Consider the following 72,089-nt stretch of genomic DNA (forward strand, 5'->3'; position numbering starts at 1 on the left):
CCAAATTTAAAACTAATCGGTTTGGAAACAGGGTATGATTTTAAATGTCAGGAGATTAAATCGGATGCTCGATCATGCTTTAATTGTTTTCTTCCCCTTTTCCACATTGTTAGTAGTTGTATTGTCATTAGTAATTAAACCACTTTTTCAGGCAAAATTCAAATCTCCGCTTGAACTAAAAGTGATATAGTGTTTACTGGTGTTAGATTACTAAACCAATACACAGGTCTCATACAAGGCGACACTCTTGTCCAGCGGGGTTAAACAGTACAAAATTAATCAGCAACCGTCCGTCTGTATTAATTGACCAAATGACAAATATCGATCATTGGATAAATCAGACCGTCGCAATGCTATATAAGTAAAAGTGGTTATTGCACATCTAGCAATACCATACAGTTTGTTTCCTTTCGTTTATTGAAAACCCGAAACGGTTGAAATGTATATATGGTTGTAAATACTATTTTTGCATTGATAAGAAGCACTTGATCAGGTATGTAAGAGCTGGTTAACAATGTTGATATGTGCAGTAAAGAAGTATCGCATTACGTCCTCATGTTGAACGCGGACTGAAATTTGCATAAAATAAAAACAAAATATGTGCTAATAAAAGTTGATAATCATTGAAATCAGTTTGTATTGATATATGATAACAGACATTTGGCCTTTGATATCGCAATTGCGTTTTAATCCAAAAGATGGCAATATAGTTTTAACGACGATTGTAAATAAATAAAAGGTCATTGTTTTTTTGCATTCGTGTGACAATAAATATGATTTTATTTTATTTATTTCAACAAAATACCGGCATTATTAATACTTCAGCGCAGTTGGATGGGCTGAAAAGATTTTTTATTGCCTTGATTTCAATGTTTTCCAACCTCATAGTTTACGTGAAGCATGTATGTATGGTAAAGTTGGCAGTTCGGCTTGTTGCATCGTATCTTGACTCTTTGCGAAAGAAAAATTGGTAAAGGGAAATGACTTGATACTTTTACCGACTTCGATGCTATTTCTATACCTCACTTATCTTTATTCTTATTCTTCTTTTTTCAAATATAGGAACGGAGGCACCGTCGTATAATGACGTGTATTTGGATAAAACAGCGATATCAGTGTCTGTGTTTTCATTTTTGTTTATTTTAATATTGATTGAAAATGAGGCTAGAGTTTTTTCCGAAGTCTTCCTTCTAGGACATCATTTACACTAAAATGATTTTGATGGATAAAAAAGAATAACTATCATATGCTGAAAACATAAAAACAATATAAAAAGCTTTTACTGCAGCATTTGCTGAGCAATAAAGTAAGCAACTTGGCTAAAATAAATCATAAAATCGCAATATTTGTAAGAGACGGACGCCCATGAGCAATAAAGCGATCATTTCGATTTGTTATGCATGGCATTTTAATGAGTTTGTCATAAATTTGAGCTGATATCATTTTCTTAAGTCTGAAATAAAAATATAAAATGATAACCTTACTAAAATTAGGTGCGGCGCAACATCGGTCCGTAATCGTTTGATATGATATCTGATATATATATACACAATTCTGGTTCTAGACTTACAAAAAAACCTTATAGTGACGCACATTATTAACACATTTCATTATTAAGATGGGGTAAAAATTCGACATCACGGACATTTGATAATGCGACTCAGACTAAAACCCAACATAAAAACTATTTTTTTTGCGATATCAAAGACACATTCAGATTGACCAATTTACATGATGATTGTGTCTAACTTTTGGTACTAGAGGCTTTACAAGCCGAATGTTGTCGATATACCATAGGCAACGAAAAACGACCAAACAAACTAGCTCATGATGAGCAAGTTTTGTTCTGGTGAGCTCTTGTTTTTACCATTGTAGAATTAAAATCGATCCACCATCATATCGTTAATCAAACTGATATTTGAAAAAGAAACCCATCGTACATTAAGTCCGAGTTTATGGATAAAAATCTGAAATGGTCGAAAACCAATTGCCCAAAACTCAGATACTCAAAGGGTACAGAAAACAAAACGTTTAAAGTAATGACTTAACTGAGCATGTCACAATCATATTTTGTCATTTTATTAAGTTTTAGAAAATATCTGTTTAAGTCGATTATGAAACTAATTGTGTGATTTGCAAATTTGTAACATTTGATATTTTAAACCCAGTGTTAATACGTCCATGCAAAAAATAATGTAAGTGCTCGACTTATGTCGTCTCCCTGGCGAAGTGCGCTCATATTGGCATCAACGTGGAACCAGGGTAAGGCAAATATAATCCTATTGTCGTGGGTGTTACATAGACAATGCCCGGATCTTATTAGCGGTCTATATCCGTCTTTATTTTCCAGACTGTCCCGAGCACCCATTATCTTGGGCTTGCAATAATCCATAAACTAATTTCATTACCTCTTGTATTCAAAATTAGGAAATAAGAATTTTCTGCGTCTTACAGAATCATACTATTGCATTGTGCACAAACTTCATTCTTTTCTTTCCGCATGTTCTTGTCGTTTTGCATTTCTAGTATCCAATGCAAACTACACGAAAGAATACAGCGTCATTGAACGCTTTAGGTTTTGTTTTTGCTGGGTGTTAGTTTTGTTTCGTATGATATTTTTCTTGTTCGTTTGTTTATGTCAGTTCAATACGTAACTTTAAATGTGTCTTTGATGTACTGTAGCTCCTTTGTCCCTTTGGTTGTGTCGAGCAGTCTAGTTGCTGTAGGCTAGCTTGCCACAGCTTTCCGTTTCGTACCGGTCGTTTCTTTTTATTCAAATGCGTATTCGGTGTTGTTCTATTTGGGCTGCTGTTAAATAATATGCGTAAGTATATACCAGGAATGTCGTTAAATCGATCCTATTTTCTTGCTACCAAAGTTACTTACACTCGTCTGGTAGTCATGTCGTTTGGGAGTAATTGCAAGAACGTAAATGCTGGGTATTTCAAATATATACTAATACGAAATTGCGAAAATAAACCAACTTGCGACAGAAGCAGAACATAAGAGAACGAACACGAAGTGCATTAGCTTGGTGATAAGTTTGATATCTTCAAGCTTTTTTGCTTGCTCTGGAATCTGCGATCGTATAAATCATATATTGTTTCATTTTCTATCTCATTTTAAAACAAGTGGTTATATCCAGCACGTTCTTATAAGCGGGCCCGCTTAAATGCGATTTTGATGAATGAAACCCATTACTGACATATGTAAAGCGTATGTGATGACGTCCCTGATGCTAATGACTGGTACGTCAAAGACTCTAGGATTGTGCCCTCTGTCTAGCTTCTATGTCAATCACGTTAGCGCAATGTGTGATCATTTTGTATTCAACAGATTCTTTCGATTTCCGTTGATTTTACACCTATCGTAATGAAAGCAATGCATTGAAATGGAATACAATATAATAAGATATGGGCACGCTTAAATGCGATTTTAATGAATGAAACTCATGACTGACATTTTGTACTTACAGCGTGTGTAATGGAGGTCCTGATGATAATGACTGATAAGCCAACAAGTCTATGATTATGTATACTGTCTAGCTTCCGAGTCAATGACGATAACTCAATTAGAATCATAATTAATTTCGCTGTGAGAGTATTTGTATTTACCAGACTCCTTTTCATCTTGTTAATCTGACGCTTAATTTCAATTTCAAAGATTGGATTGAAATAGAATACAACATCATGAATCATGAAATTCTTGAGTTTGCATCAGCACACACAGTGCAACACCGTAACTTATGTTTAACATGCATTCATGCTAGGAGGTTCTGGGTAAAGTAGCACCTTTGTAACATGTAGAATGTTCATATACATTGCTCCTCAAACAAGTTGAAATTTCAGCGTGTTTGTCATTTTCAATATTGGCACCTTCATTTAAGTAAATAAGGAAATTATGTCTGACGTATAGATCTGCCTGGTAAATTTAAAACCAATTCTGCAAACTTACAATAAATTATAGTCGTTTGTAACCACATTTCTAGACACCGACCTATGTAGAACTATTGAAAAAAACTTAGATTTAATATGTTCACCGCACTATTGTCTCCAAACCAACAAAATTCTTAGCGTGCATCGAGTACCAGGAAGGATTGCCTAGATACCTGTACGTCTACGCCTAGGAGAAGTCAATAACAACATACATACCTAATTTCACAATGGTACTCAAACGATATACGTCCAGTAAAAAAGAAATTATCAGACTTAAAACTAATATTTATCGTACTCATTGCCCTACCTTCCGAAATAAATACGTCCACTTGCATACACGCGTATTTAGCTCCGCCTTCGCCTACGAACATAAGCATACAATTTAATGTCATGCCCTTATGGAAATTAAACTATACCATTCTACTGTTATTTTACATAGTACTATGTTTTATGTAAAATTGTGTACATATCCAGCCTCAAAGGGTGAATACATGGCGTTGTATTCCCAGTATTCCCTTGCCTAGTCAACATTCCGTCGCCTTGCCAAACACTCCGGTGCATTGTCAACATTCCGATGCATTGTCAACATTCCGGTGCATTGTCAACATTCCGGTGCATTGTCAACATCCCGGTGCATTGTCAACATTCCGGTGCATTGTCAACATTCCGGTGCATTGTCAACATTCCGCCGGTGCATTGTCAACATTCGCAATACGCATTGAATAGTAAAAGTATCGATCAAAATGCTTACATGACCATTTTCGCATAGTCTTCATTTCACACTTCTGATATTTTGCTAATTTTTCATAGCTATGACGATGCACATTAAGTGATATTAACGTTTTAGTGTGTGTTTACTGCGTGATAAACTACGTCATGAATGTAACGACGTTCATCAATGTTTTGCATCGAAGAGGGAATAAAAAGCAAACATAGCTTTTCTTTCTTTTTAATAAGAGTCTAAGTCGCTTTTAAAGGCATATCTATGTTCTTTTGTCGAAGTTTGATTGGTGGTCTAGTTTCGAAATGTGCAACCTACGCTAGTCAAACCATGATAGAATCCATATTAAATTATTCGCAAAGTTCATACAAACGGTAAAATAAAGCAAACGAAACATCAATGACATAATCAATAGGCTAATATCTATCTAATCAACACATACACACGGATCAAATCGAACAAACAGTACAGGAGAGAGACACAACGTTATAATAAGGAAAAACTAATCTTGATCTAGATAATGACTTATAAAATGCGTGTTGTTTGATACTATATATGATATTAATAATTTATGAGATTCCTGAGTACCTGTGGCGTCAGAGTTGTTATTTTGTTTGGAATGCGTTGTTACAGGTTTTATACCACTCACATTGTTGTGTATCTTTTCATTGGGTACCATGTTTCTCTTGTGTTTAAAGGCACGGCATTAAGTGATGCATATGTAAGGTTGATTCAAATCCATATCGTCATTGACTTCTGAAAATTAGTGATATTAAAAGTGACTAAAGTATGTATTGTGCATATAATTATAAATTGATAATTGTTAAATTATATATTAATTAATAAATTCGAACGACGAAGCATTTTTTAAAATAATATTTCGAACCTGACCAAATTCAATAATTTTAAATCAAAGCTATCTGAAGTGCGTTTGAGAACTTTAAAAATATGCCCGTTGAAATAATGTGACCAGTTCAAGAAAATTAAAAAGCGGACTACCGGGGCAAACATGCATTATCACCGCAAAAGCCTGGAAACGGGCACCGGAAAATCCCAATTGATGTGTAAATCCCAGTACGACTAATTATTAGAAAACGGTATCCCCTATTGAGAAACTCTACTATGCCAGTCTCGTGAAAATTAAACTTTAACATGTTTATTTGGCATTGACATTCGTTGGCATGGTCACAAAAATCATGACTTATAGCATATATTTGAAATTTTCAAAATTTATTCGCGTTTAATGTTACAGTATTCTTAGCTATGACCGATTTAAAGCAAACTATATTACATAACATTAATATATAAAGATAATAACGGCCATGTAAAGAATTGACATGACTAGCTATATTTATGTGTGTATTATTTCGTATCAACGCGATTGGAAATTACCTGAATCAAACACAAAGCAAAAAAACAACAACATAAAAATGCAAACACATATTCCATCAAGAATGTATGAAAGCACAAATTGGCATAAAATGCGAACAGTATCGAAAATGTGGCTATTATAGTAATTTCTTGACATGTTTGAGAATGATGCTGCTGTATACTTTTGACAGTTTTATGTCGTTCTCTGTTATCTCTGTCCGATAATCGAAAACAGTCACTTTGAAACAGGTAACAACTTTGGTACCTGTTTTCTTGATGTACCTTTTTTACTCTTTACGGTTATATCGCTGGAAGTTGGCAATTAAAAAAAGCGTGGTGATATTTGTTTTTAAGATTGTCTAAGAATTTAATGACACTGATGCTTTATCACATCATCAATTAGTACTTATCTATCGTCATACCCGTTCTAAACTAAAATTCCCAAATTTTATGCAGTATTGGAATAAATAATGCGACACAAAGCAGTAGTTTTTGGAGCAAAAAAGACAATTGACAAACGTAGCTTTACTCCGCTTTCGTTCCTTGTTTAGTAATCGATTGCTGCAGAAATGAAATCGGTTCCACTTATTTTCTTGCTTGTTTGTTGTGCTTTTCTGAAAACGTTGGCAACATTGACGGTAAAAAGTTTATATGAGTTACATTTGTTGGAAGAAAAAAAAAAATGAGAATGTCGTGACGGATCTTGACTTGGGATTTAGTTTCCTCGCTGTGAAAATACAAATCTAAACATACTTTATTTGCAATTGTCTTATCCAACACTTGACTACCCTCAATATATATACAAAGACATTCAAATTAAAAAGGAATCCCTTAATAATTGTTTAAGTTTCCAATATAGAGATACCATCACCACATTTTCGGTTTGTTAGTTTTGATTATCGTCGAAACAAAACATGAAGGATATAGGAGCGTGCTTGTTAGTTTGAAAGCTATCTAGAACAAGTGTGATATTCTTAAATCTTCAGGCAATTGGCATTTAATAACATTGATGAACATATAAAGAATAACATTCATATTCTGAAAATATCAAATCCAAATATACTTGTTTATGGAAGCGTTCCTGTCGCAATTTACAGAGCAATTTGCCAACACTGATCATAAAAGTGCAATAATTTTAAGAGACGGACACCCATGCACAGTAATTGATTGTTTTAAAATGTTTATATGCTTTTTTATTAATAAGATTTTTATCTTAAGATTTTTCCTTGGTTCTCATATTTCGAGCAGAGAGATAAAATATATGCATGACTAGATATTATTATAAAAATGTAACCTATGTTTACGGAACTCATTGATTTACCAAACGCATGCGTTCAGCATCTAATTCACATATAACTACAGAAACAAAACCCGTAAAATGCCAACAACATTAACGTAGTGTTGTGACATGCCCCAGGACGGGTCATACAACAATTAAATACAGCACAAAATATACAGAACCAACTAGATCATCTTTGTGTGCTACTGCTATGGCACTAAACGTGTTATTGTTTTACGGATGCCCTGATGCCGTGTCGGCATATATCTTTTTATAGTATCACTTGCATACAAATAAACCCGATAGAATAGTGCTTAATTAACTTCGTTAATTTGGTCAGTTGACAGCGTGGTCTTTATTTATGATCAGTTGGTTACGTGATTAGTTTTGCGGACTACTTTAGAAATAAATAGAAGACATTGTTGGTTTTTACTTCATTTGAACTTAAACAGCGTAATCTTGCAATGCCATCGAATAGTGTTATATTACCAACGCTCCTTTTTTCTAGTAAACATTGAGTTAATAGGTCAATGACGGCATTTTGATGACGCAGATATGAACAAAATATCAGTGTACATTGAGCAAAAAGATACGTCGTATTATATATCGACACTTGTATGTAAAGTAGTAATACGTGTATAATATTTCACGGCGCTTTTTTGTATACAGAACGTCATTTGGTTTAAACATGATGGTTGAGTGATGACCCCGGACAAGGCCAAATAGCCGTTAAGCAAAACATGACGAAATGAAAAACAACATACAGGAATCTGTTAATGGTCCTGATTTCTGCTAATCTATGCCTAAAATAATGATTTCGAAGCATGCAAGGTAAGAACTATTTCTATGATGATAAATCCTTCATTAACTTTGACAAATTCGCCTTGACATGTTGAGTGTATTAACTCTGTTTACAAAACAAAAATACCCTTTCAAAATTTTGTTGAAATGTTGTATGTGTACTTGTATGTGACAGGATATATAGTGCCATAGATGGTCAAATTTTATCTGGCTCGTCTGTGGAAACCAAGTTATTCTCTTTATACATGTAACTGAGATATGTTGAGTCACAAGCTACTTTTTGCACACATTGTAAGATACAAATTTACAAATCTAGCAGTTGTGAAAAGGTGTATTAACACCGTGTCTTGGCCTCGTTAATGTGGGCACAGGTATTACAACATATGTGAGTAATGTTATAACTCTTAAAAAACGATTTAGAAAAGCTATACTACTTATTGAATTGTATTACGTCATTCGGCATACGATCTACTTAAGTACGAATGTTCGACTTCATGTTGATTCACTCAATAAGTGGAGATTGACGTATTCGACTTCATGTTGATTCACTCAATAAGTGGAGATTGACGTATCCGACTTCATGTTGATTCACTCAATAAGTGGAGATTGACGTATTCGACTTTATGTTGATTCACTCAATAAGTGGAGATTGACGTATTCGACTTCATGTTGATTCACTCAATAAGTGGAGATTGACGTATTCGACTTCATGTTGATTCACTCAATAAGTTGAGATTGACGTATTCGACTTTATGTTGATTCACTCAATAAGTTGAGATTGACGTATTCGATTTTATGTTGATTCACTCAATAAGTGGAGATTGACGTATTCGACTTTATGCTGATTCACTCAATAAGTGGAGATTGGCGTATTCGACTTAATGTTGATTCACTCATTAAGTGGAGATTGACGTATTCGACTTTATGTTGATTCACTCAATAAGTGGAGATTGACGTATTCGACTTCATGTTGATTCACTCAGTAAGTGGAGATTGACGTATTCGACTTCATGTTGATTCACTCAATAAGTGGAGATTGACGTATCCGACTTTATGTTGATTCACTCAATAAGCTGAGATTGACGTATTCGACTTTATGTTGATTCACTCAATAAGTGGAGATTGACGTATTCGACTTCATGTTGATTCACCCAATAAGTGGAGATTGACGTATTCGACTTTATGTTGATTCACTCAATAAGTGGAGATTGACGTATTCGACTTAATGTTGATTCACTCAATAAGTGGAGATTGACGTATTCGACTTTATGTTGATTCACTCAATAAGTGGAGATTGACGTATTCGACTTTATGTTGATTCACTCAATAAGTGGAGATTGACGTATTCGACTTTATGTTGATTCACTCAATAAGTGGAGATTAAACCTATGGCCTAAACACATTTTTTTATGGCAAATACATCCAGCAAATGTGTCAATATTAAACATTTATTATCAATCCAATAAAAGTTTCTTCCTTTATGCATTGGGTATTGGGTACAATGTATTCTGCGTTTAAAATCAACAGTCTGATAGTCGTTAATTAAAGATATTCCTAGCAATACTGAAGGTCTTTGAATTTTTAGGCCATTGTTCCTCTTTATAACTTGGTTTATTTTTGAAATTTCGACTGATGAGCTTGTCCCTATAGGTTTTACTGTAATAATGGTTAAGTATACAAACATCTAACATTTTACATAACGTTTATAAATTCACTAAAGCATTTATGTGCCTATTTCAGTTGGTGTTGCTGTGTTATTGGTACGAGTGCTGTTCATGTGGTTTTTATTATATTTTAGAAGATGTTCGTTGTTGTTGTTCAGTTTAATTCAATCCAATCAAAACCTGGTTTATATATATTTAATTATTATTTATTAATGTTGCGACACTACTGATATTCAAGCAATCTTCGAGCGTGTCTTGCCGCATGCTGGAATAGGGTGTATGTATTTCATTGCCTCTACGTGATCGCTATGTTTTGTTATGATGTTGAGGGGCGAACTCCCAGCAATGCGATAGCCTTGCATCTGTTCTTTACATCCAGTCATCTACCACTGTAGGCTATAGGCGGTTTAAATATCTCTGAGCTACCGACATGAGCGATATTTGGTTTTTGTTACAACCGTTCGCTTATTGGTGACTTTATTTTTCTACTATCAGTTCATACGCTAGTAGAGTGATGTAGTTATGCGAGTTATGTTGAATGAGATGAAATCGCAGTTATAAATGATACTGGAAGTTATTAATTTACACATCATTTTGGGGATAAATTTGTAGTTTTATTTAGATCCTGTTGGAATGTTTCATTTGTCAAAATGACGCTATTCTATTTATTATCATACTTTTATTTTAAAATGCATACATTCCTGATATGTTTAACTTGTGCATTATACGTTGAGGGTACGGAGTATTCGATACGGTTAACTGATACGGGGAAAGTTAAAGGCTTTGTTGACACTGTGCATGGACATAAGAAAGTGGAGACATTCTTCGGTATCCCCTTTGCTAGTCCGCCTGTCGGAAATCTCAGATTAGAGGTATGTGTGAAATAGTATGGTTTATAGTACCTATACGTTCTGATACTGGCTATTTGAAATTGAATTGAATTATAAAGGTACAATTGTTTTCATTGCTTATAAAAACAAGGCTATTACATTGGTCACGGAACATTTAAGGTACTTGGCTAGCTCTGAATCAACTTATGGAAGTAGTATAAATTCTAGAATTTCATAAAAATGCATTAAAATTAGATTTGGAAGAAATTATTTCATGGATAGTTGTTTCGTGTGGATAAACATATACAATGAACGTATCCATTTTACCTTCAACATGTACAGATATGGAGTAAAATTCCCAGCAGAAAATTACTAATACACATACGAGGGTGTATGAATAAAATGGTTTCATTTAGCTGTCAAAATTATCAAAACGGAAAATGTTTCACTACATATTATTGTTCCGGGATCTGTTGATAAGTATCTCTTTCTATCATTTTCTAAAATACTTTAATTTACTTAGTTTTTCTTGTAAATATGGGAAGATACTACGATTTTCAGACATGGCTGTCTTAATTAAGTTCACTAACTTCAACAATTTGTGCAAATCTGGTACTAAATAAGGGGGTAAATAATTCAGAACCGTCTTTATAAAGACTCATCAGCATTGTTTATTAACTGGATTATATTCACTGCACATGTTATGCAAATACATTTTTATAGCTATAATTAAGTAAATGGCCTTCAATAGCTTCGAATGAACGAGCACTATCATCAAATATACGAGTATGTTGTACGATATACATGCATTTCTGCTATTTCATGCCAGATGAGCCAGTCCCTTGATAATTCTTTAACCAGCAATTACAGATTGGCACATTCTGTCGAACACGTTTCACGGCGGAAGTATCCAGTTTGATAAGCCAAACACGATGCTTAAATTAATTAATTGAAATCGGTAAATGTCGAATTGGTCCAATTGTCCTACCTTTTACTGTGTTAAAATTACTTACCAATTCAAATGCCAAACTTTGTCTTTATTGCTTGCTTCTCCAGCACTTAACACACACAAATGATGCCAAAATTGCCGAGGTGCATTCGTTTTAACTTATATCTCTACATCAGAACAGAAACTAATGATGCTGCTATAAGTGAACTCTTTATGTCAGATTTTCACTTACAGCGGTATGTTAGATAAAGTGATTGTCTTTAAATCAAACTAAATTAATGGGAAATAGATAGATAAAAATCTTCAGACGTTAGATCATTAGTGGATGCAGTTCCATGATAAATTGTAAAATGCATTTATTCATTTAAAAAATATTCGTACCATGTCAGCATGCTACATGCTACAGGTAAACATTCTAATCAATGCAATCACTACATAACCTTTTATTAACATTTGTATTGCGAACTATAATATACTTACAGTCGTTTCATTATGGCAAATATAAACCGAAAGTATAAACAAATATATCTACCCTAGTCAAAATACGTATGATGTATTTGGTTTTAATACACTTCAGTAAAATATTCACGTAGAGATTATTATTATTTTCTAACTTATCACAATATCATATATAAGGTTTAAATTATTTTAATTCAACTGGTATTGGGCATATTATGTTAGGTACCACGCCTCCCCCCCCCCCCCCACACCCTGGAAGAAAAGAAAGAAATTATTAGGAGCTCTTTCTGTATAGATGGTATATATAGCTTTTGAATAAATGACTGCCAGTTAAAATAACATTTGGTATATATCAGTTTTATTTCCTTTAAACCTTTGATCTGACATTGTGCACGTGCTCTTTAGAAAGCTCAATTTTTGATATTGTTTCATTTTTACTCGCCTTTTTGATTATTCATCGAGCATGTATCGACAAAATGCATTTAAACACTTTATAAAAATTTCAATCGATCTGTCCACTTAACTTCTCAACATAAACAATGAATAATGCATTCTTCATGACTATATTTCCTATTTGGGTAGTTAATATTGCGTGACTGTGGTATATGAATCTGAAGTTTCTAGAGCACTGTTTGAATACACTTTTTTGCTGACGTTTGATACTGTTTTTACAGTACCAGGATAAAAAACAAACATGTGCCTGTCCTTTATGAGGAAACCATTTAAATTAAGGAAAAAAGTAAACTAAAAAAATATTTATACTTTTTTGTTGAAGTGTCGGCTTTACACTTGTAACATAACTCACTGACAAATCTAGAGGTAAATACAATGAACGACATATTGGTTGCATAGAATCTTATGAATGCTTTTCAAACAGTAACATTATATTATGTATTATAAATGCCCAAAGCTGTCAGTAAACGTACAATATAGTAAAAGTAGTTAGATTGTAAAATATGAATATCACTATCTCATCTTGTCACCTTCTTGATACACATGCGAAGTCAGAAATTTATGATTTGAAATTTTTACCTTCAACATGCATAACATAAATCATATCAGCAATTTATAGGCAGGGGCGTTATGTCGTTTTAACAAGAGCGACTAAACAAAAAACAACGGCACATTAACGCCTGGTTGCTTTCATTCCAAATGTCATCTTTTCGCCATAGCGCCTTGTGGATTTCTTTCCAAATGTCATCTTTTCGCCATGACGCCTTGTGGATTTCATTCCAAATGTCATCTTTTCGTCATAGCGCCTTGTTGCTTTCATTCAAAATGTCATCTTTTCGCCATGGCGCCTTGTGGATTTCATTCCAAATGGGTTTTTTTCGTCATAGCGCCTTGTTGATTTCATTCAAAATGTCGTCTTTTTATCATGGCGCCTTGTGGATTTCATTCCAAATGTCATCTTATCGTCATAGCGCCTTGTTGATTTCATTCAAAATGTCGTCTTTTCGTCATGGCGCCTTGTGGATTTCATTCCGAATGTCATCTTTTCGTCATGGCGCCTTGTGGAAGCCATTCAAAATGTCATCTCTTCGTCATGGTGCCTTGTGGATTTCTTTCCAAATGTTATCTCTTCGTCATGGCACCTTGTTGATTTCTTTCCAAATGTCATGGCGCCTTGTGGATTTCTTTCCAAATGGCATGGCGCCTTGTGGATTTCGTTCGAAATGTCGTCTTTTCGTCATAGCGCCTTGTGGATTTCTTTCCAACTGTCGTCTTTTCGTCATGGCGCCTTGTGGATTTCATTCAAAATGTCATCTTTTTGTCATGGCGCCTTGTGGATTTCATTCAAAATGTCGTCTTTTTGTTGCAGAACCTGTAACATAACCCATCAAAGGTTGTTGTGCTGTTCGTTGTGTTACCCGCGAAAAAACGAACAATACTGGCAGAAATTAAAGTTTTACATTTCAAATTCTTAACAACAACAACCTTCATGGCATGAGTAGTTTCCCAACGTAATCCATAGTTCGTGATTCAATTTCTAGCGTGTAATCGATGTGTTGAAAGCGATCTAGGACAATACCAGAACCATGTCTAATAAATCACTATTTCATATAACCGTCCAATCATAAATAATCGCCTCTCATGTCTTTGTATCATGTCAATTTTAACATTTGGAAAGCTTGACCAAGTTTCTGGTGAAGTGATTGTTTGTTTTTGTGTTCTATGTCTTTGGCGTTGATCCCGTGCCACACAACGAGTTTTTTGTTTAAACATTCAACTGTTGGACTTGTATCTGTAGTTTTTCATATATTAGTTTTACATCGTGTACATTTTATGCACCAACTTTAGGGCATATCAAAATTCAATCAAGCCATTTTATATCGGGCCAGGACAATAGTGTACAATAATATAATATTTTAAAATATCCCATCAAAGAAACGTGACATAGTAACTTTTCTCAGTTTTATCAAGCTTCTTAATCTTAAAAGGCGGGACAAAATTTCCGGCTTCATGTTCATATAATAATTCAATATATATATATTGATATATAATAAACAGTCTTTTTTATCAACGAGTAACAACTAAAATATTATGCAAAGAATCCTTTTGAATTTGATGTTGAACCATGTCGAAAGTTTTGTAAACTTTTAATGTAACACATCATGCAATGATAAGTAGCTGTTAAACTTTTTAATAAAACTGTAAACAACCTATATATTATGCATAATGGATACCAATATATAATAAAAAAGATCACTATTAGTTTCAAAACAATGTTTTTAAGTCATTAAGTTTCTCGAAAAAAAATTAAATACGAATTCCACACTTGCACTGAGTTGGCAATTGTCTGCAACCAGAGCACCAGAAGACCCCGATGTGCTGAAAACGGCATTCCCAAATAGCACGCAGTATGGCTTCCTTAAGAGTACCATAATCACTGCCATTATGCTTATCACATGACCATGTTATATATAACGGGAAACATAGATAAAGATCGTAAATTATCTTTGATTTTGAATTTTCGAATTTCAACCTCCATTCACCTTGAATAATTGAAATTGAAATGTTATAAAAACCATCCCCAAAAAATAGAAACATTTTTTTAGAAAAAAAACTATTACATAGCTTAATTTATTTACTTCTTGTTTAAACGAAAGTATATAATTGATAAATGTACACAACTATATCTATTTACATTGATGATAAAAAATCTGAGATATGCCAATGTTTCCCCTACCTCTGTTTAATTAATTAATAGTTTCAATTGAACTTCAATAAACCTGTACGGCCTTCACATTGTGTCTCTGAACATGGCCTTTGTTTAGAATTTATTTACTCATTTGTCTATACCGTTTCCAAGGTACTAAGGATAACTCTTCCAGAATATAACGTGTGCTGATGTCGGTACAAATACACTTTACGAGCGGCATTAAACGTAACAAAACGATTGTGTTGCCATGGTGAGTTTGAAAAAACAACAACAACAACCTCACAAACACAATCGAAATTAAATTTACAGAAACATTCTGTATTAGAAATTAGGTCTTTATCTTTAATGCAATGGCATTATTGTACTTTAAAATCTTTCGATTTCTTGAAATAAGATGTAAAGTTGAATGCCAATGCACACAATCAAAGCATTTAATAGGTTGACATTTTGTAACCTAGTTTCTTCGAATTTGTAAGCCCACAGCAACATATTCTTGGCAAATCTAGTTCAGACGCCTGGTGTGACAGGCTTTGTGGGAACAATTCCTTAAGTGCCTTTGACAACTTAATTCTTTCTTGTTTTTATCATGTGTTTTTAAATCGAGCTTGAAGATAAAAATATATACATATTTTCTTTAAATATTTTTTTCTAACTCCCATAGATTTAATTCGATTTAAGAAGCATGTTTTCACAGCAAATAATTGAAGAAATCTTCTGGTATCTTTGATAACGACTGTAGGAAAAATTAAAGAAACAAAGTTAATTTCTATCGTTGTTTATGTCACTGTGTTTTGGTCAAACATTTCTTTCTGGTTTAAATCACAAGTTCACTTGACCCCAGGTGGGTATTGAAGCAATGGCTACAACAATAGGCAGAAGCAAGTGACTAAGTGGTTTCATATTACTAAACCAATACACATGCTACGTAGCAGGGGACACTCTTGTCTAGCGGGGTTAGAGAGGTCAACAGTAACTCGCAACTGTCCGTCTGTATTCATCCATCAAATGGCTAATATACATCGAAATGTTGTTCTTTTTGTGTGATAATTCATTGTGAGTGTACCGTCTGAATAGAGACCGTCGCGATAGAAGTGGTTGTTTACTAACCTTATGAACTTGCGGCTTTAAAGTGATACCATATAATTTGTTTCATTTTGTTTAATGAATTATCGAGCCGGTGTTTTGAATATGGTTTTAAACAATATTATCATTGATAAGAGTCACTCGAGCACGCATATCATTAGCACGAAAAGAATCTCAAACATCTTTGATGTCGGTAACTGCTGAAAAGTATTATCCTTGAATACGTTTCCATCCTCATCTTTATTGAACACGTTAAAAAATATGTAATTGAAATAAAAAAATATTAATGTATAAGATGAACACATATATTCATATTATTTAAGAAGCATGCAATTTGCATTAAGTGAAATTACAATAAATTGTATTAATGACATTTTCTACTAATCTCAGTTTGGTTGTATTAAATCATATTACATTCGTTTTCATTTTACCACGAATTGTCAATGATAAATTGCATAATATTTTCAATAAATGAATTATTTAGTAAGTAGTTAAAGGTTTATCAGTCAAAATTGATGTTTGTTATACATGTGAATGTATTGATTTTGAATAAGAGTGACACTTTAACTTTCGACTACTGGACTTGTATCTGTAGTTGTTCGTATAAATATTGTTACATGTGTACATTTTATGCACCAACTGCTAGGCAGATCAAACTTCAATCAAGCAATTTCATATCAGGCCAGGACAAAAGTGTAATAGAATATGATATTTTATTTAAAATATCCCATCAAAGAAACATGACAAATTTCTCAAGTTTTCTCAAGCTTCTTAATCGATTAAGGCGATACAAAATGTCAGCCCGTGTTGCATAACGATGGTCTGTACGTCTGTCTTAATTTGTTGTCTTGTAATATTAATACATATAAAATAAACGTACACTTACAAGGTCATCACAACAACTTATGCAATATAACGTTCTGCGAAACACACACATACAATATTCGTATGATTGCAAAGGTTTTTGACCAGTCAGTGAAAGCAATGTGTATTGAAAGTGAGAGCAATGTGTATTGAAAGTGAGAGCAATGTGTATTGAAAGTGAGAGCAATATGTATTGAAAGTGAGAGCAATGTATATTGAAAGTGAGAGCAATGTGTATTGAAAGAGAGAGCAATGTGTATTGAAAGTGAGAGCAATGTGTATTGAAAGTGTGAGCAATGTGTATTAAAGTGAGAGCAATGTGTATTGAAAGTGAGAGCAATGTGTATTGAAAGTGAGAGCAATGTGTATTGAAAGTGAGAGCAATGTGTATTGAAAGTGAGAGCAATGTGTATTGAAACCGACATTTGATGGAAAACATTGTGTATCCAAACTGGTTTTAGCGCGGTTTGTTCGCCCATTGCGTATCTTGGCCAGTTTCCGGGTGGTCACTAAAACCACTGTGAATTTAAACCGGTGCTTTGTCGGTCAGTGACAAAACCGATTTACGGGTGGTAAATGAGACCAGTGTGTATGTTAAACCGTTGCCAGGCGGTCAGTGAAACCAAGCTGTATTTAAACCTTTTTGGGATGATAAGTAAAAACACTTTATATATTTAAACCGGTTTTGGGGTGGTCAATGGAAGGAACAGTGCGAATTTAAACATGTTTTCGGACTTCTGATCTTACTCATTTCTCAATCCATGGTTAGTATTGAAATCAATTATGCGACGCATAATTCAGCATTCAGCATAGCAATTAAAATTGACCGATATAGTTATGTTTATTTTAGTTCTTTCATTTTCATTTCTCTAAAACTGCAAATGTATAATTTAGAAGACGGAAAGATATAGCTGTATTTTGTTTTCGTGTTTTTATTTTTAATTTACAAAACTGCAAAAAAGGGTATTCATCGATGCTGACAGATGTAGCTAAATCTAGTTCAATATGTCATTATTGATTTTTATCATGTTGATGCATTAGCAGTATAATACGGAATAAAAACAAATTGGGTGTGGGGCAAGACGGTGTGACATGAATGATAATGAACGATAAGCCAACAACCAGTTATTCTCCTAGGATTGTTCCTTCTGTCTAGCTTTCGTGTCAATCATGATAGCACAATATTAACCATTCCTCACTCCTCTGTGTAATAGTGTCTCTATTTACTTGATACATTGACATCTTTATTAAAATGACTTCTTATCGAGCAATTTACAGAATGATTCAATTTTAGGTGAAGAGTGACGTTTTAAATTAATCTTTTTTTAAGAAAAAACACAGAACAAAATTGTGAAGTAGGTTTATGCATTCATGTATCGACTACAAAATCGTTAGTATACACTTTTTGAATGGCTTGCCGGTAAAAAAATAAATATGTGCACTCGGTCGTGGAAGGACCAAGTAAACTACTGCCGAGGCTGACAAACCTTTCAATAAGAGTTTAATCACATAAATTTAGAAATATATTTCAAAAAGTTTGAAAAAAGATTTACTAAAATATGCCATTATAAAAATGTCCAGATGCGTCTAAAAGTATACCGGGCTCCGGCAATCGGTAATCTTCATGACATTTTAGAGTGACTCGCCTTGTTGCTACCTTGTAAAACATAAAGAAAGAACCGCGTACATTTAAAGCGCAGTTTGATGTAAAAACTCAACTTGTATTTTCAATTCAAGAAGAACGATACCTTAACGAGTAAAGTATGTACACTTTAATAAGTAGAAACGTAATCCAATAAAGTTCTGTAAAATTATCTACTTAACATAGCAAAATGAAAGATTAAGCAATAAACTAGTTAAACCACAAAAATATATTGATCGACTTCCGGACTATTGAGCAGTCATAATAGCAAAGAACAACATTGACGGGCTAGTTTAATAGGTAGTCTTGTAATCAAATCAATTTCAGCATGCATAAAGTAGAACTATTGCACTTAGTTAGAACGACAATAAACATTATGTAGTTTTTATGCCTTGTTTCTTTCGATACTGTTGATATCTCGCTCAAATGTCAACATTGAACTGGACATTAGTTAGCCGTATGAAATGCCCATTGTACATATTACATAACTGGAAATATAGAGCTAAAACTTACTTTCTGATTTTATGTTTTCAATATGTATAAAGCAAAATAATTGACTGTCAAATGGTAAACACTGTTGATGTTATTGTCCCAGAAAAAGCAAAACCATGTAGTTATAACTAGCCTCGTTTTCCAGCCACCAGTCCCTGCGCAACAATGGAGCAACATCCTTGATACGCTAGAGTTACCGTCCGCTTGTCCACAGCCACCAGAGGGCGTTGCCTACATCGAGTATCACGTGCCGGGTTTCAACAGGACAAGCGAGGATTGTCTATACCTGAACGTCTACCTTCCGAGGGTAAGGCGATATCAAGCTAAACGTCTCTGCCAAATCTAAGGCAATATCAAACTGTTTTTATGTTTATCATACAATTTATTTCATACCTGATAACTTTCGTCTAAAATAATGTAAGATTTAAACATAAAATAGGGATATCCGGAAATAATTTCTGTATAACACTGATTCCGTATCTGAAAGTAGCCTTTTTTGAATGTACAAATCTACTTCTGAAAAACTACGGAAAAGTACAAGGACGAGTGATGGTTTTGATTGTAACTATATTTTCAATGTGTCTACAAGGTATTGTATACATACAAAATAATATAAATATTATGATAGTCGGTTAATATATAGAATTGCATAATTTCTTCGTCTTCTTTTTTTTCTTTCTTCTTCTTCTTCTTCTTCTTCTTCTTCTTCTTCTTCTTCTTCTTCTTCTTCTTCTACTTCTGTCTTTTTCTTCTTCTTCTTTTTCTTCTTCTTCTTCTTCTTCTTCTTCTTCTTTTTCTTCTTCTTCTTCTTCTTCTTCTTCTTCTTCTTCTTCTTCTTCTTCTTCTTCTTCTTCTTCTTCTTTCGCGTCAAGTTCTGTCATTGTCCGTATGGATACGACATAAACAACTGATACTACAGGGAAACTTCAAGGAGCCAGATAATTTTACCATATTCCTTTCAAGAGACCCTCGGATGAAGACACACAACGGGAAACACAACACAACATCAGCAGTTACACAATCTGAAATACCATTGATAATAAACGTTGGGGTAACCGCCCTTAACGGTTAGTGAAACCCGGATCTCACCTGGAGTTATTCAATGTTATATCTTACAATCACAACAGCGAATCCAAGAGTAAACGCATGCATTCCCATTCCCTTGATGAGGACTGAAATATGGACAATTCATTTTTTGTATTTCTTATACATTAACAATGTCTTCTAGGTCATTTTGGAATTATTAATTTCATTTGAGGAGACCAAAATGTCAAAACATTAGAACGTAAACGAATTGTACTTTGATTGAAAACAAATGACGCTTCGTTGCATGAACGCCCGGTTTAAGAAGTCTCAAGTGGGACAAATTGACAGACATCTTATAAAATAAGTCCTTGGCATTTTCAAATTCTTAATCACACGTCAAAATAATGTGTGTCAAATTGTTTAAAGTACAGTACAGTTTGATTAAATCGAAATCGCACGCAGCTGATATTAAGACTTACTTACATCATGAAAGGTTTAGTCAAAGAGCCCTTGTTTTATCACATATGGAAACCGTTTTATATAACTCATATTTTGAAAGGTTCTAATACATTAGCATGTTGCCCAACGTAAAAATTAGCACCTTCTCCTTAAACTTGCCATTTCTGTTAATTTTTATGACGATATTTCTTTTTGCTGACGGTCTTAAGCCAGTGTTCGATGAATGCCAATCATAAGAATACTGTAAAATGTTATTCAACAGCATCCAGTTTCCTTGGTTAGCTTTACGATAAGTACGAGTGTGGCTCGGATTTAAATGCATTTGTTAAGAACTAAATTGTTAGATTTTCTTAAACGTATCGTATACGTACAAAATAAAAGAAATACTATATTAATCTATTAATCTATTGGATTGAATCACTCCTCGTTGCTTGCGTAAAGTTACGTAATATTCCCAAATGGACATTCCAGATATAACAGGGACAAATCCAAAAGATAAAAATAGTTCACCATAAATCCTCATTCGGAACTCCTCGGCCATTTTTATCGAAAACAACCTCGGATGTATATGAACGGTTTACAATGTCAGAAATCGGTACACTTTCACTATGCTGCAAGTAGATCGCGTAGTCATTCACTTAGGGCAGTTAAACTTCATGACTTAACTCTTGGGAATCTTAATTATCTTTGCAATAATACACCACACTGGCAATCAGTTTAAATTAAGACTTACAAATACAAGCTAAAACACTTAACTACATTTGATTAATATTATACTTCAAAACGAACTACTTTTACTGATGTACCGGCATACATCCGAGGTTTTCTATAAAATTGGCCGAGGAGCTCCGAATGCATAAATTCTGTAAAAAGACTCATGGATAAAAGCCCAAAAAACACAAAACAAGAAACACATCGCATATAATATATATGATCTAAAATACCGTAAATAATAATTGCTGTGGTGACCGCCTTGAAACGGTCAGTGAAACCAGGGATTCTCTTGGGGTTATTCAAAATAAACAAGAAAAAAGTTGATGCATAGCATCAAGTCGGCGTAATGAAATTAGAAGAAAAACGTGCATGCAGATAACCCAAAATAGTTATTATTTCAATGTCAATATATTTTTATGTTGGGTGTATATATGCTCGAAGGACATTATGGTTAATAATATTGTTACAATAGTTTAAGCCCGGAATAATAGATATTCTGTTTTTTTTCCAAGCTAGTCCTCCGGTTAAAACTAAAATATACCAAAAATATACATACGCTTTTTCGGAAGAAATAGAGTCAATGGACTAATACATATATTTCAATCGCATGGCATTCACCTTTTATTTGTACCGGCATGTTATGTGAATTCCTTCCTTTATATATTGTTTAAGTTTTTGTAACACATTTCACTCATACGAGTATAGAGAACGGGAAAAAATACTATACATCAAGAGGGAATTATCTAGAGTTCATTCCTTCTTCGAATGACATTTATAAAACAAACAATTAAGCTCAATGTTAATTTTTCAAAACTCGGCATTTTTGCTGTCGCCAAGGGAGATAACTGCGTAGGAGGTTTACAAGCATAAAGGATATTGTAATAGTACCGTGTAACCTTCATCTATTTTGGCGGAAGTTGGTATCAATCGGAACACCTCGGCCTCTATCTATCTCGGAGATGGCCGAGTTGTTATGATTGAGTTGGTATTTAAAATGAAAATTTTCAATATAATAAGCAGGGCTATTATAATTTAAGTTTTCTTTATCAATTGAAGTGTACAGTTTTATAAAACTTACTAAACTTCATATTTTATCAAGCAACGTGGAAATTATTGAAAGCATTGTTCTGCAATTTATGAACTAGTCCCTTAGTTCGAATATTTCTAAAGTAATATCAAATATAGCCGGCGACTAATAAAACAGTTACAAAAGCGAATCCAAAAGAAAATGCATTCATTATGGCTCCGTGCCTTATGCCATGGTGCTGTTATGGTAATTTACCATCGACGCAATGCCCAGATCATTTATAAACTAATATGAGATTTTCCCCTGAATTCGGTCATGACCAGCCTAAAATTTAACTTGATTCTTTCTTCCTCTTCTTCCAATCCACTTATCTAATTCGTTATACATTCGTGCTAATTTAAAAAAAGAGAATGCTACTGAAAATATTTTTTTTCTGCCTCAGATGTTTGCTTTCATGAGTACATCAAACATATATTTTTTTACAACAGACACAACTTTTACAACCTTTGACCTACATTGCCTGGTAAAATGTTGTTTACACTTTTGCTTCTATAAAATGACAGATAAGGAGAGAGGTATAAAATATAAGCTCTAAGCTATCTCCTCAACCCTAATTATCATGTATGTAATGTATGTATTTTCTAAATGTACTTATATAGATTAAATATTGTTTAAACCAAACTAACATGGACCTGATAAATGCTATATTGAGCAGTATTTTGATACATTATATATAATTATATTTTAAACGTCATTCTGGATTAATTTTTTTTGAGAAGGCGTTTACGAAACGACATAAATATTAAAATGTAATTCGACTTATATTTTAATTGCAAACAATTGACTGTTCGTTACAGGAACGCCCGATTTAACAAGTCTCTAGTGAGACGAATCGACAAGCATCTTATATTATTAGTCCTCTTGGCATTTTCACGTTTTATTCACACGTCGTAATAGTGTGCGTCAAAGTATAGTTTACATAAAAGAAATCGGAATCGCGGCCAATACAAATAATTATTTCTAATATCTGCAAAGGCTTCTATTTCATTCCAACTTCAGCGAAACCCGTTTTTTCGGATATATCTAATAAGTTCTGGCAGAACAACATGACAGCAGAATTTATTTTGTTAAATGGAATCGCTTTAATGGTTCTTCCTTTGTTCAAGTAGTATAGCTATTTATTTATCACATTTGAAAAACTCATACTTATAACGGTTATTATAGCATAATTGTTATAACGATATTTTATGAACAATACAGGTTTAATACTTCTTCAGACTACAATGTTTAAGACTGTTTAACTTTTATTGCAAAATGTCGGGTCTGTTTAGACACAACTCATATGAATCTATGCTACATGTATGGTGGTAATTTACCAGTGATTATTCGCAATATCGTTTCTAAACTAATATGGAACTCACTAAGGTTGAATTTAGCTGTAAAAGTATTACAGAATAGTATATTTTGCTGACATAGTTACTTCATTGAACAAGTATAATTATATTTAGGACATTTGGGCACGTGTTTATTTACATACATAAGTAATTCTAAAAAAAATGTTTTATTTAAGGAATAGTTTAAAAAGGGATCAAAATTTCAAAATATTTAAACGTCAACCGACTTATTTTTATTTAAATCAATTGACACGTCGTTTCATGAAAGCCCGATTTAACAAGTCTCTAGTGGGACGAATTGACAGGCCTCCTATAATGTAAGTCCTCTTGACATTTTCACACCCTTTTTATAACACGTCAAGTTAGTGTTCGTGCTGATACAAAAAATTACTTACGCCATCAAAGGCTTCCATTTCATTCAAACTTTAGTGAAATCCGTTTTCGGATACATCTACTTAATTCAGATTTACAACCTAAAAGCAGAATTTATTTTTGTTAGGAAGAATCGCTTTAAATGTAATTGCTTAGTCAAAGAGCCATTTGTTATCACATTTGGAAACAGTTTTATATTATTCATACTTATAAAGGTTATTTTATTTAGCACGTTGCCCAACGTATTATTACAAATTAGCGCAGTCTCCTTTAACAACGATATAGAGTTATTTCACGAGTGTCATAGAAAAACACATTTTCACGAGTGGCGAAGCCACGAGTGAAAATATAGTTTTTCTATGATCACGAGTGAAATAAAATACGACCTTACACTGAAATAAACAAATTATCTGTTTCTTTTATGCTTATTTTCGGAGTGTTATTAGTTTGTTAATTTATTTCTTAATTACCCCCTTTTTTGAAAAGGGTGTTATTTACGCCGCTACCGGTGGGGCGCCCCTCACGCAAAATTATAGCTGTCAACTTTTCTATTTCCGGTTTGTTGCGAAAATGTTCTCTGCTATTCATTCTTATAGTTTATTATTCGCTCGTTTTGCAGTGCAAAGCTTTTATGAACAGTAATCAATGAAGTTTTATAAGTGCACATATGTTCCAAAAAAATAACGAAAACACTTTTATTTTAAGCGTGGCATGAATACATAACCAAATTACTACGCCGCGAAATGAATGAAAATTTGGAAGGTCAAATGTGTTAGCAAAACAAATGCGGATAATCATTGGATTTAAACATTTTTCTTAGTTTTAGAGTGTGTTTCATGATACATGGATATTCAGTCATCTTACTGTCAGAGACCAATCAGTTTTGCTTGAAGACAGGTCAAGTTCAAGGTTATGATGAGGACAATGCTAGTTTGTTGACATATTTTGAGGCGTGGGTGGGGTAAAAAATTTCAGATTTTATGTAAATTGTTGTGTGAATTTTCCAGGAAGCTCGTTTTACGTATTACACAACAAACAGTTCAAAATACATTTGAACGATGATATAACATTCTTTTTATGTTCGAACAGTTGTTTTCGTCTGTAATTTGTTTGGTATGAAAGCAAATGTTCGAACATTCAGCTTCAAGATCAAGAAAACGTTTGAAAAACGGGATAACCGATAATAAACGGTAAGTTGTTAATTTCTAAATATTTCTAAAAAATTGCCAACATTTTCTGGTTCAAAGTTTTGATCAAGGGGAAGTAACTACAAAGGATTTTAAAAGTAGTTCTGAAAGTTGATATTTTCACTCCTTATTTTGCAGTGAAAATATCATTTTCACTGTTGTTATTTCACTGATAAAACCCCATATTTCATCGAAAAGCATGAAAGAAATCGTTTTATTTGTACACAACATAAAGGGAATTTGCGTTGACTTTGAATTATAAGAATAAAATGGTAAGTCATTTCATAATATCCGATGTCCTCCTGGTTCATGAGCACGTACATTAAAACGGTATGAGCCTTATCAGTTCTTGACCCGGTTGGTCTTCGACATAACTTTACATAAAGGGTTATTTGCCTTTTCAAGGAACGCAACTTCTTTCTCTCCTTGTGCTTTTTTGAGCTCTATTCAAAACGGTACGTTGGCAATAATAATCTCTGGACTCCACCAGTGACTCCGTTACATCAAAACTTTACATGCCTCGTGATTTCCTATTTCAGGTCACCCACCACCGCAGCCTCCCCGTGCAAATTTTCGGTCCCGGTGGTTCTTACCCACCACCACAGCCACCCTGTGCGTGTTTTAATTCATGGGGGCTCTTACCAGAACGGTATGGGCGCAATAATAATAATCTCTGGACACCACCAGTGACTACATTTCTTCAAAACTTTACATAACTCGTGATTTCCTATTTCAGGGCACCCACCACCGCAATCTCCCTGTGCTTTTTTTCATTCATGGTGGCTCTTACCAGAACGGTATGGGTGCAATGTTGGATGGCTCTGTCCTCGCTTCTCACGGTGTCGTCGTTGTAACCTTTAACTACAGGCTTGGACCGCTAGGTGAACATTCCTTCTTGATTTGGTGCAGTTAATTTGTCTTAGACTCACGCTTCAGTCTTAATTATTAATGTAATACAACAATTTTACGTTTATGACGCACGTTGGTAAAACGCTCATACGCCGGTCGTTAATGTTAACTTAAAATGAACGCTTAAAGATGCAACGTTGAACTTATCGACTGGTCACACACAATTTGAATGAATGAAATTAAAATGTTTAATATCGTTCAATTAAGAATTTTTTGTTAATTATATATCCGTGTACTCATATCTACCGATGGTAAAACTCTACTACTATAAAAAAATCAACGATCTGCTGATTTATCCATTGTATCTTCAATTTTACGATTTCTTTGGATTCATAATTTATCATTCCGTTTATCATTCCATCAGTTATCAACCACGGTTTTAACTTCTTAGATTGATCACAAAACATTAAAGCCTTGTAGTTGTAGTCGTTATGGTAGGCTCAATGCCAGAACATTGTTTTTCCTTTTAGGATTTCTTACATCCGCGGACGACAGTATAACGGGTAACTACGGAATGCTAGACATGATAATGGCGCTACAGTGGGTCCAACGGAACATTGGTCACTTTAACGGCGACCCAAACCAGGTCACTATCGACGGCCACAGCGCAGGGGGATGCAGCGTTGGACTTCTTCTTATGTCGCCACTTTCAAAAGGTGAGCCTTATCTTTGGGTAGTTGTAGCTAAAGCCGAACCCCCCATTGCTCGAACTTGATTTCCTCGAAGGCTCGAACTCCAACTAAAGGACCGATTTTTTTTTATAAATTTAAGCATTACCGCTTTGCTCGAATTTCCCGAGGCTCGAGGTATTTTCGCCGGTACCCTGGAGATCGAGCAAACGGGTTTCGACTGTAGTAATATGTTTGTAACGTCTCGGCTCGCTTCGGAAGGGCCAAATCTGGTAATATTGACAGCGAGAAACTCTAGTAATAATTGAAATTGCTTCAGTACTATGGACCAGTGTACCTGAAGAAAGTTAAAATATGTACGCAAATGTTTATATGTGCATAACATATTGGAAAAAACGAATGTGCTGCGGACTTCAATGGGATGCCGGCGTTTTCGTTGGTCTTAATTTCTAAAACAATGCGCATTTAGTTATACAAATAATTGTATCTGTAAAGAGTTCGATGTCCTCCTCTTGCGGACCGTAGTATATATTTACATGTAAACAGTGCTGCTCCGTCTGTGTCGATAGTTCGTTCATATGCGGTCTTTTTATTTTGTTATGAAAATGCGTTTGCCAAGTACCAAAACCTGCGGCAGACAACCGTAATCCTGTTATATTTGTTGCGTCCAAGACGTTTTTTTTTATAAGTACCAACGTTAGCTGTAAACCTTCATGTTTTTGTTCTTGGAAGAAAAACAGTCGCAACACAATCTATCATTACTTAGTTCGAGTTCGTTTTTGATAAAAAAATATTTGTTTCAAAGCTGTTTATGTTTTTTTTTATTCATTCTATTGTATTAATATTCCTGCAAGAAAATATGATTATTGAATTAAAATTTAGTTCGAGTGGCGTATCTGCTACATGCAATTTTGTGTGGTTATCAGTTTTGACTAATGAATCATCAATATTTTTAAGTTCATGTGGGATCGTGATCATTTTCCATTGAAGATCTGTTCCACCGAGTGATCCAGCAGAGTGGGTCACCACTTGCTCATTGGGCGGTCGAGCGTAACCAGCGGGGCCCAAATTTCGTCTATAACATTTTCACATCCACAATTGACTGTCATCGAAATTCTTCTACCGAAACCAAGCGATGCATTCAGGACCTAGACTCGGAGACGCTTGAACATATAATTATGGAAGATTTTGAGGTCAGATATGTTTTTTTTTACAAATTGTTGATGGACGCTAAGCATCCTCGATGATTGAAGTAGCGATGCCACATACAGAAAAGGGAGTGCAAGCACAATGATCTGTTAGTTGTAGTATATGATTTTATTCATTGGCTCCCTTTTGATCTAATTGATATGTTCAACGATCGAATCATTAGTCGATATATTGATCTATCATTGCTTGATTGATTCATCCATTCTCAATGAAATATGATCCTTTATGAATTATTTTATATAACTTAATTTAGTTTAAATATCTCTTTTTCTTGCTCACATTTACTTATTCAAGTAAAAGCATTTGTACCATTTTTTTTCCTTTAGTGGATGACGTCGCTGACTCCGCTGTACCGGCCGGTGGTGGACGGCCACTTCCTACCGGACACGCCCGAGCAGCTGGTCACTTCCGGTACCTTGAACGCGAACGCCGTCCTCACTGGGGCCACTAAGGACGAAGGGTTTACAGCAGGTATGGTTACATGGGAGTGTAAATTTAAATGAATACAACCTGTATATATTTTTTGACTGACGGCCTACTTATTCTATTTACTGATAGGTAATTAGGCACTCGATTTGCCGTTTAGTGATTTGTCATCTTCAAATTATTATCAATCGGTTGACTTTATGCCACGGTAACTGATTTAAAGTATTCAACATATATTGTCCGAGTAAATTTATGTCGCACAATCAGAATTTTACCAGATATGTTAACTTAATGCACATTTTGTCAAGCGAGTATCATAATTTATATTTATCATAGACTATTAGTTTAATTTATCAATACGGAAAATAGCGATGCTACACACCATTGAGTTATTTCATAGTTTGTTCGGCAAGACACATTTTCGTGATGTCTAATCTTAGTTATTTTCGCAATACTATTTAGTCTATTAAACCATGGATAAACACTCTTTGACGATGAGAACTTTGATGAAAGCTTTTGGCCCCCACCCACGCCAGACTGAAGTTGTCTAAGCTATTTACTTCGTTCAGTTTCGGGATTTTAATAGACATATAGGTTGTCAGCCCATGTTCACTTATAGCGTTTATGAAATCTAAAAATCCGAATAAAGAAAATAGCGTACAGAATATTCGAAAGATAAAAGTTATGTAATTTGATGTAATGATTTTAAATGAATTTTAGATATCCTTTATGTGAGTTTCGAATGCAAATGGCGATTCAGGCTAGAAACTTTCTTCGTTTGCACAAATCAGCGTTGCATTTGTGACGTTTGCCGAAAGTTTTTTCCGCCATAGGAACATATGTTTTCCGTTTTGTAACGTTTGCAAGTTCATACACGATATGCCTCCTTGCCAATGTTTTATTTGGTAAATCTATCCATCCAAGTATTTATATAATAGTTTAATTTAATTCAGCAGTTATTACGAATATCATATTTTTCATCTAATGTATCAAGTTAATGTTGGTACACTATTAAATTGTAATTTCAGCCATCCCATTAATCAATTTATTCGGTGTGGGTAATACCGGCTACCGGAAGTTGCTATCGTTGATGAACAGTTTCCGTGGCGACCTACCGGAAATAAATGGCATTGTTGGTAAGTTTTGCGTATGACCTTCTAATAGTATGTTTTATCTTAGCTTTTTACTTTTATCAGTTTTGAAGTTTTCTGTTTTCTATAATGGAATTTCATGACTTATCAACACTCTGAGGCGACAGCCAAAGACTACATATGCCATTGTTTTAATATTTTATCCTTTTTTGAATTTCTGTTAGTTGTTTGTATTCCAAAAAGCACATGTATACATTTGTCTCAGATGTCGTAACCAAGTTGCTTTTTATACAAGTCCATAATTAAAATAACAGTTTGATGAACTTTGTTCTTTTGGATATTGTCAAAGGCCCTTTTGAAATATCTGATGTACTAAAATTTTGATATTTGTGTTAAAGAGAAATGCATAACTAAGCTTTCAAAACAGAATGAAATCATAAACTGTTGAATAAGATATTATGGATACACACTCAATGATTTTCCAATTGAAGCATGGTCAGGTTTAACACATTTGGAACAACATTTTGCTCACAATGTATTGAAAAACAATTTGTCGACAAACATGTCACCACCACACCGTCACATACCTTGAGTCTACTAAATACAACACAGAGCAGTATAAACATTAAACAAAGTAAGTCCTCATATGTTTAAATATGCACTCTTACTGCCAAATAAGACTTACCACAGTTAATAATATCGTTTTGATATTCCGAAAAGGACGATTAAATTTCAAAAGAGCAATGGTTCTTATGAAAGATACCTTATCTTATGAAGTTTTATTTGAAAGAATTGAGCATAAAACACGGTATTTCTACCTTTTGAGACTATAATAGACCACAGTAAATCTTTTAGCATTCACCAATCATTTAATATTTTGCCCTTTCTGCTATTAAATACACGGTTACAATCTTGTAATTATTAATTTATATTTTCCATAAATGCATTATTTAGTAAGTAGTTAAAGGTTTATTGGTCAAAATTGATGTTTATAACACATTCTTATGTATAGATTTTGAATAAGAGAGTCAATTTAAATAAGGCGTTCGCTACTAAATAAAACTTTCCTTTTGTTTTAAAGTTAATGATATCAGCATTGTTCACGAACAGTTGATAATAAAGTCAAACAAAAACGTTTACTATCTTGTTTATCTTATCAGAAAACAAATACAATAAGTTTGTACGCATAAGTTAATGGTGTAGCGATCGTTACGAGAAACTTTGATCCCATCCATTTATTTTTGTTATAAGCTGAGCATACCTGTTCGTGTATGAAACCGTTCTCGAGTACATCGCATAATATACGTTTATGCAACTCTTTGCCTCAAGACAAGTACATTGTACGTCTATGCAGCTCGTTGCCTCAAGACGAGTACATTGTACGTTTATGCAACTCGTTGCCTCAAGACGAGTACATTGTACGTTTATGCAGCTCGTTGCCTCAAGACAAGTACATTGTACGTTTATGCAACTAGTTACCTCAAGACAAGTACATTGTACGTCTATGAAGCTCGTTGTCTCCAGATGAGTACATTGTACGTTTATGCAGCTCGTTGCCTCAAGACGAGTACATTGTACGTTTATGCAACTCGTTGCCTCAAGACAAGTACATTGTACGTTTATGCAGCTCGTTGCCTCAAGAGGAGTACATTGTACGTTTATGCAACTCGTTGCCTCAAGACAAGTACATTGTACGTTTATGCAGCTCGTTGCCTCAAGAGGAGTACATTGTACGTCTATGAAGCTCGTTGTCTCAAGATAAGTACATTGTACGTCTATTCAGCTCGTCGCTTCAGGACAAATACAATTTACGTCTATGCAGCTCGCTGCCTCAAAACAAGTACATTGTACGTCTATGAAGCTCATTGTCTCAAGATGAGTACATTGTACGTCTATGCAGCTCGTTGTCTCAAGAGGAGTACATTGTACGTCTATGAACTTCGTTGTCTCAATATGAGTACATTGTACGCCTATGCAGCTCGTTGCCTCAAGACGAGTACATTGTACGTCTATGAAGCTCGTTGCCTCAAGACAAGACGAGTACATTGTACGTCTATGCAGCTCGTTGCCTCTAGACGAATACATTGTACGTCTATGCAGCTCGTTGTCTCAAGATGTGGACATTGTACGTCTAAGCAGCTCGTTGCCTCAAGACGAGTACATTGTACGTCTATGAAGCTCGTTGCCTCAAGATGAGAACATTGTACGTCTATGCAGCTCGTTGACTCAAGACGAGTACATTGTACGTCTATGCAGCTCGTTGACTCAAGACGAGTACATTGTACGTCTATGCAGCTCGTTGCCTCAAGACAAGACGATTTCATTGTACGTCTATGCAGCTCGTTGCCTCAAGACGAGTACATTATACGTCTATGAAGCTCGTTGCCTCAAGATGAGTACAGTGTACGTCTATGAAGCTCGTTGTCTCAAGATGTGGACATTGTACGTCTATGAAGCTCGTTGTCTCAAGATGAGTACAGTGTACGTCTATGAAGCTCGTTGCCTTAAGATGAGTACATTGTACGTCTATGAAGCTCGTTGTCTCAAGACGAGTACATTATACGTCTATGCAACTCGTTGCCTCAAGACAAATACAATATACGTCAATGCAACTCGTGACCTCAAGACAAAACCAAAATATACGTCTATGCAACTCGTTGCCTGAAGACAATAACAATATATGTCTATGCAATTCGTTGCCTCAAGACAAATACAATATACGTTTATGCAACTCGTTGCCTCAAGACAAATACAATAAACGTCTATGCAACTCGTTGCCTCAAGACAAATGCAATATACGTCTATGCAACTCGTTGCCTCAAGACAAATACAATATACGTCTATGCAACTCGTTGCCTCAAGACAAATACAATATAGCTATGCAACTCGTTGCCTAAAAATAAGTACACTATACGTCTATGAAACTTTTTGCCTCAAGATAAGTAAAATATACGTCTATGTTACTCGTTGCCTCAATGTAAATACAATATTCTTCTATTTAACTCTTTGCCTCAAGATAAGTAAAATATATGTCTATGCATCTCGTTGCCTCCAAAAAGTAAAATAAACGTCTGTGTAACTCGTTGCCACAAAATAAGTACAATAAACGTTTATGTTACTCGTTCCTCAAGATAAGTACAATATACGTCTATGCAACTCGTTGCCTCAAAGTAAGTACAATAAACGTCTATGTAACTCGTTGCCTCAAAATAAGTACAATATATGTCTATATAACTCGTTGCCTCAAAATAAGGACAATATACGTCTATGCAATTCGTTGCCTCAAAATAAGTACAATATACGTCTATGTAACTCGTTGCCTCAAAATAAGTACAATATATGTCTATATAACTCGTTGCCTCAAAATAAGTACAATATACGTCTATGCAATTCGTTGCCTCAAAATAAGTACAATATACGTCTATGTAACTCGTTGCCTCAAAATAAGTACAATATATGTCTATATAACTCGTTGCCTCAAAATAAGGACAATATACGTCTATGCAATTCGTTGCCTCAAAATAAGTACAATATACGTCTATGTAACTCGTTGCCTCAAAATAAGTACAATATATGTCTATTTAACTCGTTGCCTCAAAATAAGTACAATATACGTCTATGCAATTCGTTGCCTCAAAATAAGTACAATATACGTCTATGTAACTCGTTGCCTTAAGATAAGTACAATATACGTCTATGCAACTCGTTGCCTCAAAATAAGTACTATATACGTCTATGCAACTCGTTGCCTCAAAATAAGTACTATATACGTCTATGCAACTCGTTGCCTCAAAATAAGTACTATAAACGTTTATGTTACTCGTTCCTCAAGATAAGTACAATATACGTCTATGTAACTCGTTGCCTCAAAATATATACGATAAACGTCTATGTAACTCGTTGCCTCAAAATAAGTACGATAAACATCTATGTAACTCGTTACCTCAAGATAAGTACTATATACGTCTTTGCAAGTCGTTGCCTCAAGATAAGTACAATTTACGTCTATGCAACTCGTTTCCTTAAGATAAGTACTATATACGTGTATGCAACTCGTTTCCTCAAGATAAGTACTATATACGTATATGCAACTCGTTGCCTCAAGATAAGTACTATATACGTCTATGCAACTCGTTGCCTGAAGATAAGTAATATATACGTCTATGCAACTCGTTGCCTTAAGATAAGTACAATATACGTCTATGCAACTCGTTGCCTCAAGTTAAGTACTATATACGTGTATGCAACTCGTTGCCTCAAGATAAGTACTATATACGTGTATGCAACTCGTTGCCTCAAGATAAGTACAATATACGTATATGCAACTCGTTGCCTCAAGATAAGTTCAATATACGTGTATGCAGCTCGTTGCCTCAAGATAAGTACTATATACGTCTATGCAACTCGTTGCCTTAAGATAAGTACTATATACGTCTATGCAACTCGTTGCCTCAAGATAAGTACTATATACGTCTATGCAACCCGTTGCCTCAAGATAAGTACAATATACGTCTATGCAACTCGTTGCCTTAAGATAAGTACAATATACGTCTATGCAACTCGTTGCCTCAAAATAAGTACTATATACGTCTATGCAACTCGTTGCCTCAAAATAAGTACTATATACGTCTATGCAACTCGTTGCCTCAAAATAAGTACTATATACGTCTATGTAACTCGTTGCCTCAAAATAAGTACAATAAACGTCTATGTAACTCGTTGCCTCAAAATAAGTACAATAAACGTCTATGTAACTCGTTGCCTCAAAATAAGTACGATAAACGTCTATGTAACTCGTTGCCTCAAAATAAGTACGATAAACGTCTATGTAACTCGTTGCCTCAAAATAAGTACAATAAACGTCTATGTAACTCGTTGCCTCAAAATAAGTACAATATACGTCTATGTAACTCGTTGCCTCAAAATAAGTACGATAAACGTCTATGTAACTCGTTGCCTCAAAATATGTACGATAAACGTCTATGCAACTCGTTGCCTCAAAATAAGTACGATATACGTCTATGTAACTTGTTGCCTCAAAATAAGTACAATATACGTCTATGTAACTCGTTGCCTCAAAGTAAGTACAATAAACGTCTATGTAACTCGTTGCCTCAAAATAAGTACAATATATGTCTATATAACTCGTTGCCTCAAAATAAGGACAATATACGTCTATGCAATTCGTTGCCTCAAAATAAGTACAATATATGTCTATATAACTCGTTGCCTCAAAATAAGTACAATATACGTCTATGCAATTCGTTGCCTCAAAATAAGTACAATATACGTCTATGTAACTCGTTGCCTCAAAATAAGTACAATATATGTCTATATAACTCGTTGCCTCAAAATAAGGACAATATACGTCTATGCAATTCGTTGCCTCAAAATAAGTACAATATACGTCTATGTAACTCGTTGCCTCAAAATAAGTACAATATATGTCTATATAACTCGTTGCCTCAAAATAAGTACAATATACGTCTATGCAATTCGTTGCCTCAAAATAAGTACAATATACGTCTATGTAACTCGTTGCCTTAAGATAAGTACAATATACGTCTATGCAACTCGTTGCCTCAAAATAAGTACTATATACGTCTATGCAACTCGTTGCCTCAAAATAAGTACTATATACGTCTATGCAACTCGTTGCCTCAAAATAAGTACTATAAACGTTTATGTTACTCGTTCCTCAAGATAAGTACAATATACGTCTATGTAACTCGTTGCCTCAAAATATATACGATAAACGTCTATGTAACTCGTTGCCTCAAAATAAGTACGATAAACATCTATGTAACTCGTTACCTCAAGATAAGTACTATATACGTCTTTGCAAGTCGTTGCCTCAAGATAAGTACAATATACGTATATGCAACTCGTTGCCTCAAGATAAGTTCAATATACGTGTATGCAGCTCGTTGCCTCAAGATAAGTACTATATACGTCTATGCAACTCGTTGCCTTAAGATAAGTACTATATACGTCTATGCAACTCGTTGCCTCAAGATAAGTACTATATACGTCTATGCAACTCGTTTCCTTAAGATAAGTACTATATACGTGTATGCAACTCGTTTCCTCAAGATAAGTACTATATACGTATATGCAACTCGTTGCCTCAAGATAAGTACTATATACGTCTATGCAACTCGTTGCCTGAAGATAAGTAATATATACGTCTATGCAACTCGTTGCCTGAAGATAAGTACAATATACGTCTATGCAACTCGTTGCCTCAAGTTAAGTACTATATACGTGTATGCAACTCGTTGCCTCAAGATAAGTACTATATACGTGTATGCAACTCGTTGCCTCAAGATAAGTACTATATACGTGTATGCAACTCGTTGCCTCAAGATAAGTACAATATACGTATATGCAACTCGTTGCCTCAAGATAAGTTCAATATACGTGTATGCAGCTCGTTGCCTCAAGATAAGTACTATATACGTCTATGCAACTCGTTGCCTTAAGATAAGTACTATATACGTCTATGCAACTCGTTGCCTCAAGATAAGTACTATATACGTCTATGCAACCCGTTGCCTCAAGATAAGTACAATATACGTCTATGCAACTCGTTGCCTTAAGATAAGTACAATATACGTCTATGCAACTCGTTGCCTCAAAATAAGTACTATATACGTCTATGCAACTCGTTGCCTCAAAATAAGTACTATATACGTCTATGCAACTCGTTGCCTCAAAATAAGTACTATATACGTCTATGTAACTCGTTGCCTCAAAATAAGTACAATAAACGTCTATGTAACTCGTTGCCTCAAAATAAGTACGATAAACGTCTATGTAACTCGTTGCCTCAAAATAAGTACGATAAACGTCTATGTAACTCGTTGCCTCAAAATAAGTACGATAAACGTCTATGTAACTCGTTGCCTCAAAATAAGTACAATATACGTCTATGTAACTCGTTGCCTCAAAATAAGTACAATATACGTCTATGTAACTCGTTGCCTCAAAATAAGTACTATATACGTCTATGTAACTCGTTGCCTCAAAATAAGTACGATATACGTCTATGTAACTCGTTGCCTCAAAATAAGTACGATATACGTCTATGTAACTCGTTGCCTCAAAATAAGTACAATATACGTCTATATAACTCGTTGCCTCAAAATAAGTACGATAAACGTCTATGTAACTCGCTGCCTCAAAATAAGTACGATAAACGTCTATGTAACTCGTTGCCTCAAAATAAGTACGATAAACGTCTATGTAACTTGTTGCCTCAAAATAAGGACAATATACGTCTATATAACTCGTTGCCTCAAAATAAGTACAATAAACGTCTATGTAACTCGTTGCCTTAAGATAAGTACTATATACGTCTATGCAACTCGTTGCCTCAAGATAAGTACAATATACGTGTATGCAACTCGTTGCCTCAAGATAAATACTATATACGTCTATGCAACTCGTTGCCTCAAGATAAATACTATATACGTGTATGCAACTCGTTGCCTCAAGATAAGTACAATATACGTGTATGCAACTCGTTGCCTCAAGATAAGTACAATATACGTGTATGCAACTCGTTGCCTCAAGATAAGTACTATATACGTCTATGTTTATACGTCTATGCAACTCGTTGCCTTAAGATAAGTACTATATACGTCTATGCAACTCGTTGCCTCAAGATAAGAACTATATACGTCTATGCAACTCGTTGCCTTAAAATAAGTACAATTTACGTCTATGCAACTCGTTGCCTTAAGATAAGTACTATGTACGTGTATTACGTGTATGCAACTCGTTGCCTCAAGATAAGTACTATATACGTCTATGCAACTCGTTGCCTCAAGATAAGTACTATATACGTGTTTTACGTGTATGCAACCCGTGTTACAAGATTAGAACAATGTACGTATATGCAACTCGTGTCACAAGATAAGTACAATATACGTCTATAGAACTCATGACCTCAAGACAAGTATAATATATGTATGGAACTCATGGCCTCAAGACAAGTACAATATACAGCTATGCAACTCGACACCCAATGCAACTACAATATACGTCTATGCAACTTATTTTAATTCTACGGTAACATCATTTTGATTAAATTATAACGGAAAAAGTCTTTTTTTCTGAAATAAACAATAATGTAGCAACATCTTTCAATTAATTTCTCGCTAAAAAATGAGATAGTAATTAAATGTAAATGTTCTTGAACAAATTGCCCGAGATCTTTATAAACGTCTAGCTTGGCAATAATTTGTCTGAGAGCTATACGGCTTTACTACTACATCGTAGTAACAGTGGTTTAGATACTAGAAAAGGGGTCGACTCAAAACAATACTGGGTAAATAAATATAAACATTAATTATGCTGCTAGGGACAAGCACTAACGCTCAGTAGCGAAATGGTCAACTCAAATAATGCTGTTGAATGAAACGACCGAGTCCAACAGCAATACACGTACTGCGATATTGTTTCTACTATGATACGATCGTACCCAGCAGCAACATCCTTACTTCCATTTTTTAAATGGCACAATTATTAAAAACTGAGGCTTATGGCCATCTTATCATCAGATATCTTCAGATCAAAAAGTTTAGTTGTATTTTAAAGTGATACTCGTATTTAAAATCAATATATGCACTTGTATAAAAAGCATAATAATATATTTTGAGTGATAAACCTTTAACTTTTAACTAAATAATGTATTTACAGAAAATAATAATTACTGATGACAATATATAATAGCTAAAAACACAAAAATATACAATAACTTGTTGGTACTAACAGATATCCAGTGATCAACTGTCATCTCATAAGGTAGAAATACCGTGTGTTCTGCAATTTCTTTCAAAATTAATCACGGCATCCTTCATAATAACTTACTATTATTTTTGATATTTATTGAACGTTTTCGGCGAATTTAAAACCTCAATGAAATTTAAAAAAAAACCCACAATAATAAAAGGTAAAATAAAAGATACTTTAGAAACCAGCAGCGTTTTGACGCTGTAAGCGAACATGATAGACTTTGAATGTGACTGTCTTTTGTGCTCACCAAGCCGGACAAATTTGTTTCTAGAGTATTCGGGTTTCCCTTCCAACACAACACCACACCCTCGCGTGCATCATACCAACTAGAGCGATCAATATCATGATGTTTCGATAGTTTGTTGCGCAACCGTTTAAAAACATCTTGAAAGTAGGATAGATTTTGCTCTAGAAAAATGAGTTTTGATTGGCGTTGATTGGGGAACTCTTGCAGTTCTCTGATACTAGCTGGTCATGGAAAGAGAATATACGATACTGTGGCATTCTGACGTAGTTTGGTAATATGAGATGATTCGCACTTAAGAGCCATTTGACTATACTCCTTGACTAACACAGAACTGTCGGTAAACATTTCTCGTCTATATGTTATCCTTTATTTCAGACTCTGTGTTGAAAACCTACATAAAATTAGGAATGAAAGATATCTCTGATGATGAAATACAAAAACAGTTTGCTGAGGTAAGTTATAATCGTTAATTGAATTGACGTTTAAAACAGTTTAAACCCTAAAAGTAAAACACAGCATTTTATATAATTGTCTTTCTCCACCTGTTTCTATACTTTTATGGACCTACTGGTACACGGTGTATATTATTTTCCTTCCTAAGTTAAAATTCTGCAAACAACACGCAAATGAGTTCATTTTCTATGCAACTACACAATTTAACTACTCCAACCTCAGATAAGTAGATCCATTAATTTAACCATGCTAGATATTCTTATTTTGCCCACGGGCGCAGATAAAATGCCCGTATGGAACTCCTTTTTTAATGGTCACCACATTGTAATTACCTCCCTTGTTGAAGACTGTCTTCTGTAGCATCATGGAAACCTTGTCTTGTGGCAATACTTAGAACGCTAATTACTTATTTCTCGCTTCAAATGTCACCATAATACAGTTTTCACGCACCTTTCAAGAAATAATGCTTCACTCTCCTTAGAACTATTTAAAGAGCGATTTGATATTTACATAACCTGAGTCAATGCACGCATATCCATGACAACCACGAATTATCACATATACATACGCAATTTTTTTCACTAAGCACAAAAAAGTTCTATCATAAAATAGATTTTTACTTAATTTTGTTTAAAAAGCATCTATCATAAACCTCGTTTCCGCAAAACACCCTACGCTCGGGTCGGAATGAACCTATCTTACACGAGCGGCCATGGAAGATACTTATAATCAAGACCTAGACTTATCGACAATGTACATGTATGCATATTCGCGCTCGATGAGTGATCTTTGGCAGAACAAAATACATTCAATGTTTAAAAATAGGTTCGAAATATTGAACAGAATAAAGCTGCTCAGTGCAAGTAATGGTAAGCGTGAACTTTCCAATGTCCAATGGCGGTATTCTATTTTCGAGTAAAAGCCATCATATACGAATACTTTATTACTATTACTTTATTTGTCTAGATTTGCGTTTACTACTTTTTGGTCACCCCTCTTTCTGGAGAGTTTCCGCAGTCTCACGATTATCTCAAGGTCTAATGCCTTGATATCTGTGTGATTAGAGGTAATTGCCAGTGATAACATTGGCGAGGACACTATCAAACAAGGTTAAGAGGAAAAAGTGAACTAATACTTCCCGTGTAATTAAAGATTAAATACGCAAGATCTACAATATCCCGTGTTTGATGCGAACTCTAGGTTTATCATCCAATAGTACACAATTTTAACGGTTTGTAAGGGAGTTCATGATGCAAAATTCGAAATTTTCACGAGTTTGGAAATAAACATACTGCGGGCTTAAAGCTGCACTCTCACAGACTGAACGTTTTGACAACTTTTTTTTCTTGGAAGGAGCTGTTTTTGCGTAAATATCTGTAAACCATTGATAAAAGACTGCTGACAAAAGATAAGATCGCAGCTTTTCATATTTCTGTCCCAAAATTGATGTTCTATGCGTTTTAAAACATTAAATATGGAATGGAAATGTGAAAATCTGCGTTCTGACCTTTTGTCAGCAGTCTTTCATCAAAGGTTAGCAGATATTTGTGCATTTTTTCTTTTAAATAAAAGAAAAATAAAAACGTTGGAAAAACGGTAAATCTGTTGAAGTGCAGCTTAAAACCATTCTTCGGGTATTCTTACACCTGCTTTTTTAACCTGGATCAAGACAGGTTTTGATGTTTTGTTTTTGTGTTCTATGTCTTTGGCGTTTACCCAGTGCCATTAAACGGGAATTATCTTTAATTGTTTGGCTACTGAGGAAGTAGTGTTTAGTAGTTTTTCATATAAATATTGGGAACACACGGAAAAAAGGTCCTTACAAAATTCCAAACCGAGAAAAAGACATTAATGCAACATGTTGTTTATTGATAAAAAATGAGATACCGCATTGGAACGGTCAAATCAATCCCATCGGAACTTACAAAGGGCGCAAGCTCATATTGTGCCAAACATGTTTCGAAAATGGCAAAACACAAGCCTTATCATAGCCAAAACCGACAATGGAGGAGGTCTAAAAAAATGAATGAAGATAAAAAACCACACATCAAACACACGTTCTCGCAATTAAATATTCTGGCATGAATTCTTCGAACTGTCCTGGTTGAAGGTCGAAACACAATGAGCCAAAATAAGCTTTATATACGAAGCATGGCTGATGCAATTATTTACAATTTTATTTACAATGGCATTAACACGAATGCTTTTTGGAATTAAATTACTGTAGTACTTAAACAACGAAAGCGTATCGCTAACCGACTCTGTTGTTCTCAAATATGCAACGGCTTCTCGTATTGATTCAGATGCTGGAGGGCACAATACTCATATTATTGCATCACTTTGTAAGCCATTTACAAACAATTTGCTATTTGAATGGGCCTACACGTTTTCAAACTCATGGGAAAAAAACAACCATTAAGATGTTTCGTTTTTCATTTATCTAAAATTTATGCATGTATCTCATAGTTCTTAGCATTTCACTACTTTCTCCTTTTCAAGACATCATATAACTCAGGGCATTTTGACATTTGAAACCATTTCCAATTTTGTTACACATTTGCGCTAGAATGCAATAACTTTTGAAGCCTATATATGACATTGTATTTTATTTGATAATGCTAAGCTCTCAAAACAAGAACACATTTATGAATAGACAAGTATTATGCTTGCAGAATTTCTACCTACAATGTCCCAAGCAGATTCGTATTCGTTTAAGAAGTTCATATCAAAGACAAAGAGGTGTTGACCACTGCATGCTTTTCAATTATGCATCAGCATCCTTGTTTCATTCAGAATATGAGTGACTACTTATAAGTTCTGTTGAATTTGCGGGGGTCATTATTTCAGATGCATTTCCTGTCAAAAGACACTCGTGTCACATCACAGTTTTGTCGACTTGGACTATACACAGAAACACGTGATGTGACATATGTCTTTTTGTTTCTTATTTGGAAGTCACTACAAATCATGTGGCTTAACACTCATGTCATCAATATATGGACAATAATTTTTCTTGTTTTGATTCAGATTGTTGGGGACTACTTTATCACGGCGCCGACGCACCTATTCGCGGAGCGGCTGTCTTTACGCAACGTATCCGTTTACCTCTACAACTACGAGTACCGCTCCGTATTCGACCCATGGGAAGGTATGACAAATTAAATTGAAATGATATTGTAATTGAAAGAGGCGTTTTGTGTTATCTGGCGGATCCGTGGTCCAGTGGCAACACTTGACTGTCAACCCAGGGATCAAAGGTTCGATTCCTTTCGGCACCTTAAACAATAACATACTAATCGTCTTCCGGGAGGGACGTTAAATGGGGGTCCCGCGTGGCAGTGCTTAGCTCGTGTGCACTTAAAAGAATAAGGGTAGATTTGACTAGGGTTACGTTCTGTCTATGCACTATGCTTCAAACACCTTATATATGACTAACAATCTTATCGGAGAACTCGCCGAATGGGCCTTGCCCGATTGCGAGTATAAATAAATTGAAATAGACAGAGACATACTTTTTGGTTATATATTTATAAATACATATATATTTAAAGGTGTTACTCACGGGGCGGAGCTGTTCTACCTTTCCGGATGTCCGTTCACAGGCAGTCAGAACTTCCGGTATGACGAACATGACAAGGAGATGTCGAAGCTTCTCCTCTTGCTATGGACCAACTTTGTCAAACACGGGTAGGAATATAACGTTTATTGTTCACACTCAAAATCATTTAACATTTAGCATTTACTTTTAATATCATGTGATACTGTAATGTGTATTAGACTCACATTGAAAGTTAGTTTACAGTATGAAGTTTGTTTCAATATCGTTCTGAAATGTTCACTATTTCAAGTTCTTACAGATTACTTAGAGGAAATTTTAACCACATTTATCAACCGCCATACTTTTTTTATAAATTTGCTAGCCTGCATGTTTTAAATACAAAAAACACGTTTTGAAAAAAAAGACATGATAAAGATTGCAAGTTAAAGCCAAAAGTACATAACTCGGAATATGTGTTTCGCACAACTGCATTATTATCGATTTAGAAATTTGCGATCGCTTTTTAAAAAAAACAACAACAATGCTACAAGACAAGGCATTAGAATGTTCGTAATAATAAGTAAAATTTAGAAGAACAAACATTCAAATTAAATATTGAGGTGTTAGTACTTTTGGTGAATGTATATATCTAAAAGGAACAATACATATTGAAATTGTTTTATGAAATAATTAACCATTTAAACTTAAAAATTAATACAAATCGAACACGTCGTAATTTTAATGATTTTCTCACTGGCATTTTACCACTGCTCGGTACATTAACGCAAGCCTAAATTTGACGTGTTTATTTTCCACTGTAGAGAAATGTGTAAGCGTAAATTATGAAATAAAGTGTTTATCCTCTGTCTTGAATTTCATGTACACGTAATACGGGTTAAGATTGTGAAATTAACACGCAAGCTATAAAGGTTATAATTAATCCTCTAGGTTGAACATTTTGTATAAAACAAAGAGCTATGAGGGAGAATGGGATATTAAGTTCATCATAATAAATGTTCAAGGTACGGAGAACCTACCGAATTTAACATACCCACTGCACTGACTGTGCAATTATGCACCCACGACAGTTAAAATAAGTTGACCGTGCAATTATGCAGCCACGACAGTTAAAATAAGTTGACCGTGCAATTATGCAGCCGCGACAGTTTAGACAAGTTGACCGTGCAATTATGCAGCCGCGACAGTTTAGAAAAGTTGACCGTGCAATTATGCAGCCGCGACAGTTTAGAAAAGTTGACCGTGCAATTATGCAGCCGCGACAGTTTAGAAAAGTTGACCGTGCAATTATGCAGCCGCGACAGTTTAGATAAGTTGACTGTGCAATTATGCAGCCGCGACAGTTTAGAAAAGTTGACCGTGCAATCATGTGTCCACTAGAGTTTAGATAAGTTGGACAATACCGATGTTATCTTTTTTGATATGTGTGAAGCTTTGATATATCTTACACAACATTACAGTTACTATCTATTGCATTCTTTTCAGTGTACCGACGCTGGAACCAAGGGCGCACATTGCATTTCCAAAGTATAATACCAGAACAAAGCCTTACGCCAGAATCACGTCCTTAAACGACCCAACAATTATATTCGCAGAAAATTTACGAGAAGATAAAATGTCATTTTGGAACAAAGAAGTTCCAGAAATGTTTAAAGAAGAAATGAAACTCCAGACTAGACAATATGACAATATTCAAATATCAACACTTACTAACAAGGATTCTTTAAGCATCTCTTTGAGAACTGATAGAAATACTTGGATACTAACATCAGTTTGTATATGTTTGTTGGTATTAACGATAGCATTGACTGTTGGTTATTACAAAATGAGGCGGGAGGTTAACCGATTGTTAAGACAAAACAGCACGTCCAGTGCCGAACGTATGCTACCTCATCTTAGCAAGATATGACTGTAAACACACGATAAAGTTAAATAATTTATTCATTAAAAAGGTTTAGTTTTTCTCGGCTGGTACGAGATAATTTGTCGTAGCTTCATGCTTGAAAAGGCAAACATTGACCTTTTGAGGACTGATAAGTCAAGAGCTACCAACCTTTGCCACCAGAACAAAACTGAATTTTGATCTTCAATCGCGACCTGACAAACACCCAGTCACTGACAAACACCCAGTCAATTTGATTTGCACCACAACTGTAAATACTGTTAATGTAAACATTGTTAAAACAAATTTATGTACAGTCACACATTTCATTTTTTTTTGAAAAACAATTATTGGCCGATTGCTCAGAACTTTGTAAAATTGACAACGTGGCATCATTTTTTACTTTAAAATGTGAACTATTTAATGATGTGCTCAAGTATATAAGTACAATTTAAACTGTTGTATTAGATCTTGTTAAAGTACTGCAGATTACATTTGTATTCATGACACTCCGAGAGCAGTAAACGTTTGAAAGTTGACAAATTTAATGCTAACGACGTTAAACGCTTACAACGTTGAACGCTAACAACGTTGTTAAATTAACAAAGTTCCAAACAGTCGGTCCCTTATTGTATCACCATTGACGTAATTGTAAATGCAGAATGTGCAAGGCTAATTGCTGGTCAAAAAGCAGACGATACAAGAAAATGGTGTTTAGTTTCGTCAAGTTGTGCAAAATAAGACCTTTAAATCGGAATGTCCAACATAGCATAACGTTCCACCTTTGAGGATGTGTTTTTGATATTTTCTTCCTGTACGTAAGGCCACAGTAAATCAAATCAATATTATAACAAAAGCAAACTTGTTTCTTCCATTATAAGTTAAAATTTTCTTGACACTTTTACTTTGTTAATTACTAGACATATTTTTATTTTTCCGTAACTTAACTAGAAACAATCAAACAATGAAACTTATTATTGCATTGTACTGCATGTAGGGCAGACTGTGACAATTAAGATTCTATCGCAAATGGCGTTTCATAACGTAATTATTGAATAACGTTTCTAGTATGTAACTAGGACGACACAATTTAAAATGTTGTCTCAAGTGAATAGTATCCGCTCGATATAGCGATAAGTAATGGGTTATATGCTTAAAATCATTGTTTGAGTATTCGTAATACAACACAATATTTTATTTGCGGTCAAACAATATCAACTAATTTATCTTAGATACTGCAACTTACCTGTGACCTGTTAGAATCGCCTTTAAAAAATTATATGAGACGTCTTATCAAACTTTAACACTAGACATTTGTTATTATACTAAAAAGCTACTTTCCGTATATTTCTGTAAAAATGCAAACGCAAACAATTTACACGTGCAATACATTTTAAAATATCAAAATGAGTATGCGTGCGTGTGTGCGTGCGTGCGTTTGTGTGTGTGCATGCGTATGTACGTGCTTGCCTAGTAGTGTAATTTTTATTACTCTGTGTTGATTCGTTTCATGTTAAAATAAAACGTTCTTTTTCTCGTTTTTCGAAGAATATCCTTCAGTTTTCATTTGGAATCTATGTGGGACTTTAAGGAAATCTATGTGGTGTTTTAAGGGAATCGATGTTTAAGGGAATCGGTGTTGGTTTTTAAGGGAATCGATGTGGGTTTTTAAGGGATTCGATGTGGGTTTTTAAGGGAATCGGTGTTGGTTTTTAAGGGAGTCTATGTGATGTTGAATATCTCGCAACTGACAATGCAATTATTTTTCATATATACTTAGCGACTCAAGTATTTTTTTACGGTTAATCTGTTAGTATTATCTATATATCATTTCATGTTTTCTTTAAAAAATGCTTAGCCATATAATGAGAGGTCGGATTGATGCAATGTGAATGTCAAATAGTTCTTTAACTGAAAACGTCGGCTTGGCGGTAATCGAAACACCAGGTTATATCAAATATTGGTCACATATGTTTTTCGCAGGCTCAACTATGTCTGAGCATTTTATTCCAAGAAATGCTGAATTTTAGACGCAGACATCCAATGGAACAGCTTTTAAATATCTTATTTTGTGATATGAGTTGTCAAAGTCCATATTCCTGTTAGTTCAACAGTTAGCAAACGTATTTTGTAAATTTCATTGTTCCCCATTTAATGCATGTGCTATGGTTGTGAAAACAATGTACATTCCCATTATATAGTAGAATTTGACGTTGAAATGTCGAGTAATATTGTTACTTGTTGTTGTATATTTTGAATATTAAAATAATTAAATGTGTCAAGTTTTGTCATCAATTTCGTTTACGTTTAAGGATGGTACAATCATCTTAATATCTATTTACGATTTTTAAAATAAAGTTTTCAAATAATTTTGTTTCGAGTCTACTGTACTGTAGACGTTTTCATGTATTTAATAACCATCCGTCTTATCATATTGCAATGCCAATGGCTAAACGTAACCAACGTTTTCACGGCGCCAGCATACTACTTTTGTTTTGTTCTATTCTTGAGACTAGTCTGTCTGATTCTTGTCCTGGTAAATATTACAATCTTATCAATAGAATCGGATATGTTTGCTTCTTTGACGGCAAATACCTCCGTTTGGATGCGTAGGATGCTTGGTAACATTATCTAAAGGGTTGGGGCTTATTTTGGCATCTCGGATCTATGTAAAAAATGAGCCAAGATAAATTGTTTTACATAGCAAAATCTTAGAATTTTGAAAAGCGCTTACAGTATTGCATCGACTTCTTTGATTAAAACACTGCACTAAAGCAATAATTCTTGGCTAATATGTACGAATGGACAGGGAAGTAAGTCCTGTTGGCCTGCTAAGCCTGCACTCAACGAGTAAATTGAAAACACCTATATTTTATTGGATTGAAACTAGTTAGGCACAATTTTAGCCTCGTGTATATTTCAAAAGAGATCATTTGACTCCCGTATTACTAGAACTGGCAGCAAAAACTATATCCCGCTTAAAAAAAGATTTATGAATTATGAATTATGTAACATCGTTCAGCGTGTATGCCGATTACGGTCATCAAATTCGACAGTGAGTGACAATTATGAGAGCTATTATTCACATAACCAAACTACAAAGTGGAAGCCTTAAGTTAGTTTTCATCATTAAAAAAATCATGGTACTTAAGAAAAAGTCGAAAAACATTTTGTACATGCACTTTCACGTGTAGCTACACGAACAAAACACTATGCAGTTGGTCATACTTTTTAAATGTCGTTGCAAAATTTAACTGTTCTAGTGTATCGGTAAACATAATGTCTCTTGTATAAAACGCTTAAATGACATTACCGTCCAGCCTCCCAATATCTTATTATGTAACTCACATTTTAAAATGTATCTTGGAAATCTATAACGCGCGTTGTACGAAGTGCAAACACTTTTATGACGTAATACACATAACACTCAGAAAAAGGTCACACCTTCACTTTCACTCACAAGTAGCATTCCGTAAATCTTCTTAAAGTGACACTCTTATTCAAAATCAATATTAACACATGTAAAACAAACATAAATTTTGACTGATAAACCTTTAATTACTTACTAAATATTGCATTTATGGAAAATATTAATTGCTATTAACAATATTATATATGTAAACGCAAACATATTAAATGATAAGTGAATGCTAAAAGATTTACTGCGATTTACTATGGTCTCATAAAATAGAAATACCGTGTTTTCTGCGCATATCTTTAAAATTAAACTAGGTTTTCTTCATAAGCATCATTGTCTTCGACATTTGTTAATCCTTTTGGGTAGATTAAAACAATTGTATTAAATGTGTTAGATCTTATTTGAAAGTAATAGTCCATCTTTAAACGAACACGCCCTAACCATCTCGCAAATGCCGTTTTGTGTGGAAGTAAAATGAAGAAACCAACCCACCTAAAGCCCATCGTCATTCGCATCATGATAAATGCCGTTGTTCTTATGAGAAAGGTGGTCGTCTTTTATTTGTTCGAGAGTTTTTATGCCGGGTTCTACCCAAACAAACAACGGTTGTCGAAAACTAAAGCAAGGTGTTTTTAATATCAGCGTTAAGATGCATTTGCAATGAATCATAAGTTTACAATACTTAATAAATTAAATTTTAATGCAATGCTTTTTAGTAGTAACCATTCTAAGCAAATCTATTATTTTGAAGTTCTCTGAAACGGTAAACATAGAACTCTCTAATATCAGTCCAGTACCAACTAGCGTATTCGGCTTAATGATTTAAAAATTACTAAGAAGACCGACCTCATTCCAGGATGTTCCTTGTCTTAGAATTAATATCGTCTGGGTCTTTTCAATGCCCTTTACTGGGAAACTGACATATTTCTGTCAATTAGCAATATACCGATTCCTACAATAAAAAGAGAATAGTAAGAGAATAAATGGGGAGTCGAGACATTTGATATCCATAAACAAGTTTAAAAACACAAAAAACTCACGCTAACGAATGTTTGAAGTATTTAATGACGACATCGTTTTTTTCTGATAGACATTGTTTTGTCTCTGATACTCGGTAATGTGGTAATATACCGCAGGGATAACATATTTTCTGACCGAAGAGATAAAACAGGTGGTGACCACATTTTAAGCAGTTTTCGTGTTATTGACGTATAATAATATAAAACGTGATTTCCTTGCATTTGATGCACGACAGTTTAACCGAAATGTTTGTAAGCTAAACAGCGGATTCTTTGGTCCGTTTTCATAAACATCTTACCGGACGCAAATCGGTTTGGCTAAGTTTCGTTTTACCCTTGTATTGCTGTATGTTTGTGCAAATTCCACATTATACAGCAATAAAAACTTCACATAAAGTTGAAAAACACATTTTTGACGTTTATACAGATTTAACATTAGTGAAGTTACTACTCCTTTAATGAAACGGGTCAATGGCCATTTATTAAAGGTATCATTTTGTTACGGAACTTATCTATATTACCACATGTTATGCAATAAAGGAAGCACCAATACCAAATAGCTCTTTTCTTAACCCATTTCTTATGACAATGAAAACAGGAGTAACAAAATATTGGTCCTAGCTGAGCACAGTCGAATTAATACATAATCAAAGCACTGAAAGTGCTGTAAGACGGTACTGGTAGTAGTTTTAAAATGCAGTCATTATGTTATATTGAACAAGACCTTGTACAAATGTTGTGACATATACTCTTAATAAGCAAGATCAACGCGGAGAATAACAATGCTATTTTTATAGTAGAGAATAGCTTAATACAGGCGCTTTGCCTTCCTTAACATATAGGTATTATGACTGCGAATGTAACCACGTGTCAGTTGGTGTAACTATCTTGAAAGGTTTTCAATTGCACTACAATAGTCATATGTCTTAGATAGATCATACGAAAGAGAAATACATGTTTGAACATAAAAGAATGGCAATCACAAAAAAACTGCACCAAGTGTTATGGTTTATGTTCACTTCTATCTGACTCAATGAGATGTGAATATGGAGTTTAAAGTAAATTCCGTAAAGACCTTGCACGCTACGCTGCGGACAATATTGCTCGGATGCACACGCACACGCCTACCATTAGCATATTGCCTTCGCCTTTCTGAGGAGGATAAAATAGAAAATCAGTGATAATGTTAACACAATAGATTTTAATCAGAAAATTAATAGAATGACAAAGGTTTACTGCTACTGGTAAGGTTTTTGAAAAAAACGTCTGCGGACATAAAACGAAGTTAAGCATAAGTACGAACAAGTCACGTTGAGACGTTAATTACCGATACAGAACAATGAAGGTAAACATACCCATATTAATAACCAAGCGGAATGCGCGCTACATATGTTTATAGTTTGTATGTCACCTTTAGCACATATTAACAGTCATTTAGAAATAATACAAAGACATATTCTCCTCTATTCTGAAGAAAAGGTACCACATATTAAAAAATAAATTTCAATGTGGACACACTGGCAAGTTCTTACGTAAAACAATGGTTAATTTAGAATTGCTTTTCGTTATTTCTCCGTAGAATCAATTGATTGATAGATGGCGACTGAAGTATGACAATCGTTTGAAAAAAATGTATGAGAATAAAGAACACAGATAAATATGTACACAAAACACAAACTATTACTTGAATAGTTTTCAAAAATAATAAATGTGTGTCTGTGATGCAACTATTTGGTCAATTCATACTAACAGTTAATCACAACAGTGCCAGGTCACCGCCGATACATGGACAGAGCAGACACACATGTGTTAATCATTGTAATGTTTTATTATGAAGAGGTGACAAAAGTGTTTGCATATGTTTTAATTTGTAAAGACAGCATTTAATAGCATGCAAACAGAAATATATATAAAAAACTAATAAATGCAGACCATTAAAACTTAATAAATGCTTTAAATTAAGTGCCAATTATGAATAATTTTATAACAATACGTAGGTATACTCGATCACAGTAAAATAAAACTTAAAAGGCATATCAAAATTGTCTATTTTATTTGGCAATGTGTTAAACAAGTTCCTACATGAAAACTATTTTGATGGTGTTTTTGGTTAATTGTTGATTCAGGCAGAGGTGAACAGGAAATGAATGAATAGTTATTGAATTTAATCATTGCTTAAAAAGTGACTCAGGGAAAAACTTATTAGGTGTGGTCGGTTACAGAAGAAAATGGTTTATTTCATATCCAAAAAGTCATACAGCTGATGAGGACAAATACAATATTTACAAATATTTACAATGTAATATACACATACATGCTATGGAAAAGGCACATAATAATTATTTAAACAATCCTCTAAAGAAAACAATGTTACTTTATAATAGTACGTAAGCATAATAGTAATTACAAAATGTCTCTATTCACGTGTTTTGGTAGGCTCATTCTCGCAAAAAACACTTCCACGTAGGTCTTAAGATGTCATAATTGTACGAGTACAATCCTATATTTATTGTAGTTTTATGAAAAAAATATAGATCACAGAAAATGAAAGAACCCAACTCGAACGATACAGGAAAGCCAAATGACATGTACACCACACTAGTAACTATATTCTTATGATAACGGTGTCGACTCTCATTCGGTTTTTTTTTTCACCAAGAGCACTTTATAGAGAATTCTTAGACTGGTTTCTACCAACAAAAACATCCATGGCCGAAACGAAAACATGGTTGTACCAATATTAGCTTTAATATTTTCTTACAACCAACCATCAATTAGCAGTAAACTATAATACAACGTTTAGTAAATACCATTCACACGGACAACTGAACAAGATGTGAAATTCTTTGAAATGACAAACGTAGTAATCACGAATTTCAATAACAATGGCAATGTCTCTTGTCTGCTAGTGAAACAGAACACTAGAACACTGACCTTATTCCAGGATGTTCTTAGTTTTAAAATTTATATCGTCTGGGTCTTTCCAATGCCCTTTCCTTGGCAACTGACATATTTCTGTCAATTAGGAATAGACAATTATTTACTACCAAAGCAAGATAGTAATAAATAATTGGGTTGTCGAGAGACATTTTACCCGTTAAAAGTTTAATTACATATAAACTCCAGATAACGATGTTTTGTAGTATTTAATGACGACATTGTTTTGCACATAAAATCGGTAATATCACGCAGGGATAACATAACACAATGTAAAAACCAGTTAGTGACCTCCTTTCAAGATTTGTAGTGTTAGTTGCCTAACGATAATTTTTTATGAACGTGAGTTACTTTTTAATGTGACGGTATCAAGGTATGTGTATAATGCACACGTTTAAAACTGCTGCTGATATACACAACAATATGGCGAGAGGTTGCAAAAACAATACTTGTACCGGTACGTTTTAGTAACATATAGCTTGTGTATATTTGTCAAGTTGAGAGTGACGTGTGAGATAGCGCAAGGAAAGTGATTTATAAATACGCGAGCTTTTATGTACAAGTTTAAAATCAAATCTCACAAACTCATCTAAACTCATCTTTCGATTTTACATTTATATGTAGCTACATGTACAAGAACAGTCAAAACTCTCTTTATCGAAGTAATGTACCTCAGAAAATAGTTCAAGATAACGAAAATTCGATTTGAGTAGAAAACATGTCTAACTAATCCCAACACATTTATTTTCGACAGAATCAGAATTTGGAGATAACAGGGTTCTACATAGAATGTTTCCACTGTACATGTTTTGTTATGGAACCTCTTCAGGTTTTATTATCAGCTTTAACGATACAATGCAATGGTGAATTGCCACGTGGAACACGTTTATGCGGCAATGATGAATTTTTCGGTACTCGTCAAAAACAGAATTTTGAAAGATCATATGAAACACAGAAACATGAGTATTCTGCCTTTGCAAATGTAGTTAGCACATATTCGTTATTTTTGCAACATTAATGTGTGGTGTATAAAAGTGCTTTGTGCTGATCGTAAGTCGCATGTAAGAACGAAATTTGGAATTAATGTTGTGGACAACCATCGATTCATCAACTGCGATTTGGAACGGTACATGTTCTTACAGGTAGATCTCGGTAGACAGGTAGACAACACTGGCGTCATCTAGTTTCATTGGTTTAATCGAATTATTTCCCATCCATAAAGTATTTTTTTTCCTATTATGATAAGCATGCGAGAGTATAACTTCATTCGAGGGCTAAACACCTCCGTAATAGTTGTTCCCCTTTGACTATGTCTTTAAAGTATTACTCGTGTTGTTTTATAAATAGATAAAGCATGCAGAATACTCAGGTATCTTACTACACTTAAAGTGTAAAGTTTACAAAACCTAAGTGCATACAGCCTAATGCATCGATTAAAGCTTACGCCTAAGTAATTATTGATGCTAAATTTACTCGTGCTGAATGTGAAAGTATACAAGTTTTTTTATTTAAATGATAAAAATAATAAAAGGTTGGAGAACTGGAGAACCAGTGACTTCATAATCATAAATTTAACGAAACAAGTTCAGGTTAACCCAACAGCCCCCTCCATCCCCCCAAAAAAAACAGCAACAAATACAAACAAAACAACAACAACAACAAAAAACAACACCCCCCACAAAAACAACAACAACAAACAATATAAACAACAACAACATAGGCTGTCCTATATTTGAACCAAAGGTTATTGTGCAAATTATGTCAAATGTATCGTTACGCTTAACATTTTATAGATCGATTTATGTCATTTTTTGCTTTGTATATTCTCTGGCATAATTGACCCAATTGCTTGACAAATATCATACTTTAGGAGTCGAAAGTGTATGATGCACCTATCCCCCTTACTTGTGAGTATAGATCACGTTACGCAGTATCATTGACAATCGATTTTAAAATTATGTCTCCTTGCATGTACCCAGGCCAGGATTCGAACTAAACAGTGCTCTTACCACTGCAGTTAAAATACTACGTGATTATTTTTACTTAATACGTATGTTAGTATATATAGTAACACATTTGTACAGGGATTTCGCGATTATTTGTATGATTCAGCGATTAACGTTTTTGCGCCCAGGGCCGAATTTCGATTATTATTTTGCGGCCCGTAGAACGTCCCCACGTGAATTCAATATTCGCCTTAAAATCAATTTTGGCGACTGCAAAATAAAGTCTTGACTAAAAAAAAATAATAATATTGATCTGCTTGAACGTATTTATTATTAAAATCCTAAAGGGAGGCAAACGCGAACGCAGTTTAGGACGATATGCTAGTGTTTGATAACCAGTGTGGACCGTTAGGGCGGCGTTTTTTATTCTGCGTTGACATTCAAAAATAAAAACAAAGGAAGCGGCAAAATTGAATTTACTTGAAAAACAACAACTGTTGACATCATTAATACGAGATCTTGGTTTATTTAAGTATAAATATTCGTTCTACTTGCTAAGTGTTCATGTTTATTGAATTGAATTCAGTTATTCAGGCCATGAACAGACAGATGTCAGTGATTCGTACAAAAAATATCGGATAGACGTGTTGTGGAATTTTCAAAATATTCAATTGAAATTGGAATGGGAACATGAAAGTGACAACAAAATTCTGTTTGCCTGTTTGGCTCACTCTCGAAAACTAAATAATAGAATGTAAATTTAATTTAAGAGTGAGTTAACTCTTCGTAATCAAGCGAGAGCGAAATGACAATTGCACAACTGAATAGCAGGTAAACTTTAACCTCTAATTCTATGCACATGTTATTTCCATCTTACTTGGACTAGCCTCGGCTACGTCTCGGGTCATAATGAGTTACTCGGGCCAATTAAAACACAACGTCCTAGCTACGCCGTGTATTAACCTTTAATTATATGCTCATGTTATTTCCCTCATGTTTGGACTAGCCTTACCCTGTCGTTCGTAAGCTGTGCCGTTCATACATAATATGCTATACTTAGTAATGATAGTGTCGTTTGTAACATTATTTTTACAAATACTTGATCATAGTCACATATCAAGCACATTTCGGATTTGCACTGTTGTGTGACTTACAAATCTTGATTAGAAAACAAGGACTTGTAACAATATATTTGTAAATAAATATCCCAGTTAAAAGTCGTATTTGTTTGCCGAAATTATTATAACAGGTTGGAAAAAAACAATTTAGGTAAAATAAATATTTAAGATGGTTGTAATCAAACTTGAGTAGTTTTTCTTTGCCAATATTTTTATAGCTCTCACGTTTTGCAACAATATTACAATGAAGTCTCCACGGACATGCAGTAGTAAATTTACACCGAATTCTGTTGTATAATCGAACTAACTTAATAAAAGAAATTAAGTTTTTTGTTGACATGAAAATCATTGCAAACCTTTGAAATTTATAAACATTTGTACTCATATACACTTATATTGCTTCCTCTAGCACAACGTATTCACCGACAAGAATGAAGATCAACGTGTTTCTGTTTAAGTTTCAAGTTATAAAGTAACGCAAGAAAAAATCAAAACAAATATCGTCAAATGTAAAAATAAATGCATAGTAGCTCGTCTATTTCGACAAAACATTAATCAATTCGCTATAAAAATTAAACGCTTTATGACAATATATAAGAGGACAATGGCGAATGATGTTTTAATGATACCCGGACAAAGCAGGTAACGAGTGATTTCGAAATCATTGTCCACAGTGGTAAAAACTGAAGGATATATTAAACCTTAGTAAAAGACAAAAACACAGATCTAAATCCGTAGATCAAGCATCAAAATCTAAAGTGTTGTATGTTTAGAAGGGCCTCAACAGGAGCTCCAGTAACACTCGAAAGAACATTTATAACGACATATTTAACGAAATCGCTAACGATATCTATATCGACACCGAAAACGACATCTTTAAGAGAGTAACGCTTATAGGAGCATTGATAACGACATTTTTTACGACATCGATAACGACATCTATAATGACATCGATAACGACATGAATAACGACATGAATAACGAAATATTTTACGACATATATAACAACTTTCATAACAACCTCTATAACGACATCGATAACGACATCTATAAATATATATTATATATAACGACCTCTATTTCGACATCTACAGCTCATTGATTATTTCATCTATAACGGCATTGATACCTACATCGATTAAAACACCGATAACGATATCAAGAATGATTTCTATAACGACATTGATAACAAACATAACACGGTTATAAAAAGATGACGACATGAAGCGTGAAATGGCAGTGGAGATGGCGACGACGCAAAATGGTAAAAAACGACGATGCCAAAATCCAACAGATTTTTTCGCTACTAAACATAATGATAATTCGTATACTTGATGCGCTTAAGAGTGCCGTTTTCTAATCAGTTATTGCTAATACCAGATGGTTTATTGGTATATTCTACTATTACTTTTTCTGAATACTCAACAAATGAATTTTTTTTCCACGCAAAATGTCGTTTATAGCATTCATTTCATTTTAGCTTTACATTCTCTGTTTTTGACAAGAGCATGCTATATTATTGCTTAGAAAGTATTTCCAGTAGACTTGTAATAAAGCGATGGTTGGGAACAAATCATATAAAGCATTTGAAAGTTCATATGAATTCTGACGTCAGCTATGCAATTAAACCCGTTCAATTGAAAAGTTCGTCTGCTTCGTTTAACAACCTAGGAAAAACATTATTGTGGAGTCTTGACAAATCTACACGCTACATATACAAGTTTTTACAAATACGTATTATCGAGGACTTTATGGAATTAAAATGGAACATACACATATAATTAATGTGCAATGAAATTAAATATAAGTTAATTAAAAAAAGCTGTATTAAGTTTGTTTTGTAATCCATGAACCTTTATAGATATTTAATCGTGAGCACTCATGTAATAATATTATTAATTGTGACGTCATGGCCAAATGAATTAATCGACACAGTCGCGTATCCCAATACGAGAAAGAAAGAGAACGCAATACTTAGAGGCCATTTAATTAAAAATGGTATTTTTTTCTCCAGTCGTCAAAACAATAAATGCAACTTGTCGAGATCATGAGGCGAGGTCAGTTAGTTCATTTGATTATACATTCATATGCTTATTTTTCAACTGATTGTTTGATAAACAGCTGACAACCGCTCGATTTCCTATCTAGGAAAGGTTTTCAACAGTAGTAATGCACTTTTTAAAATCCTTCCTTTCTACAAAGCTGTTTCTTATATCTTTGACATCCTAATTTTGTTATATAGCATATATGTACTGTGTTCTTTGTGGATTTTATGTTGTTGTTCCATGTTTCTGGTTTGTGATTATTTGTTTTTGTGTTCTATGTCTTTAGCGTTTACCCTGGGCCATTAGACGGGGTTTATCTTTAAACTTTCGGCTACTGAGCATGTTTATGTAGTTTTTCATATAAATTTGGATTTGGCTCTTTGAACTACAATGAACAGATAAAACAAATCCATCACGATTTCTATAATTTCTAAATTGTTGATAATTTGACAGCAAAACTACATAACTTAGAATCCTGTCTAAATTCTCGCCTTTGTCGAATTAAGTCAGATTATGTCTAAATACTCACCAAACACTTAAAGTACCAAACTACATTTCCCGAACACTTATATTGGAACTATGATGATGAAGATCTTTGCGTATGACAGTTTCAACATATTGCGCAATCTCACCGGATAAAAAACAACTTTGAGCAGACCGTGTTCTTTCCTTCAAGTATTGAACAGTACAGACAGAAGCTTTATGACTTCGAACATTGATTGAGTTTTTAATCCATTACTTAAACTTACAAACTGCAATGGACAGCTATGCATGCGGACTTGCCAGGTAGGAGACTTCAAAATACTTTTCTATTTGAAACCAAGTCTTATCTATTTTCGCATATTTACATAAAGAATCACTAATTTATATCCTGCATTGTAATTTCTTTAATTGTGTATCAACAGGAATGTAATTAAATCAAATAAATCAAAAAGTGAAAAGTTGATTGATATTTTCATAAAAAAGCGATCTGCAAAATCGGACACATCCAATTGTATTACAAGTAATACTACACTTGCAACAACAAAGACACCCAAGTAGGCAACTCATTGTGGTTTTCGTTGATGGCATCGAAATACAAGAGGTAGGTTGTCAAACAAATAGGAAACACACGAGTGGTTGCAAACCATAAACACCAGTTGCTATAGAGTTTTCGCCGATAAGGAACAGAAATAATGGAAAATATTGGTCTTCTAGAAGTCTTTAATCTAGGATTTACTAAATTGCTAACCTTCGGTAGGATATACCGATTTTATAGCGATCGTCAAAGTATACTAGACCGATACTTTTCAAAGAAGACTGATATAGCGACATTCAAAGTAGGGTATACTGGATTTGTAGCGGTTTTCGTATTAAGTAGGTAATACTGGTCGTTAAGCGGTCTTTAAAATAGGATAGACTGATCTGTTAGCGATCTTTGTGATTGACGGATATTCTAGCGATAATGAACGTTAGATAGACTGATCCTTAATCGTTTTTTTTTCACACCCACCCTAACGTTAATATGTTTTATTCAGCGTTATCTGAACGAACATAAATACTTAATATGACAAAACTATACACTACTCTTGCCATTGCATGAATAATCTTGTAAAACCTTGCTGGTGATATGAAAGATGTCATGTCAGATATAAGATATATCTTCAAATTATATGCATCATATGATAAAAAAAATATCGAAGTATTCCGTTCTTCCATTTTGAGTGAATGATTATGCACGACTTAATGCTTAATCGTAAATTCTCAACTGGTATCACATAACAAAGTTTGTTTTATATTTCCTTCAATTTGAAAAGATAATGACAATTCCGACTGCAGCCTGTTGTGTGTTCCAGTTATAACATTAAAGAATTTGGAGAAGTGAATATGATATAACCAGATCACACGCTTTAATGTATGAAAAAGTGAAAATGTAAATATTTTTCTAAATAATGTACAAGCTATTAAATAATGTTCATCCAATCCAAATATATTCATACGTATAGCAAAGATTATAGCCTACAAATTACTTTGGTGATCGACAACCACACGCTGCGTCATCAAGATTCCAATCTTAGTACAATCCGACACACCACTCACCACTAATAATGTAAACAATTGCGGCACAAGCATGTACCATTGAATGGGATGTTACATAGAGAAGTGCACTATGATCATAATACGTTTTTCGGTAAATAAAGCACTTGAATGCAAGTAAGCCAAAGCCCACTCTGATGGATTGGACAAGGAATAAGAGTCGCCGGAGTCAGCAAGGTATTGCAACATGAAAGCCTGACGCCCACACCGGAAGACACTCACTGGCCAACTTACGCATTGAAACAAGTAAGTTTAGTACGCTGGCCGCAATAAAAGAAAGTAAACGAATTGACTGAAATCGATATATATCACGAAACACTACAACATCAAAGGTTTCATAGTTTATTGCTTTTTCTATTCTATTTTTTATGGATATAAATATTGGTATGTTGAATAACGGGAATATTTTCCAGTGCGTCCTCTTTTACTGAGTTATTGCACATAAACACAGTCATTTCGAGGTTCTCGGAACACTGCTTAAATCCATATCATATCACTTTATAGAAACAATTATTCCTGAATACTATATTCTGTATGTTACAAGAAGTTATTAGAATGAACGAATCCCAGAAAAAGATGGTAAAGGGGGCGTAGCGCTAATGTCGCACAAACGTTGGTTAATTACATATCGAGACTTTGTATTCACGCTGATATAATTGTTGGTATACAACTTCAGGTAAATCAATATTTGTTTTGCTTTTCAAATGTACATGCCATATTTAATTCACCATATTTCTGTATACAGATTATATATTGACAAAATTTACCATTGATGGAAAGATGTATTCACCAAACGTAATATGTACATATTTAGGTGATTTTAATGCAAAACGTAATTAATTAGTTTCTTTGCTCGTGACAAAAGGTTAATTTTAATTAGTGAAGGTTATTCCAGCTAACAAAGCCAATATGCAGTTGGACTACAAGCTCGTTTGTGTCACATGACAAAACACATGAGTCTTAATCGACCGTATTTGTGTACAATCAAATGTTTGTGATACTTTACTGTCATGTCAGATTAGAGATAACCATTGTCTATGTATCGAGGAACAGACCAATATAATCTTGTCTACATATTTCCTGTGAAACAAACAATGGTTGTAATCTGCCAGTGTACAAAAGTCCATATACAATTGACATAACGCTGTTTTTAATTGGGTTCAGGAAATGAACAGCGACAAGGCTGTCTTTTCCTAATATGATGGGACAGTATAATGGCTGAAATCTGAAATCACAAGAGGTGGAGAAGGTCGGCATTGACCAAGCAAATGCACTTATGAAAATTGAAAAAAAAACAAATTTTCATTAAAAGGTTTTTCCCAAAAACCGTTTGCAAAGTTTTTAAAGTCGTTTTTGGACAACAGCTAAAGAATATCTGAAAACCTCCTTAAAATAGAAAATGAAATTGATAGTTGTGCGGAGAATCACTCAAATACTTTCGGCAAGATGTGAACGGAAGAAGGAGGTCTGAACGAGGACAACTTTGCTCCAGATTTAGCTTAAATGGATCCGTTATCCGGAATCCAGTAAGCATAACTCGTGACATTGTTCGGTTGTGAGTTGTGACTAATATATCATATACGGATATTCTGAAACTAGCCATCGTTTTGTCCTGAGATTCTACAAAAAACTGACACTGATTTTTGTTCTGGAATTACAAAGTACAGTGCTATAGAAACTTCGATTGATATAAATTTGTTGAAGTTCCTTGGACAATTGTGTAGACTTAACAAGTACTAAGACAAAAAATGTGTTTAATAATAGACTAACACGATATGTGCAATAAGATAACCAAACGGCTGATTGTGTACCTGAAGATTACAGGCCACTTGCAAAGCATGATTTGAAAGTTGTCATTTATAATATTATTTGTACTGGAACCTTTCTATCAACGCAAACGTGGAATAATAAATTTGTAGTGTAGTGGGTGGGTACCTAAATCGGAACAGTACCTAAATATGGAACGCCCGTTATAAAAGCGTTTTTCTGATCGCAATCGGTTTATTTACGATTGTTATCAGTATAGACGCTTGCCTTAGATACGAATTCCAAAGAACACGAAACTTTATCAAATGCTGTAATCATTTAAAGTTTTGCATGATTAAATGTCAATAAATGGCACGCGGGGGAATGACGTCACATCTCGCGAGATCATATGTGGAGGCCCGTCTGCGCTATAATACAAAGATCAATTATTGTTCTTACAACAGACGAGCATTCGTTAGCAACTGAGAAGTCTTAATTGTATTGGATATCACTTTCCAATCAACATTCTATTTGTACAATACAAATTTTCTTTAAATGAAAAATGCATTCGTCATATATTTTAAGGGGTCTTGTTCTAGTAACGAAAGGACGTAAACAACGAATAAGAATTACGCCCTATTTTTTATTCAGGGGAAGTATTTTTGTAAATAGTTCGTGATAATATATTTTGATTGTCTCCCTTCTATGTTTTTTAAAAAACTTGTACAGAATGGAAAAGTACACACATGAAGCGCTGACCACGGCTGTAAGCGCGGTCAAGCGCAATCAGCACCGCTTGCGAAAGGCTGCGGACGAGTTCGGGGTCCCTGTAACAACCATTCACAACCATGTAAAGGCTGAGGATGTGGCTTCGTGTGGACGCAGGCATGAGTTGCTTGAGCGCGTCCTGGTTGGTTACTTAAGTACATGGCCAACCAGGGTGTTCCGGCCGACAGTCTGACCCTGAAGAATACGGTTCTTCAGATAGTCAACTCCAATGGTACATTTAATGTACATTCACCAATCATGTACTTGTGCTTTAACATAACTATAAATAAATATAATGTTTTCGCAGAGACATAGATACATATTATACCCTGGATTTCGCTAAAAAGTGTTGTTAAACACAAAATGTATCTTTATTCTAAATATGATATTATTTTGTCTTGCACATACACTTCACAGATCACCCAACGAGGATAAACAGCTTGAAAGGTCCATCAAATAAGTGGATGAGATGCTTCATGAAGCGACACCCGGAACTATCCGAGCGCATGTCCACCCCGGAAGTGATGGATACATTTTTCTTCTTCAGGGGTGAAATTATAGCCAAATATGCACTCCAAACCAAGCCAGAACAGGTTTATTTTACATGTTTATAATAAAAAAGTATGTTAAAAATGCTTAAATTCTCGGTAATATTCACCAGGAATAAGGAACGCCGGGATGGCTCAGAGGTAGTGTACGCCTCCCGACCAAGAGGTCTCAGGTTCCATTCCCATTCCCACTCTGAGAACATTCTTGCAGCCTCTCTTATGGATACTCAGTACTGGAGAGCTTGACCCAGGAAACGGACACAAGCTTGACTCTATGAGCTATCAGCGTTCGTAACAATCGAGCTAAAATAATTCGTATAAATTATGATTGAATAGTGAAATGTTCTTCGATGTTCTCTTATATATGTGTTAACGTATAACAATTAAGCCTATACTTTTCAGATCTTCAACTGTGACGACACTGGGTGGACGGGGAGGGATAAGAGCGCGGTTAGAGTGATTGGCGAAAGAGAGGGCCACGTCTTCCGCAAGAAGATGTCTGGTAGCGGACACATAACCGCCCAGGTCTGCATGTCGGCCAGCGGAAAGTTTTTACCTAAGCAAGTAATACTTTCGGTACGACAACTTTGATAATGGGATTAATACGCAGTAATAGCAGTTGTCATTTAATATTAAGTTATTGTATCTATATACTTCGTTGTTTCTTCTCTAAATTATTACATATTTACAGGGTAGCATTCCACACAGGACGATCGATCGAGGGTGTGCCCACGTCGTGGATGTTTAAATCGAGCAAATCATGCCACATAAACGCTGACATGCTCTACCAGTGGCTGATCAAGGTATTCATCCCGAACTGCGGAAAAGATAGGCCTGTTTTACTCGTGCTTGGTTATCACGACAACCACATTACGATACCCACCACCAAGGCCGCTATCGAAAATGGCGTCGTGCTTGTTGGGTTTCCGGGGCACACGACCCACATACTTCAGCCTTTGGATTTAAAGGTAATTACTAAACAGCGTCTTAACATAATTGCCCTACAATTAGTTATTTACCAGGTGTAAGTGGTTCATTTTAGTGATTCTGAAAATGTGAATTGAGATATATATTATCTAGAATACATTAATTAATTTGCGGGAATCGATTAGGGGTGTTCTACCTTAAAATGTGTTTATATATTGTAAATCAAATAACAACGTTTTCAAAACAGATTCTCGGTCCACTGAAGTCGAGGGTCGCAAAGATTGTAACAAACGTTGGATATGTGCGTGATGGAGTTACTGTCGGAAACCACGAATTCTCGGCAATTTTTCGTCACGCCATAGACCAGACTAGTCCGGCCTCACCACAGAAGGCCTTCGAGGTAACTAGTCTGTTTCCAGGAAACAGGATTGCTATCGACACTTCACAGCTGATTACATCGATGTTCTCAGCTGCGGAAACCAGTGATGGTATGATATAGAAATAGACACAACTTTGTATCGTACTTTATAACAAAAAATACGTCATCAAGATGTTACAGCACAAAATAGCAAGCATTGTACCTTAATTGTTTTTAATTGATACTGTTAATGCTACGATACATATAATCTAAAAGGAACGATTCTGTGCGAGGCAGAAACGTGTCCGACGTGTGAATACTACATAAAGAACCCACTAGTTACAAGAGGCATAGTGCCCGAGAGATTGGCGCAAATTTTTGTGCCTCCCCTGCTAAACCAGTTGCCGACGTACCCAAAATATAAAAGGTTTGAAAAGGGCAGGGTGGTTAGCACAGAGGAAATATTGCTTGAACTCCAAGTAAGAAAACATATGCTTCATGCTATTTAAGTCACAATTAATTAGTTAAAGAGAAATTTACAAAGCTTAAAGCATCTTGTGACTGTAAATCGTACTTTCAGAAGAAGGAGCGACAGCAGGAGGAAAAAGGGCAGGTATTGAGCGACGGAAGAAAGATGCCGAGGAGAAACGGAGAGTGAAGGCACAAGAAGCTGAGGAGGAAAGGCAGAGGAAAGAGAAGACCAAAGCAGCAAGAGAGAAGAAGAGAGAGAATGAAGAAGTCGAGAATGAAGCGAGGAAGAGAGCTAGGATGGAGAAGTAGAGCAGACCCGGGAGCAAGGAATTTCAAGGAAGAGAAATAGCTCGTGTTCGAGGGGTTTGTAGATAACATTGGACTGTGACTGACGAAGTCAAAGATCTATTGTGGTATGATTGTGATGGATGTGACCGATGGTTTCACAATGTGTGTCTGAGTGTGGATGATTTGCGCAAGGCAGTTGAGAGTTTGAATGGCGGTGAGTGGATGTGTGACTCGTGCAGACCAGGACTAATTGAGGAATGAATTTGTTTTAAATGGACTTCAGAACTCTGATTGATAATTATGAAATGAAGTAGTTGTTTTGAATGTTGTTATGTATTGACTGAATGGAATATTGAGGGGTGGGGGTGGGGGCAAGAATGATGGAGAGAAAGTTTTTAGTGTTTCCTATTATACAATGAAAAAAAAAATATCAACATAATATATAGTTGTGTGTAACCCCTGTACCCCATGGCCTCTTCGATATTTTTAGACACAACTTAATTTCCATGTATATACGTACATCGAATTTCCGAGAACCAGGTGTACCAGTAGTATGCGTAAAGAATTCAAGTATCATTCAAATATGACAATAAAGTTCATGCTTGCAACGTTCATGCTTGCCACAATCATAGCATACTGGTACAGTCTGTATTTTTTGTAATTAAATCGTCAAAATTTTCAGACAAAAATAACAAAATACTAGCTGGAAATAAAATAAAATAAATAATTAATTGACTAAAAAACATGTAGCAATAATTTTAAAAGGATATATAAAAATAAATAACGAATTTAAACTGTTCCATACTTAGGTACTCCGAGAAAAAAAATGGCAGTCCTTGACAGTGCGGTTAAAAAAGTACTTCTCATGCAGATTGGAAATATCTTGAAAAATACCATTTGTATCAACGAATTGGTCTTAAATCCTAGTATACTGATGGAAAAGTTTGTAGTTGTGGTGCAGATGTAACTAAAAATATAAAAAAATAGTGCCGAAGTGTTCCGATTAAGGTACTCACCCAGTACGGTTTTCGTTGAACAAAATGTTAAAGGGAGATTTATGCGCTTTGGATCTGGTCAGCTGTCAGATGTAGTCCACAATTAAGGCGATAATGTCAGTAATCGGTGAGGTGTTATCTTCAATATTAATAGACGTTTGAACTTGTGTGAATTGGTCACGGATGATTTGACGGTTCATACAACTGGCTTTTTGTGCCACTTGAATTAGACTCGAATTTTCTGGGGTATTGTGAACACGCGACACAAATAGCCAGAAAATATATGAAGTCTTTCAGTGAGCTTTTAAAATGTTCACAGGGTTTTCTAGATTGACTGATGTACTATTGTTTCAAGAGTAAAGTTGGGTTCCGTCTCTATGAAAAACTGCGCGAATGGAGTGTCAAGATGCGTTAACAATCATCTACACAAAAAACGTATTTTTGGACCAAACTATGGTTAAAACGTACCTGTTTTACAACGATAGTAAAAAAAGTTATTACAACATTATATTAACCACTCTCGTTGGCTCGATGTTACGTTTGAGTGTGATCATGTGTTTTGGAGGAAACATGAGTACCCGGAGGAACCCCACTTCTCCGGCATGGTGACAACTAACAAATTCACATGCACCCAGGCTTGGAATCGTAACCCGGGTCGCCTCGATGAGAAGCAAGCGCAAAATTGTTCCCTTTATCTTCCGTCTGTAACGTTCCGGTGATAAAGAACTAGCGTTTTACCCGTGTGTCGGAATGTGGGTGATTTTTTTGGCTAAGATTGATGACTATTATACCTTTTTTGATGAAAAATTATTTTAGCAGATTCGTTTATGGTAGTTTTACATTAAGTGACGTCAGAGTTTAAGTCTCTGAATAAAATAACCTCACCCGTTGTAGAAAAACGTCGTGAACGCCTTGAATATGATCTAGGCATTCGACGTGTGTACAGCATATATATATATATATATATATATATATATATATATATATATATATATATATATATATATATATATATATATATATATTTATATATATATATATAAAAGAGCGTGATATATGAGGTAAATTGTTGAAATTCTCATTGACTTGTCTGGTTGGCTTCTTGTGCGTAATAATTTCAGGTCGCCAAAGTGACACCCGTTAAAGGGACAACGACACATTCAACTGAAGTAAATATTTCTTTATTTCTCTCATTCCAATACATTTATGAATAAATGAGGTAATATCAAATTATGAATTTAAAAAAGAGACCTTTTTCTTAAATTATAAAAAACACATCTTGACCGTACATTTTATAAGTATTAAATTTTGATTGTTTTTTTTTAATTAATCATGTGTACATACATTAAAATGAAAGGCAATTAAATAGCATAACAGTTGAATGAAATACAGTTATTCCATAGTATCATTGTAATTATCACAAGTATACTTATATTACATTTGATGGTGTAAACATTGATATGAATCTTTCGAAATCAGATACAAATGGTAATAAGGAGTAACTCACAGTGCCAATACAGCATGGAATATCATTTACATAAAATAGTAAATATATATGACAAACAGTAAGTTAATCTTCTGCTGCAGTCCATTGTATTAAACTTGTTAAGATTTTGGTTTGGTAAAAGTTTTACGAAAAGTATTATCTAAAAATAGCTTGAATGAGTCAGCTAGCCAAAATATAACATGTGGACAACTTATCAAAGTTAAGTACACTTAGCTGCTTCAGTTAGTTGTATGAAAAATGATCAAGTTGCCCAAAGACTACGTTTAAATTGACAGTTTTTATTATTGAAGTGTTTCGATAGGTTTATACTTATCATTATGTGGCGTCCTCGCTCAATACTCAGCACAATGCTTCAATATTAATCGTATTTTGTTCTTGTTAACTTATTACCTAGCTTGACTAGTTGTGAGTTTACTAATAATCAGTTTGCATTGTACTCCGACTTACTGCTGTTCTTTATGCTTTAGATCTAAAAAATAATAAGCTTACGTTTAGTTTCAATTGCAACTATTCAGACAACACTAACACTTAAACGCCAGCTGCCGTAGCAACATAGTTTAATAGATACAAAATAAAAATGCAGGTTTACGCAATGAAACCGACATGAACATGCCAAATGGCCAAACATCTTACAATGACTCTTGTTAAAGGTCAGGGCTAAACAGACAAAAACGAGAAAAACGTACAAAACACCATAGACAAAACACACATACATCGAAATAAGTTTAGTATCAAATGTAGGGATCACCTGCGCAATTTGTTTTGTCTGATCCCATACAAATTATTAAGCACTTTTTTTCTTTTGTCGCGTCTCGGCTCTGTCTTGAGCGAAATCAAGAGCAAACCGCAATGCGTGCATAATAGGGACGCTTTTCTTATTGTCTACCTCAAACCCGTCAATTAAATTCACGATTGGAAATATGTGATTCAGTTGTAGACCAAACACCTCATGTGCCTTTTTAACACATTGTTGCACTTTTTTGCTTTTGAAAATATTTTCAATATCTGCATGTACTTCGTTGCATAGCTCATCGCATTTAGTGATCACTGCCACTAGTGATATATCTGAAAGCATTTACATGACATGTAATTAAATCGCAGACAACACTGTCGACTCCTTCTACAATCAGCTTCCTATAGGTGTGTTGGACTTTAAAACTCAAAGAAACAAAAATGAAATGGCAACTAAATGAACAAGCCCAGCGATAAACAATCAAATATAAAACCCTGTTTAAAGGAAAAAGATAACGGCACAAACGACACAACAAAGAGGCCAAGCATGCATCAAAACAGTTTTTATGAAAATAACTGATGCGATTACAATCTTGAGCCAAAAAAACGATAATTACCTCCAGGAACGAAAGAACGCATTTTCCGAAGTTTTTGTTGAATTATTGACTCCGACACTGACCCCATGCTTACAAGCGGACTCGCACTCGTGACGATAACAATCACGTGAGGTCGATTACGCTGGATTTCATCCTCACTCAATTCAGGTTCTTCTCCAGTTTCACTGCTAAACTGTTTGAAAAAACAAAGAGTTATTAAAAATTATTTTTCCATGAGAAACCTTTTGGAAAAGCAGTTAGATAGAGTATAATTGGTTGTTTCCGTGTAACATCGCAAAACATTTCATGTCGTGAACACCAAAAGAAGATGTTTCATGAGTCAATCGTTAAATAGCACGTTTGATGTAAACTTGGTGAAATATATTTACTTTTGGTGTTGACAAGATGAAATATTTTGTGTACTTACGCTAAAACATTATTTAAATTTTTTATGCATTAAAGGGATAAAAAAGAGAAATTTGATTTTGGACGTGAGCACGGGTTAAGATTTCAATACGAGTGAACATATCAACTCGGTATGTTTAGTTTACAAAAGTTAAATGTATCAATTGTATATCACTGATAAAATTCTATACACTATTGGAAATCATATATTGAGTTGGCGTATATAATACATGGTAACTGTATTAATGTTACACTGTCTGTTAGGCTTCACTTCTTGATTATAATTGACAAAAATAACCGGTTACTGTTGCCATTAATACAATGACAACTTAAGCGCAGACACAGTTGTTGGAAATTCACAAAGTAAACCTTGTTAAGAGGCACACGGCAAACTTCAAATAACAATAAAATACTGTAACAAACTTAAAACTATCCGTACTCAATATACGATAGGGCGTACTTATCAATTTTGGTTCCCTGCAACGACAAAAAAATAAATTTGGAACGCGAAGGCTGTAACAGTGAATAAACATGCATCATTTAACTGTCTTTTATTTGTATTTTCACTAAATGTTTGTGTTCAGAATTTTTAAAATGGTTTTGTCTTTACTGTCGTCTTCAAACGAAATCTGAGGCTAAACTTATGGAACACATTACATGTCAATGGCGTGTGTCAATTCAAAATAAAGCAAGTAATTCCGTAGTATATAATGATGACAAAACATACAATGTGTTTTAAATATTAAAATATATACGATTTTCAACATCGGCTTCAGCTAGAACGTTGTTATAAGTTTTTTGTTTTCAGTTTGGTTCCCATGGAAATAAGGCGGTCGACGGACAGTCTCTGTTTATGTCTTTCGGCGATGTTTTGTTTTTGTTAACACTGTGAACTATTATCACACAGTTAATCATAATTGAATGTAGTGGAACGGAATTAGATTTTAGAGAATAAATAGCTGCTTGGAACTGACTTTACTCGTTATGATTGAGTTCGTTAATGTTTACGACAATGATGTAACTAGCTATTACCAAATAACTTTAGTCACTACTACGTTTAAACGAGGTACGTAATAAGGGATCCAATGTTAATTATATTCCCACAAATTAAAGTGAGGGACAAGTTAAGTGCGGATTGAAACGGCGTATTATTTGGTATTATTGTATCTCGAAGAATATTTTGACCTGGAAATGTTACTGTAACTCGTAATATAAATACACCTTACTGGAGGCCAGATGCTTAAGCTACTCTCGTTTTTAACCTTTGTTTCAAGAGGTCTTTATAAAAAAAGTTAAAACATTTATAAGCTGATAGTTTGTCTACAAAGTGAAAATAGAAATCTGCTTGAAATGAAACTGTCTTTTTAGTCAAAATATGCCGTTCTTGGACCTATTTTAGGTAAGGTATTACTGAGTTGTTTGAATATGTTTCTTTACACTCCCGCGAAACATCGTGTTAGCAAGATTGACTAAGCATAAGTAGCAATAAATATTTTCCAACATCGTTGTAAAATAAATGAAATTTAAACTTTGAACCATATTTCTCTTTGTTTTTTTATTTCTAAAAGGGGCATTCACAAAAAATGTCCCATCAATGCTGAAAATAATTTGAGATTTTAAACCAGTAATGACTATTGGGTTGTTCGGTTTAAAAACATATTAGCTTCATTGATGGGGCAATAATTGGAAAGACAGGTAGAGGTATTTTCCGAGGGTTGTTTAGATCGCAATTCTGTACTTTTAAGATTTTTTTAATAGTTTACACTTCGTCAGTAAAAAAGATGTTACATAGATTATTTGTTTATTGTAATTTAAGATTAACCCCCCACCCCCCCAAAAAAGACAAAAACACAAGAAAAAAACAAAACCCAAACAACAACAACAACAACACCAACAACAAAAAACGGTGAACTTTAATGTTATTGTTTTACCGTTTCTCCCACTTTAAACTTCCCAGTACACACTGCTCTAAGTTGTTTATCACTGATGCCTGTTTCGTCTTCCCCAAATGTTCCTGTAAAGCCCGCTGTGTCAAATATCCTCACATTCGAGAATTGGTCCCGTTCACTCGCACCGATTTCAGCAAACTGTATGCACAATTACAATGTCAATATTGTTCTTAGTATATAAGTATTATATTCAAACCAGTTTGATTAATCTTATTTATTAACAGATATTTTAGAAATATTTATAATATCCATATTATTCATCTTAATACCTGCAAATGAGTTCCCGTTTATGTAAGATACCACTAACCTCATATGTACCTATTCCACCTGTGTCTTCTGATAGCGTATTGGCAACGCTTGTAATTCTTCCTCTAGATATGGAGTATATCGAGTTGATTAGTGATGATTTTCCAGCTCCCGTATGACCAATCAACATTATGTTCAGATGGGTATTCCGATGTTTACCAATAAAACTTTTCATACGCGTGTGTTCCTGAAGTGAGATGAATGCAAAAGGGACACATTCAAACAATACTAAAGTTACTATTGATGCAAAAGTGACAAAACTATACATTGATGCAAAAATAAACAAAATGTATATATCAATGCAAACGTAACACATGCTTATATAAATACAAGAGTGAAACATTGATAAATTAATGTAATACTGACTTATAAATGCATTGATAAATTAATGCAATACTGACTTATAAATGCATTGATAAATAATGCAACAATGACTTATAAATGCATTTATAAATAAATGCAATAATGACTTATAAATGGATTGATAAATTAATACAATAATGACAAATAAATGCATTGATACATTAATGCAATAATGACTTATAAATGCATTCATGAATTAATGCAATAATGATTTAAAATGCTCTGATAAAATAATGCAATAATGACTTATAAATGCATTGATAAATTAATGCAATAATGACTTATAAATGCATTGATAAATTAATGCAATAATGATTTCTAAAAGCATTGATAACATTAATGCAATAATGACTTATAAATGCATTGATAAATTAATGCAATAATGACTTATAAATGCATTGATAAATTAAAGCAATAATGACTTATAAATACATTGATAAAAGAAAGTGTTACACGTGAGCATTACAACAATAGTTAAACAAATATACACAAATGCAACAGCGAGACATGGATACATTACCACAACAGTGACACATGTATATATTACCACAACGGTGACATATGTATACATTACCACAACAGAGACACATGTATACATTACCACAACAGTGACACATGTATACATTACCACAGCTGTGACACATGTATATATTACCACAACGGTGACACATGTATACATTACCACAACAGTGACACATGTATACATTACCACAACAGTGACACATGTATACATTACCACAACAGTGACACATGTATACATTACCACAACAGTGACACATGTATACATTACCACAACAGTGACACATGTATACATTACCATTACCACAACAGTGACACATGTATACATTACCACAAAAGTGACACATGTATACATTACCACAACAGTGACACATGTATACATTACCACAACAGTGACACATGTATACATTACCACAACA

The 72,089-nt window shown here is 34.4% G+C and overlaps 1 protein-coding gene across 1 annotated transcript; it reads left to right on the forward strand.

The window, feature by feature from the left end:
* The first annotated feature begins 10,324 nt into the window (after positions 1-10,324).
* On the forward strand, positions 10,325-46,850 carry LOC128213277 (carboxylesterase 1C-like). The gene is made up of 11 exons (XM_052918873.1): positions 10,325-10,643; positions 19,399-19,560; positions 26,169-26,313; positions 26,812-26,997; positions 27,961-28,163; positions 28,506-28,650; positions 29,634-29,741; positions 39,118-39,194; positions 42,223-42,343; positions 42,747-42,882; positions 44,237-46,850. The coding sequence occupies exons 1-11, from the start codon at positions 10,422-10,424 to the stop codon at positions 44,658-44,660; spliced, it is 1,929 nt and encodes a 642-aa protein (XP_052774833.1). The 5' UTR covers positions 10,325-10,421; the 3' UTR covers positions 44,661-46,850.
* Positions 46,851-72,089: the final 25,239 nt, after the last annotated feature.

The sequence above is a fragment of the Mya arenaria genome, chromosome 13 (genome assembly GCF_026914265.1).
Source record: "Mya arenaria isolate MELC-2E11 chromosome 13, ASM2691426v1".
Lineage (NCBI taxonomy): Eukaryota > Metazoa > Mollusca > Bivalvia > Myida > Myidae > Mya > Mya arenaria.

What these genes read in the sequence shown, in the direction of transcription:
- LOC128213277 (XM_052918873.1), top strand. Translation starts at nt 10,422, where the DNA reads ATGACGCTATTCTATTTATTATCATACTTTTATTTTAAAATGCATACA. An exon ending in TAATTATGGAAGATTTTGAG is followed by an intron (nt 28,164 to 28,505) that starts GTCAGATATGTT and finishes TTTTTCCTTTAG; the next exon opens with TGGATGACGTCGCTGACTCC. An exon ending in TACAAAAACAGTTTGCTGAG is followed by an intron (nt 39,195 to 42,222) that starts GTAAGTTATAAT and finishes GTTTTGATTCAG; the next exon opens with ATTGTTGGGGACTACTTTAT.